Source organism: Podarcis raffonei, chromosome 6 (assembly GCF_027172205.1).
Source record: "Podarcis raffonei isolate rPodRaf1 chromosome 6, rPodRaf1.pri, whole genome shotgun sequence".
Lineage (NCBI taxonomy): Eukaryota > Metazoa > Chordata > Lepidosauria > Squamata > Lacertidae > Podarcis > Podarcis raffonei.
In genome coordinates, this window is record NC_070607.1 from 16,853,394 (window position 1) to 16,925,482 (window position 72,089).

Sequence of the window (72,089 nt, forward strand, 5' to 3'; positions counted from 1 at the left end):
TTGCTCGGTCCCTGCTCCTGCCAACCTAGCAGTTCAAAAGCACGTCAAAGTGCAAGTAGATAAATAGGTACTGCTCTGGCGGGAAGGTAAACGGCGATTCCGTGCACTGCTCTGGTTCGCCAGAAGCAGCTTAGTCATGCTGGCCACATGACCTGGAAGCTGTACGCCAGCTCCCTTGGCCAATAAAGCAAGATGAGCGCCGCAACCCCAGAGTCAGCCACGACTGGACCTAATGGTCAGGGGTCCCTTTACCTATGACAAATTCAGCAGGAGGAGAAAGAAGGCACAGCTGGCAGATTAGAAGCCAAATGAAGTACTTACACACTAGTCCTATTCTATTCTGTGTGCAACAGAGGACAAACAGATATGGATCTGATCATGGTCTGCTGTGAACTTCATAAACACTGTACCAACTCTAATTCAACAATTCTGCTTACCTTCTTTTTTTATATATATAGATATTTATTAAAGTTTTACATATTAAGAAAAAACAGACAATAATTAAGAAAAACAGAAAAAGAAAAAGAGAAAAAGAAAAAAGAAAAAGAAAAATCATACATTCCACAACTTAATTCCATTTACATGTTTCTCTGACTTCCTCGCACCTACCTTTTTTGTATTCCCAGTCACTTATTCTGTTCAGCAAATTCTTCCCCCCTTTCATTTATCTTATCTTTATATTTCAACATAATGGGATTTTCGTAATTTCTTCCGTTGTCAATTCATTTTTACATATTCCTGATAACTTTGTTACTAGATACCACTTAAATTCAATCCAACATCATTTTAACATTCATTAATTTTACAATATTTCTGCAAATAGTCTTTAAATTTCTTCCAATCTTCTTCCACCAACTCTTCTCCCAGGTCTCGGATTCTGCCAGTCATTTCAGCCAGTTCCATATAGTCCATCACCTTCATCTGCCACTCTTCCAGGGTGGGTAAATCTTGTGTCTTCCAATACTTTGCGATGAGTATTCTTGCTGCTGTTGTTGCATACATAAAAAAGGTTCTATCCTTCTTTGGCACCAATTGGCCGACTAAGCCCAGGAGAAAGGCCTCTGGTTTCTTCAAGAAGGTATATTTAAATACCCTTTTCATTTCATTATATATCATCTCCCAGAAAGCTTTAATCCTTGGGCACGTCCACCAAAGGTGAAAGAATGTACCTTCTGTCTCTTTACATTTCCAGCATTTATTATCAGGCAAATGATAGATTTTTGCAAGCTTGACTGGTGTCATGTACCACCTGTACATCATTTTCATAATATTCTGTCTTAGGGCATTACATGCCGTAAATTTCATACCTGTGGTACACAACTGTTCCCAGTCAGCTGGCGTGATGTTATGTCCAAGATCTTGTGCCCATTTGTTCATAGCCGGTTTCACTATTTCATCATGAGTATTCCATTTTAACAGCAAGTTATACATTCTTGACAATATCTTTGTTTTAGGTTCTAACAGTTCTGTCTCCAATTTTGATTTCTCCACCTGGAAGCCAATTTTTTTGTCTAAGTTATAGGCCTCCATTATTTGATAATAATGAAGCCAGTCACGCACTTTGTCTTTTAATTTCTCAAAACTTTGCAATTTTAGTTTATCCCCTTCTTGCTCTAAAATTTCCCAATATTTCGGCCATTTGGCCTCCATATTAAGCCTTTGCTTCCATCGGTGACAGCCACCTTGGGGTTTTATTTTCGAGTAAGTCTTTGTATTTTGTCCAGACATTAAACGATGCTTTCCTGACAATATGGTTCTTAAAAGCTCTATGTACTTTAACTTTGTCATACCATAAATATGCATGCCACCCAAAGACATTATTAAATCCTTCCAAATCCAAGATGTCTGTGTTTTCAAGAAGCAGCCATTCTTTCAGCCAGCAAAGTGCTGCTGATTCATAATAAAGTTTAAGGTCTGGCAGGGCAAATCCACCTCTTTCCTTCGCATCAGTTAGTATTTTAAATTTTATTCTGGGCTTCTTGCCCTGCCAGATGAATTTGGAGATGTCTCTTTGCCACTTCTTGAAACAATCCATCTTGTCCAAAATTTGCAATGATTGAAATAAGAACAACATTCTTGGCAATACATTCATCTTTATAGCAGCTATTCGGCCCAACAAGGAAAGCTTCAAATTTGACCAAATTTCTAAATCTTTTTTCACTTCTGACCAGCATTTCTCATAATTATCCTTAAATAAATTCAAATTCTTAGCAGTCATATTAACCCCCAAGTATTTAACTTTATTCACTAATGTCAATCCCGTCTCCTTCTGAAACCTCTCTCTCTCTAATGGTGTTAAATTCTTCTCCAAAACTTTCGTCTTTGATTTATTCAACTTAAATCCTGCCACATGACCAAATTCATGAATCAGTTCTAATACTCTATTAGTACTAGGTTCTGGCTCCTGTAATGTCAATACTAAGTCATCTGCAAAAGCTTTCAATTCTGCTTCCCTTCACTGGTGGGATGCATTGTGGGCAGGCTTTGGCCCCCACAGTGATCCAGCTGGGAGTGGAGATCAGAGCCCTACTCCATGCTGTCTGGCCACATTGCCAGCGCTGGGTCGGGGCCCCGCCCAATGGCGGCCCTGCCATCCAATCAGTGCCAGCAGGAGGTGTGGCTGCGGGATATTTAAACCGAGGTGCAGCCAGGGCCCATCCTCTTGTGCTTTTCGCTGGCTTGGGTATTAGACACTTGGATCCACTAATAAATTCCTGGCTTTTCTGAAATCCGGCATCGGCCTTAATTTCCATTGAAATTTGGATACTTTTCCATACGGGCAGTGTTCTCAGCTGATGTGCCATGCAAGTATTTTTTCATTTGAGCATCTGTACCCAAGCACAAAGCATAGAAATAGAAACTGCCTACAGATATCTATTTATTCTGCTTTTAATTAAAACATAACCAGACTGTCACTATTTATTGAGATGGACCAAAATTCTTAATGTAAGAAGTGAGTGAATCTACCATGATTTTTACATGGAGCAGTGAGCATGTAACAGGTAAACCAAACAACATTGCCAAATCCAGAAATGATGGGATTTTTGTGAAAAAGAATTCCTAAAGATCTAGGGCTCCTCCAGATGACCTGTTCTATTGAGCATTAATCCTAATTTGCTAGCTTGCACAAAGTTTGCATGGAAATTAGACTATATTTGATTTTCAATGAGCATTTGTTCTGATTTCTTGGGGTAGGGCAATGAGCATTCATCCTGATTTGCTTGCAAGGTGTTTATGTCTTCCCATTAATCATTTGTTCATCCCACGCTTGTCTTTCTCTGTCTCCACCACTTTCTTAATTGCAAAAAGTCATGCTGGCTGACATTGATTGTGCACTAGTTACAGGTTGTGACTCATGAGTGCAGTAGGAATGAGGACAAAAGATGCATGCTACCCCAATCTCCGAGCAGCATAGGATTCCGGGGGTTCCAGACGCTTACCCAGGGATTGTGTTTCCTTTGAAATGAGGGACAGCAGAGACTGTGGTGCCTTTCTGATATATGGTTTATTTACACATATATGCAACCACAGCATAAACACCCCAAGAGGGTCTTGGGCCAGTGTGGTGTAGTGGTTAAGAGCAGTAGTCTCGTAATCTGGTGAACTGGGTTCGCTTCCCCGCTCCTCCACATGCAGCTGCTGGATGACCTTGGGCTAGTCACACTTCTCTGAAGTCTCTCAGCCCCACTCACCTCACAGAGTGTTTGTTGTGGAGGTGGAAGGGAAAGGAGAATGTTAGCCGCTTTGAGACTCCTTAGGGTAGTGATAGGGAGGGACGTGGGTGGTGTTGTGGGTTAAACCACAGAGCCTAGGACTTGCCGATCAGAAGGTTGGTGGTTCGAATCCCCGCGATGGGGTGAGCTCCCGTTGCTCAGTCCCTGCTCCTGCCAACCTAGCAGTTCAAAAGCATGTCAAAGTGCAAGTAGATAAATAGGTACTGCTCTAGCGGGAAGGTAAACGGCGCTGCTCTGGTTCGCTAGAAGCGGCTTAGTCATGCTGGCCGCATGACCCGGAAGCTGTACGCTGGCTCCCTCAGCCAATAAAGGGAGATGAGCGCTGCAACCCCAGAGTCGGCCACGACTGGACGTAATGGTCAGGGGTTCCTTTAGGGTAGTGATAAAGTGGGATATCAAATCCAAACTCTTCTTCTTCCATAGCCACACCCTTGGATTTCAACAAAAATCAGACATGACTTTGTCTCTCTGGCTCCCCAGCTCGCTTTCAACTTTAAGTGCACATAACTCCACTCTCAACAATGACCTTTGTCTTACTACCAACAAGTTGAGGGAGGGGAGCCCACCCATTTGCCATCTGACACTGAGACACTTCCTTTGTTACCTTAACAACCTCTGCTTAGGCCATTACCTCACCATTACCTCACCAGGAAGCTAGCCTGGCTATTCCAGGAATTTATATCCTTTGCTGGATCCATGAGTTAGAAGGGTCTTGGCATATAGCCTACTCTCCTCCAATTCATAATAATACCGTCATGGGCCAGGAGTCATTCATAATAGTACTATCATGGGCCAGGACGGGAGGACATAGAGTGACTCTACCTGCAGCTGATAAGCCTTCAAGGACTCAGAGGAGAAGGCACTGATGAGAACCAGCTGGCTCCAGCCTTTTTAAGCAGCGCTTCCAGCAGCAGTCAGAGGCTGGAATCAATGCTTGTAGTTCCTAGCCCTATCTTGCTGCTTCTTGCTCATCTTGGCCCTTGAGCATCAGATTCTCTGACCCCTGGACTGTCTGAGCACATGGGTTGTTGGTTGCCCAACCCTACTGACTCCAGCCAAGTACACCTCAGAGACTTTGCTGGTTGTTTGGCCTCCCACTCCACTGAGCTTTTCTTGTTGCTGCTCAGCACACGATTCTTTCACAATATCTGTTATCGTCCTGCAGGATCTTGTAAGAACCAGGCAGAAGTCTATAGCCCCTTCCCCACTGCTGCTGCGCCACCAGGCAAATGATGCCCCTCACTAGGGGGTTAATTTTCCTAGGGGAAATTGGATCCCTAGTCTGGGTGGCCTCTTCATGGGGGGACTGGGAGTCCTGTGTCTCTGTGCACAGAGCTATCAGAGAAGCACTATACCCATATTCATGTGTCTTTCTAAGGACAAACGTTTTGCTAAAAAAATAATGATCTGGGAAGGGCTGAAGAGGAGAGTCAAAACACAAATATTTTCATTCTGCTCAGCATTTTAAAATTCGCAGCTGTGCTGTGTGTGTCATATTTGTGCCTTTTAAGATTTGTTAAGTAATGGGTATCTGCAGGAGCTAAGCTTGGAATTAAATCTTACACTGAGATGAAAATCTTGTCATATTGTAATTTCAAGATGGCAAAGCCACAACCTTTGATCCGAATGTTTGCTTTGCACAGGGTCCTCCTGACAGCTTTGCTGTGACAAAAATTGGATTGCTCTTAGGAAAATGCAAATCAAAAATCCTTTTTTTTACTTAAGCTTCTTCCCTTCCCCTTTGCAGAGTTATTTAAGTGATTCCAAATGGAGATAGCTAAAAGTATTTTTTTTAAGATGCATTAGTATTTCTAGGCAGCGGTAATGAACCAAAATCTCCCTAAGGTTTTAGATAATAGAATAATCTGTTTTATTAAGACACTAAAATATTGTGTATAATGAGTTGGTTCAAATCAGTCAAAAGTAGTAAAACAAAACAAAACAAAACTTGGAACCCTTTCTAACCACAGCCCTCAGTGTCACCTATTCCTTCCAATGATGAAGTCTTGCTTTCATTACTTTGAATGATAAAATGTGGAAGAATTTAACTACTTGTAGTAGATGTTTGTTTATAGCTTCATAATAAGCCGGTTCAGACAATCATATCTCAGCATAATAAACTGAGTTATGAACAAGTATTTCCCCGGCTCACACTGCCTCTTTGCTCCTCCCTTTGTGATAAATGTGATTGAACCAGGAAGCCTCTAAACTGACTGTAATTTTCAGCACCATCTAAACTGGGACTTGGGGAGAAATTCAGTGTCACACTCTTCTGATCGTTCCATCAACACAAGGATTTCTGCTTGTCAGATGGAAAGATTCCCCACTCACTTTTCCCTGTGTGCTGTTCTGGGGGTTCTTCTGACCCTCCACAACATATTAGTGGGAGGTGTGGGGAAGAAGGAAGAAATCCCTGTTGCATCAATAGAAGCTCTTCTGTTGCCTTTTGCTAGCAAGCTAAGTTAATTGAATCTGGACCTATGGTTCCAAGTTTGGGAACAAGCCAGAATAACAAACGACTTCAAACCATATTTTGATATCCTAATGTGTGCTTCAAGCTGTTAGCCATCATTTAACTGGCAAAGAAATGAAACATTGCTAAATGTGTTATGTATTCAAGGGTCTGTGTTTGCCTGAGCTTGAGTCTGGACTAAGGATTCTGAGCCCCTGTGTTCGGATTCGATACATGATTTTCAGTCACAGAACATTTCAGGATTTCGGCCTCTGTCACTGGCCTTTAAACTCTGACTTATGATTTGCAGCTTGGAAGTTTGGACAGCCAATCAGGTTGGGAGTGGGAGTGGCCCAGGCCTTCAGAAATGTATATAAGCAGTTGTTTTGCCCCGGTTGTCCAGTTCTGTTTGTTCAATAAAGGTTCTTGCTGTTATCACAGTGTCTTGCCTTGTGGGAACCCACCTACACTTCAAAATGTATGTTGCTGAAGGTGGGGTTTTTCCATGGGGCTAGATTAAAGCCAAAAAGAGCACTCTGAGCTCTTGCTGAGTTGATAATAAATGAACTGATTGTTCCTTGGTAGCTAGCATGTGAGTGTTGTAACCTTAGATCTTGTGATGAAGGTATTGGGTTGCAAATCTTTGTCTTGAAGGGAGTGTCCTCAAGGCTCTGTGAAGTAAGGATATGTAAAGTACCCTCTCTGACTGAGAGAGAGAAAGCAGTTCTAGGCTAAAATGGATGCTATGAAAGAGAAAGACTTCTGCTTCTAGGTCTGTTGGAATTGTCATATTTTGTAACATGCTGAGCCAGTGCTGGACAGCGCACAACATTGCATAGATATTTTGGTTGTATCATTTGATGTAGTCTGTTTTATTTTAAAGTGTTCTGCCAGTAAAAGTGTGAATAATATTTGTAGGGGTCTGGACAATGATTTATTCCAAAAGGAGATGGTTCTTATGCATCCAGTCACTTCAAACTGCACAATATTAATATTTGCAACATTGATTACTTCTTGGTTTGGTTGCTAGTGCTGCGATGGGAGGAATGGAGGGTCTGTGTGTACTGAGCAAAAGTCTCATTTATACATCAGCTTCTTAAACGGAGATGCAGTAATCCGAACACAGCCAGGCTTAGGGTCATGAGGCAAGATGAGGCAGCAACCTGAGGTGGCAGAATCTGCAGGGGGAGCAGTTACTGATCTTTACTCCCTTCCCCTTATTCCTGATGTAGAACTTCACTCACCCCCTTCTTTCGTGGTTGGTGTGTGTGTGTGCACTTTGTAGTTTACCTCAGGTGCCCAAATGTCTCAGGCTGGCCCTGCTTAAGGTTGTATCCAGCATTTGGCATACTTGCTGAAATTAAAGGGATGGCTAATTTGGGTCCATTAATTTCAATGGATCTATTCTGAGTAGAACTTAGTTGGCTAGAACTCCAAGTCAGTAATGGGCTAACAAACCTAAGCTCCTACAGGCAAAAGAGATTTTATTGGTTAACGTTTTGCCATTCTAGGAAACTGGTATTTGCTTGTTCTGGACAGGAGCAGGCTCCCTCTTAAATATCTGGGTTTCTTTTGGGATGCTTGTAGATCCAGCATGGCTGCTGAGCTAGTCTATTCATCTTGTTCTCTGTGGTTTCATCCTGCTGTTTTATTGTCACGTTTTATTGTAATTTTAATTATTATTATTTTAAATGGGAAGCCACCTTGAACCTGATGTCCCGCACTGAGGCTGTCTACCTGCTCTGTCTTCATTGCAATACTTCTGTCGGCAGTTAGGAATCCACATGGTAGAGAGCCATAGCTGTCAACTTAAGGATTTGAAAATAAGGGACCAGCAGCCTCAAAAAAAAGGGATCAGCAGCCAAAATAAGGGATTTACTGGGCATAGGTATGTTCAACTTCTGAGCCTCTCCGAGCCAAAGGCAGAAAGCCCAGCCAGCAGCCAAATGAAGCCTCAAGCGGTGATTCCCATAGTGCAGCAACCCGACAAAGGGGATGCAGCAAGGAAAACCACCGTCACCTCTCCGCTGGGAAGCGCTGAGCAAAGGTGAGTCACCAGGCAATGTGGCCGATTTAATCGGCACAAGGCATGCAAGCTCCACCCCCCAGTTGTTCTTAGACTCCTTATTGGGTGAGCAACGTAGCCAAGCAACACAGCTGGAGCCTCCCTCCTCCCTGGCCAGCAGGGAGGGAGGGAGAGGAGCGGCTTCCTTTGAAACCCGGGAAATTTAGGGGACATCATCAATAAGGGACAGCAGCGGGACACAGCACTGGGATAAGGGACTTTCCCGCCAAATAAGGGACGGTTGACAGCTATGTAGAGAGCTTTAAAAAAGAAATTCCTACATATAGAAACTAGAATGCTATGCTAGAACCATTCTGCTTAACGTTTTGCTTTGTGTGTGGAGTATTGGGGGACGGGGGTGGTATCATGTGATCTCCCACCTGCAATCTGAAATAGCACACTCTAAGTACGGAAAGCCCCTGTGAGAGCCAGTTCTAACAGAGTGATCCTATGCATGCCTATCCAGAAACAAGTCCTAGTGAGTTCAATGGGATTTACTTCCAGGTAACTGTGCTTATGACTGCAGCAGCTCGAGTCAATGTCTCCCTCCCCTGGCTCACCCATCCCAGAGGAGGAATATTATCACTGCAGCAATAAAAGCCATAAACATAGTATTATGAAGAATTGACTTTACAATTACATTTCATTGACATACATTTCCTACATTAATTCCTACTAACTTTAAGTATCTCATCAAAATGTTTTAAATGGATTTTGTGAGGGTTCCACTTAACAAAATAGCTGCACATTTTTTCTCATATCAATTTTTATTCCTTTATATGGGAATAAAATGTTGCAGTATCAATACCAGAAATATAGACACTCAGTCTGCAAGCTGAGAATTTCATTGAAGTTATCTAGAAAAGCTAGGTTTAGAGGCAGATGAAGTTATTTTGATGAGGTCTCTTTTTTATATATATATATAATATTTTTTATTCATTTTCCAATAACAAATTATACAATTCATACATCTTAATTATATCCGATTTCTTTTTTTTTTACTTCCCTCAACTTGTCTGAGACTCTTTCATAACTTTACTTCCTCCACATTTCTAAGATTTTGCTTATAATATTATTGTATATTAAACCTTATTTTTAGTAATATTCTGACATTTCTTCTCACAGAGCTTCATTAAAACTTACAAACGTTATTTGATTATCACTTAATTTTTGCATATACTCTATAAATTTCTTCCAATCTTCCGTAAATCTTTGATCTCGTCGATTTCGGATCCTTCCAGTCAGTCAGTCTATCGAGCTCTGCGTAGTCCATCATTTTCATTCTCCATTCTTCTATCGTAGGTAGCTCTTCTTGTTTATTTTGATGAGGTCTCATGTGATGGCATAATAGAGCAATGACTAGGAGTGCATTTTACCAGTTTGGGCTGGTTGTGCCAGCTATTGACAGTCCTGGGTTGGTCTTGATTACCCCATGGATTAGTAACCCAAAGACTGGATTACTCAACTGCACTCTATGCACAATGGTCCTTAAGGTTAGTTTGAAAGCTGCAGCTGATGCAGAATGCAACAGTTGGGTTGCTGACTAGAGCTACCTACCATGAGCATGCAGTCACTTCTGGAAGAACTGTACTGGCTGCTAATTTGCTAATTTGCTACAGGGTCAGTTTGAAATAAACAAATAAAATATTTATTTATTTATTTATTTATTTGCCGGGCTCAGGGCAGCTAACAGCAATATAAAACATTGATTAAAATGTGACTTAAAAACAGCATAAAACAACATAGAATACAACATAAAAGGCAGCACCAATATCAATAAAATTCAAAAATTCAGGGATCATTTTTTTTGGGGCGGGGGGGGGGGGGAGAAACCCAGTCAGTAGACGTTGAATGATCACCAGGGCTAACCAGCCAAGTTGGTCCTACGAGGGTCAGCAAGGAGACCAGGGAAGAATTTAAATATCGGGTCCCAGAAAGGGTTTCTTCACTGAAGAGGAAAGGGAAAAGGGAACAGAGGACCAGGCTAATTCAAATTGAAGGCCAGGCGGAATAGCTCTTTCTTAAAGGCCCTGCAGAAGGAGATCAAGCCCTGCAGGGCCCTAGTCTCGTGGGACAGAGCATTCCACCAGGTTGGAGCTGTCACTGAAAAAGCCCTGGCCCTGGTGGAGGATAGTCTGGCTTCCTTAGGGCCCAGGACCTTTAAGCTATAATTATCCATGGACCTTTGGGTCCTCTGCGGGACATACCAGGAGAGGCGGTCCCATAAGTACGAGGGTCCTAAGGTTTTGTTGTTGGATGATTTTGATACTATTGACCATAGTATCCTTCTGTAGTGGCTCAAGAAGGTGACATCTATAGAAGCCCTCCAGCGTCAAGGAATATCAGATGAAGAAATGCACAAAAGGGAGGGAGGTTCAACTTCCAGTGCTTCAAGGAAGAATCCAGTGGATCTGCCAAAAGGCTCCCCACCCAAAGCAGTGGCAAATGGTTGTATTTACACAGAAGAAAATCTTTCTCTGAATCTAATAACTGAACTAGATTGACTAAACCTTCCCAATCAGTCAAAACCAGACTTTACACCTGCTGTCCTGGAATATCGCTGGGTGGGGAAGCAAATATATAACCCAGATATAATGAATTTCATCGAAGGTTTTGATATAACTGTTTTACAAGAAACCTAGTCAACTAAAGATATCAAAATTAATTTTTTTACCTCTTATATGAATCCTGCATTGATACCTAATTCTAAGGGCTAAAGCAGGTTTTTGCTGTCAGATTTTATCTAGGGTTTGAAGTCAAACAGAAAAATGTTCTTTACTTCCACAAGCTCTACTTTTAACTACTAAAAATGATATATTGTTGCTTGTAGATGTCTATATCCCCCCAACTACATCAAACATTATCTCCACTGAAAATTGGTCACAATTAAATTCTTATATTGAAAATTTGACTGATAGAAACCCAAACTCCTCATTAATAATAGCGGGCAATTTTAATGCTAGGGTGGGAATTGATAACACACAATTATGTACCACTTTAAATTGGAATACCACTGATGATATTGCATATCAATGAAAATATTCAGTCTCCTGAGGGAGTCCGTTCCAAAGTCTAATAGTTCTTACTGCCATAAAGTTTTTTTCTGATGTTTAGTCGGAATCTCATTTCTTGTAAGTTGAAACCATTGGTTTGAGTCCTACCCTCCAGAGCAGGAAAAAACAGACTTGCTCCATTTTCCATATGACAGCCCTTTAGATATTTGAAGATGGCTATCATATCTCCTTTCAGTCTCCTATTTTCCAGGCCAATTGTACCCAACCCCCTCAACTATTCCTCATAAGGATTGGTTTCCAGACTTTTGACCATCTTAGTCGCCTCTTCTGCACATGTTCCAGCTTGTCAATATCTTTCTTAAATTGTGGTGTCCAGAACTGGACACAGTACTCTAGGTAATCTGACCAAGCCCAGGGTAGAGCGGTATTATTACTTCCCTTGATTGGGACACACTATTTCTGTTGATGTAGTCTAGCACAGCTCCCCCCCCCCCCCCGCTGCATCAATCACCATTGACGTTGGTAGATCTGCTCCAAGACCAAATACCAGAATGTAGTTATGGGAGGCCACCATTTTACACCATGGGAACTCTCCCCCATTCTAGTTAACATATACATGAAGCCGCTGGGAGCTACCATCCAGAGTTTTGGAGTAAAGTGTTACCAATCTAGGGATAGCACTCAACTCTATCTAGTCCCTCTAAATCAGAAGAGGTGGCTGAGGTGTTAGACAGGTGTTTGAAGGCAATGGTGAGCTAGAAGGAAGGAAGGAAGGAAGGAAGGAAGGAAGGAACTGAATCCTGATATGACAGAGGTGTTATGTGTTCCATGTTCTTGAGTCTGGGTGGTGGGAAGACAACTTGTTCTGGATGGGGTTGCACTCCCCTGGAAAGAGCAGGTTTGTTGCTTGGGGGATACTTCCATATCCAACATTGTCACTTGAGACCTGGGAAGCCCCGGTGGCTAGGGGTGCCTGTGTCTGGCCATGGCTGGAAATTTGCCAGCTATAGTGCCTTTTGGACAGAGATGAGTTGGTTGCAACGTGTTCTATGTGGGACTACACTTGAAAATGATGTAGAAACTTCAAGTATCATAGAATCATAGAATCATAGAGTTGGAAGAGACCACAAGGGCCATTGAGTCCAACCCCCTGCCAAGCAGGAAACACCATCAGAGCACTCCTGACATATGGTTGTCAAGCCTCTGCTTAAAGACCTCCAAAGAAGGAGACTCCACCACACTCCTTGGCAGCAAATTCCACTGTCAAACAGCTCTTACTGTCAGGAAGTTCTTCCTAATGTTTAGGTGGAATCTTCTTTCTTGTAGTTTGGATCCATTGCTCCGTGTCCGCTTCTCTGGAGCAGCAGAAAACAACCTAGTTTTCTGGAGCAGCAGAAAACAACCTAGTAGTTGGCAAGATTACTGACTGGAATTGCTTTTAGAATGGATCTAATCCCACTGGCTACCGATTGACTTCTAGGCTGATGTTAAGGTGCTGTTGCCAACGTTTTAAGTCCTAGACAACTTGCGCTCCAAACGTAGGCGCCAACTCCAGGGGCACCCACAAATGTTTTGCTGCGTGTGCCCAGCCTCCGCCCCTGCCACTGCCCACCCCAACACCTTACCTCTGGTGTTCCAGTGGTGCGGAGGCGACTGGGCCATGGTCTCTGCCTCTGCCACAGGGCCTCAGACATACCATTTTATTCCCTACGGTGATTCCCTTAGGTGTTAAAATTAGCAGAGGTGGCCCTGCTAATACAGAAGAATGGTCTTCAATGATTTTGTACAAGGGGAAGGTTTTGCCAGGTATAGTGCCTCATGCAGAGTGAAAACTGTTTCAGCTACTGAAATAAGAGGAGCCCTGATTTTGATGGTTGGGTCAAAGAGTTGAAGCCCAAGACCTTGCCTGAAACAGCAAGAGAATTGCTTGCTCTTAGTTGCCATAAAGCATGTTCTCCTTAACAGAGAGCACGTGTTTGTGATGAAAATGATGTATCGATGGTATGTAACTCCGGTAAAATTAGCAAAAATGTATAAGATAAGTAACAAGTGTTGGAAATGTAAAGAAAAAGAAGGTACTTTTTATCATATGTGGTGGGAATGTAAGAAAGTAAAAAGCTTTTGGGAAATGATTTATAATGAATTGAAGAAAATGTTGAAATATACATTTGTTAAGAAACCAGAAGCATTTTTACTAGGCTTTACAGGTAATGAGATAAATAAGAGAGAAAAGAAGTTATTTTATATGCAGTGAAAGCAGCAAGAATATTGATGGCCCAGAAATGGAAACAAGAGGAGCTACCTACGTTAGAAGAATGGAGAACAAAAATGATAGACTATGCAGAACTAGACAGAATGACAGAAAGGATCCGAAACCGACAAGATCAAAGATTCACAGAAGATTGGGAAAAATTTATTGAATATTTGCAAAAATTAAGTGATAACCAGATTACGTTTGTAAGTTTTAATGAAGCAGTGTGATGGGAAACAAGTATTAAAAGGGAGAAGTATACAACAATAATTTAAACAACAAAATAGAAATGTGTTTAAAGTTAAAATATGAAGGATTTGCAGACAAGTTGAGGGAAGTAAAAAAAAGAAATTACATGTAATTAAGATGTATGGAGTGTATAATTTTGTTTTGTATCAGAAAATTAATAAATATATATATAAAAACAAAACAAAAACAGAGAGCACGTGTTGCAGTGGGGGCCTGCAGACCACCCCACTGTTATATTGGTTGATATTGGCCACGAGTTGATTGGGCAAAAGTGTGTTGCTGGGGAGTTTGCTATGTTGCAAATTGGTGGGAGGGGTCAGGGGGCATAAATACAAGGCACACAGCCTGGAGCGTTCTCTTGGGCTGCGTGCACTGGATCACCCGCCCACCCTCCCTGTAAAGGGGGGGGGTCATTGTCCTCTGACCTTGCTATGCCTGTCATGGGGTCGTCTGCTTTTGAGGCAGGGGCCTGGTAGGAATTTTGTCCATTTGGCTGATTGGCTGTGGCCATTTGGTTTTTTGCCTACTACGTAGCAAATCGTCACAACTTGTAAGGTTGGCGGTTAGGCATTGGTTGGTGGAGGGGTAAGTGCCTACCCCTCCAATGGTGGTGCTGCAGAGGGAATTCCGTTAAAGGAATCCAGGGGCTTGCCATCCTTTCGTGCTAGTCCCTGGCATTGGACTTGGGCCGAGCAAGCCCCCGGGGGCATGAGGGTGAGAGATGAGGGACTGATGCCCACCTTCATTTCTCCCCAATATTGTTTTCCCTGACTGGCTTCCATTGAAATCCAGAAGTCAGTTCTGTCCCTGAGGCAAGGACAGATAGTCATAACCAAGCCTAAGAACCACTCACATGTGTGTATTTAAATAAAGTTGTGGCCAAAATTCATGCCAAAAACCTTAAACAAAAATTGATGTGTGTGCTGTGAGTTATTGGGGTGGCGTGGGGACCTCCACGCGCAACAGGGATTCATTTGCACACAAAGGAGGAAGTCTTCTCAGAAGGCGGGCAGTTCTTACCCACTGCAAATCTTTTGGGTATAGGACTGGTGTAGCTGCCCAGTTTTAAAATCTAGAATAATGTGGCTCCCAGAAGTCTAGGAAATGCTCTTTCATGTGCTTTCTTTAAAATGTTGTTAAGGGGGGTGGGGTTTAAAAGCAAAACAAAACAAAAAAGCAAAACCCAAACACTCCCAAACTCCCCCTGCCCCACTGAAATAAAAAGGAATTTTTGAGGCATCACAAGCTATCGTTAGACTAACAATCTTATAGGAATGTTAAAAGTAATTTTTTTCTAGAAGGTGGGAGAAATCATCCCTGTTTTGAATTCTGAATTTAATGACTTGTATGAAGTTGTGTGGGCAGGGTGGTACTATGCTGAAGTATGTTAGTAATGAACCTGAAATATGAATTTTAGGAAAATTTTATGGGCAACTTGAGAGACATTTTGTTTTGTTTATGATTTCACAGAAACATCCCAATAAAAGGTGAAAATGGCTTGGTGTTTGTTCAAAAATGTAAAATGAGTATCGGCGTGTAGAGGATTTATGGTGGAGTGTAGGAGGAATTATGAGTGCAATAATTAAACATCAGCCTTGCAGGAAAAATCATAAACCTATAAAGTATTGTCTGTTACTTTTATTATTACTAGTTTTACTGGAACCTCATGTTCAGTAGCTGGCATATGACTCATGACATCCCAGTCAATTTTGCAGCCAGCAGCACCAAATGCTACATCTAAACCATGGGTAGGCAAACTAAGGTCTGGGGGCCGGATTTGGCCCAATCGCCTTCTAAATCCGGCCCAGGAATCAGCGTGTTTTTACATGAGTAGAATGTGCCCTTCTATTTAAAATGCAGCTCTGGGTTGTTTGTGGGGCATAGGAATTTACTTATTTTCAAAATATAGTTCGGCCCCCCACAAGGTCTGAGGGACAGTGGATCAGCCCCCTGCTGAAAATGTTTGCTGACCCCTGATCTAAACAGGCAAATGGTTTAGAAGATAAAAAGTGACTCTAAGGAACCCAAGTGTCTTTTTGCTGTGAGTACACACACACACACACACACACACACACACACACGTAACATGAAATACATTTTCAGGGCAATCCTAGAAACATTTACCGGTACTTGGAATAAGCTACCTTGAGTCCACTGGGACTTACACCCAGGTAGGTGTGTGTAGGATTGCAGTCTTCATCTTCAAAAGTAATTTGCTATTAAAAGTGTTTGAATTTTTTTTTCAATTATCTCAGGAAGTGAAATAAAATCTGTAAACCTTTGTGCAGATTAAAGCAGATTGCTGTGTGTATGAAGGATTGAGGCCCAAATGTATTAATACAATTTTCTTTTCAGAACAAAAAGCCACTTTGGTGTCAATAACCAGCTCCAGTTTGTTTGGGATTATCAATAAAAGTTATTGCTCACAGATCTCTCCTTTAGCCCATGAAGACCTGCAAGGCAGATAGACCATGGATTTTGCATCTAGCATCCTAAGAGAGAATCTCCTGAATACTGTGGCTCTGTTCAGAGAGGAATACATGCATGCATGCAGCTAAAGTTATGTACATAGCTGGACTTCTTGTTTTGATAGTTTTATTTATTACTCCTAGTTTTTAAAGTTTGTGGATTTTATCAGTGTATTATACAGTGCTGGATTTACGTATAAGCTAAACAAGCTATAGCTTGCCCCACTCTCTTGAGGGCCCCCCAAAAATGTAAAGGAAAAAACAACTGGATGCACATTTCCAAAATATAAGATAAAAAACAAATAAAATACTATTTTATGTAAACTGCTTACAGATTTTTTTTTCATAATAAAATGTAATATAAATAAAAATCTTACAGCTATATATACTTTTCAGTGTTTAGTAAGGACGTAAATAATTAGCTATAAATACCTCAATAATTTCTAATTTAGTAGCTTAACACAGCCACAATATTCAGACAATCCCCCCACATGGAAACTCAAAACATGGTGGAGCAAGACACAAAACTATGCCCTCAAATATTGTCCATCTGCTGGCCAGGCACACACATACACATACCAGCCACCACATTTGGTTTTTAATGAAAAAGAGAAATACATGTGTTGCATTGTTCCTTGTGTTCAGGGCCTGTGCTTGGCCCAGGCTCCTAATTATTACCTGATAGGAAATAATTTTCAATAGGTTTGAGATTTCTGGCTCACACATTTATTTACAAAGCATCATTGCTAGGTGCTGTACAAAATAATAATAATAAAAGAACACAAGCTCTGCCCTTCAAGTCTGTAATCTAAAGACAAGACACATTAAGAAGGAACCTAACAGAATATAAAAGGAAAGGAGGGTCAGTTAGGATAAGCCAGGTTGAACAGAAGCGTCTGAAAGTAGTACTTGAATGTAAAGATTAATGACTTGGTATGGATAGATAAGGTTTGTCTAAGAAGCCCATATGGATGCTCTCCCCCAGGTGGCCATCTCTGATACGACGTTAGATGATGGAACTGAAAAAAAATTGTCGTTTCATGGAGAACCGAATCCTTTTAAAAGCCAAACCTGCTGAATTATCTCTTGGGTTCTGACCTTTGAAAAGTCCCTGGCTTGACCAGGCAGTGTGATAAATTCTTAATAGCTTGCCAGAGTAATAAGGTTTTATATGCCTGTTGTTTTTGTCCATGGAGTTTTCTTGGCAGGGATACCGGAGTGGCTTGCCAGTTCCTGCTCCAGGTGGATCACGTTTAGTCAAAACTCTCCACTATGACCTGTCTGTCTTGGGTGGCCCTGCGCGGCATAGCTCATAGCGTCTCTGAATTATTCAAGCCCCTTCGCCACGACAAGGCAGTGATACATGAAGGAGATAATCTGTTGTTTTTGTCCATGGAGTTTTCCCATGGACTGCAAGAAGATCAAACCTATCCATTTTGAAGGAAATCAGCCCTGAGTGATCACTGGAAGGACAGATCCTGAAGCTGAGGCTCCAATACTTTGGCCACCTTATGAGAAGAGAAGACGCCCTGGAAAAGACCCTGATGCTGGGAAAGATTGAGGGCACAAGGAGAAGGGAACGACAGAGAACGATATGGTTGGACAGTGTTCTTGAAGCTACCAACATGAGTTTGACCAAACTGCGGGAGGCAGTGGAAGACAGGAGTGCCTGGCGTGCTCAGGTCCATGGTGTCACGAAGAGTTGGACACAACTAAATGACTAAACAACAACAACAACAACAACAGAGTGATAACCTACACACACACACACATACATGTGAAGACTTGGGTTAAAGCATTTAGTGTGCATCCATTAAGTGGGGCACATCCTCACCATATATTTAGAACTGAACAATTCTAACATTTTTGGTAGCTTAATATTTTTATCTCTATCTCTTGGAAGAAATGTTCATATTCACATCTATCAGACGACTTCCAGTTTTATAATTTATGACCTTGTAAATGCCAGAGAGAATTTTCCTGTTTTTGAACCTCTTCAGTTTTGTTGGCCTTGCTGTCATATCGCTCCAAACCATAGTTTAGCTCATGGACAAACACAGTGTGCTGGTGCATGGGAAGAACATCAGAGGTTTTATTCCTCTCCTGCTCGTGTTGTGCTGCTGAGAGCTAAGCCATGGTTTAGCAAAGCGTTACCCCCAAACTCAGGCTTGTGGTTTGCTTCTCCTAAACAAACCATGTGTGGTAAGCCAAGAGCAAACCTTTGTTTGGAGATAAACAAAATACCAACCCAGCTTTGAACATGATGCTAAGCCAAGCTATGGTTCAGGTCTCAGTATTTCAGTAGGAACAGGGCAGGAACGAACCACTGATTTTATTTCCTGTGCCCCAGCATGCTGAATGCTCATTTTTAAACCATAGTGAGTTGTGAACTGGGCCATTGTGTCTCATCAAATACAAGGTTATGCAGAGCCATGTTAGGTCCCTTCTCAGTAATCCACATTCACACATACAATAGTAAGGAAAATTCACTAAAAGCCTTTTTTTCATAGAGTTAAAAGGTAAAGGTACCCCTGCCCGTACGGGCCAGTCTTGACAGACTCTAGGGTTGTGCGCCCATCTCACTTAAGAGGCCGGAGGCCAGCGCTGTCCGGAGACACTTCCGGGTCACGTGGCCAGCGTGACATCGCTGCTCTGGCGAGCCAGAGCCGCACATGGAAACACCGTTTACCTTCCTGCTGGTAAGCGGTCCCTATTTATCTACTTGCACCCGGGGGTGCTTTCGAACTGCTAGGTTGGCAGGCGCTGGGACCGAACAACGGGAGCGCACCCCGCCGCGGGGATTCGAACTGCCGACCTTTCAATCGGCAAGCCCTAGGCGCTGAGGCTTTTACCCACATCGCCACCCGCGTCCCTATTTTCATAGAGTTAACGGAGTTCAATTATTGATCACAGAGTAGTGGAGTGTTGCAGCAGATGCAAGCCAGAGACATGCATATCAACAAGAGTTTTGCTATTGACATCTGCAACATGTGGATTCCACTTTCTGACATCTTGCCTGCAAAAAACCCCCATTTAGCAGTATTGTTCTCAGTCATATTTAAATACCTTCTATTCTTTAAAGTATCCCATTCACTCTGGCTTCCATTCTGTGCCATTTCTAAAAGGCCAAAAGCACTGTGCCATTCAGACACTTCTCTTATCAGGCCATGCAGGAGATCCACCAGAGAACCAAGAAAACAAGCTTGGGAGATACCAAATGCCAACATTTTGGCTTTATTCTGCGTATGTCTTTGGAGCAGAGTATGTAAATGGAATTTATCGCCACACCTAGGAGGCATTTAATTAACTGAGCACCTCCAAACGCGACAGCAATTTAGTTACGGAACTGAGCGAGTATAAATCTCAAAAGCATTTGGGTTTCGCTCCTTTTCATTCCCCTTCCCCTTCCCTAAGATGTTTGTGATTGTTTGTGTGCTTTTGTTGCAATCCTTTAGTGCGAGGCAGGCACTGTGAAAAGCTGAACGAAAGCCATGTTCAGTGGATTTGAGAGATAGCGCTTTCCGGCTCCGCCGTACGGATAGTCCTTTTTATCTGTACTGAGAAAGAGATAGTTTAGACAAGTACTGTTCATTCACTGAATTTCCCCACATATTTTGAAATGCCAATGAATAATTCATGGCTATGAACAGCTTTACAGGAAACAGCTCAATATAATAGGGAAAGGTCATTTTGCACGTGTGTGTGTGTGTGTGATTTTTGGAAAGTCTTATAAAGCGACACACACACATGCACACACACACTAAATCTGAAGCAAAAGAAGTGGTTTCTTGGATCCAAAGTTAGAGGTTTGTGGAGTTCAGACATAACACACTTTGTGCTTTAATGTAGCTATGCAACCCATTCTTTCTTGAGGGTTTCTGGTAGGGGTGGGGGGAATTTAATTCGGTTCACATTTCTACGTGAATCTACCAAATTCAGAGTTACTGAAACAATGAAGCAGAATGGCAGCCATGTTTCTAAAATTGTGGATGCCAGGAGAAAGCGTGAATAAAAATGCATATATTGGTGAAAATGACATACAAAAATGCATTCTATTCGGAAATGTTCTTTGCAGGTATGTGTGAGTTAATGCAAACTGCCTACAGAGATGTATTAAGATAAATTTGTACTGAAAAGATGATGGATTTTCATGAGTATTCTTATTTTTAAAAAATCACAAATTATTGCAGGAATGTGTAGAGTTGAATTTAAGACTGGGGGGAAATGAGAGAATTGAAACCTTTCACGCTTTTTCCAGGTTTGGTTGCCTCCCCACCCCCCCAGTTTTGTGTTCAAAAAAGGATAAAAGAAGCAGGGAGCACCTGTAGTTTTTCAGTCAAAAATCTTGATTTTATAAAAGATGTGGTCATCCATGTGCTCTGTCTTCTCTGCCATGCCATCCCTTCCTGTGCAGATAAAAATAGTAACTGTGTTGCACTACACCTTCTCAACCCTGTACTCCGTCCTCAGACTGAAAAGGTAAGGTTGAATTGTGGGGTCAGGGACACCTTGCATTCAGGTATAAATGCAGCCCAATTCAGTTTATTCATTGCACACTCTGGAAAACAAGGAAGAAATAAGGTGTGAGAGAGGAGTATTTGTGTCTATAAGGCGAAAGTGTAATTTTATAAATAGGGAAATTCTACACGGCGAGAAAGCTGTCAGAGAAAACTAGTTTATTCCTACCCATTTAGCTACAGGAGGAAATAGCGTATGTGTGTCAAGCCTCAACTCTCCAAGTGTGCTGGTCCCGGGGGCTAACTGAGAGGCAAGGTCCGAGTCCAGTCCGAGGTCGATGGTGCGGTATGGAGGCTGTCCATCAAAGCTGTAGCTGGGTCCAAGGCGGGGAGTCGGGTGGGGTCAGGAACTCTGGCAGAAGAGCAGGACAGGGTGCAGGCAGGAACAGGCTAGCAACAATGTTGCTCCTGCAACCTGGGACTGGGGCTGACTGGCTTTTATCTGCCCCGAGGCATAGGTGGCCCCGGTCCACAGGTGACTCGCCTCTCCTGGCCTGGAGGTGAGCACTCCTCCTGCAGGAACTTAGTTCCCTCCGCCTCTCTGCCCTGAGCCTCTGCAGCTTAGGAGAGGCTGGAGGGTTACCGGACCCAGAGGCAACCTCCTCTTCCCCTGACGGGGCTGAGAGTGGAGCACCTGCAGGCAATGGGTCCTCCATCACCTCAGGGGCCAGAGCAGACTCAGCTGGTGCCTGCACCTGAGGATCCAGCACAGGTGAGGACCCTTCAGGCTCAGGCCCCAGCCCCGGCTCAGCTGGTTCTGGAGGCGGGGACTCCTGTGCAGGCTGGGATTCCTCAGGTTCAGCCTCTGAGTCCGAATCCCAGGCCATCACACCAGGCAGTGGAATCAGTTAAAAGCACTGCCATTCCTTGCTAGCTATGCTGTAACAGATCAAACTTTGAACAACCAAGGTAGGCTTCAGCATTGGCCTAAAAAAGGCGGACACTCACTGCACTCTTCCCAGTTGCAGAAGAAAGCGCAGGATGGAGCAGGCTTAAAAAGCCTTTCACCACTTCTCCTCATTGGGTGCAATCGTTCTCGGGCCATAACATCCTCCCTGTAGGAGATACTATCTCTCCTATTCTTCCAGGGGAGGACAGGTGTGGCCAATTCATCTCCCCCGTAAATGGAGGGAATCGCATTTGCGAAACAGTACAAGTAGCTCTCCCAGCATCACAATTTACCCCCTCCTTTCCTTAACTACTGCTTAAGGATCAATCCTTGCTTGCTCTTCCCTTCTAGATTATTGTTGGGACCCTATCTCCTCCCCCACAGCACACAAAAAGATGAAGAGTGTCCATAAATTTTCAGATGTATGTTCTGTGTATTTTATGTTGTAGGGCCTTATGACAGGCTCATGGGGTCAGTCGGTATTAACAACACTCAGTAGGGATGGGCAAATATGCCAAATTTGGGTTCTCTCCACTTCTCACTTGTCCAATCTCTCTCTCCCCCCCCTGCTGCTTTTAAGAAACCAAAAACCAACCAACTTGCTTTTATTGGTATTGAAACAAAAACAATAACCATTAAACCCTTATCCAGCAGTACATCTAATGGTGTCTTTAAAATCCATTGTCTTTAAAAATAAAGTTGCACATTCAATGTTCAAACCGTTAGTTTCCTTAGTACAGAAAGTATTGATCTGATGTGTAGAGATCTTTCCTGTTCTACTTAGTTCAAGCAGGTTTCTTTCTATGTGAAAGAAACAGGCAGAGGTTTCTGAAGTCTGGGTTATTCCTTCTGGGAAGCTGAGTATAGCTGGTTTAAACTGTTTCTGTTATCCTTTCTGTCAAGGTCTTGCTGACTATAACAGTCAGGCCAGGAAGAGCCTGGGTTCCACTCACTTTCTCTTTCCATCTCTGTTCTGATGTGGTGTTCTGTTTCTGTATGCTATAGTGTTAAGTTTTAGTCTTATTAAGTTCTCGTTAAGTTTAAGTTAAGTCTGCTGCAACTGGATTTCTTGCGGACTGTGCTAGTCCTGAATGTATTAGATTTGTGACCATGATGCTCATTTGCCTTCAGTAGCAGTAAAGCTCTGCTGGATGAGATACAATTGCCTCTGGTCTATTTTGGGGGAACTCTGCAATGTGTTTAAGTTTTCCTCCACACATATAACACAAACATATACATAACCTCTCCACTGAGAAGATTGAGCAGTTGGTATCACAAGGGCTTGATTTTGATCAATAACATAGAAAAAGGGGTCCACATTTCTTAGAAGGTGTCTTTTTGTTATACAGTGGTACCTCGGTTTACAAACTTAATCCGTTCCAGAAGTCCGTTCTTAAAACAAAGCCATTCTTAAACCAAGGCGCGTTTTCCTAATGAGGCCTCCCGCCACTGGTGCCCTTCTACTGTTCGCCTTCCATTTGTAGACTGAGGTAACGTTCGCTAAACGGAACACTACTTCCGGTTTTGCGGAGTTTGTATACCGAATAGTTTGTAAATTGGGTCCTCCCTTAAAGAGGGCATGTGTTGCGATGGGACCTGGCAACCTGACCTTGTGTTGTGGATGGGTACGTTTGGATAGCCACAACACCCAATTGGTAGGTCCCTTGATGCAGGGTTCAATCAGGCCAATGGGACACAGGCTAAACGGATCAAGGGACCTATATATACCTATGCAGGTGACCCAGAGCTTCCTCTTTCAGTGTGTGCATCAGAACACCTGCCTACCTCTCCCTATATTTAGGGCTTGCAGGCTTGACCTTGCTATGCCGTCGTGTGTCATCTGTCATTGGGACAGGGGCACGGCAGGAATTTTCCCCACTTGGCTGATGCCATTTGGGTTTCGCCTGCCGCGTAGCAAACCGTCACAACTTGTAAGGTTGCGGATAGGCTCTGGTTCAGATGATAGGGATGGAAGAACGCTCTGGCCATCCCTATGTGAAGGGTATTCTGTTAAAGGAATCCAGGGACTCGATGGTTTGGTCAACCCTATGAGGGGGTTGTGCCCGTGCCTGAGTCCAGGGGGGCATTTGGGTGGCGGAAATAGCCTGTTCCTGGCTTTCTGCTTATCCAGGTGTTCACCCTAGGCTGACCTATGCTGGTGCCCTGGGTCAGCGCTACCTGCAACGGTGCAGGGAGCTAGTGGAACCAGAGCCTATGCAACCATTCACTTGCTGTAATCAATAAAGTTGTGGCCTAAATTCTGCCAAAAACCAAACCAAAATTTGAGTCTTGTCTGAATTTATTTAAGGGGGAGGTTTAAAGGTCTCAACGTGCAAACAGGGCTGTTCTTAAACTGAGGTACCACTGTACCTTCAATTGCCCTCCTGTGTGTGGTGAGATGCTCAATCATAAGTTCCATTTCTCTACATTTCCACGTCAGTTTGGAGTTGTGGGTATAAGCAATGCCAGGTGGGAGTTCTGACAGATCCATCAACTTCACCATGAGCTGGCCTGAGGCCTGGAACCTATAGGCATAAATTCCTTGTGTGATCTTACTTGTGCAAAAAAGCCTTCTAGTTTTTACATAATTCTTGATCTGATCTAGGGAGGCATATACAAGCGATTCTGAAAGAGCCGAATCTAAATGTCAAATTCTGATCAATAGGTTTTTTCTCTTCCTAAAGATAACACCTGTCAGTCTGTTAAAGGCATGTAGCCCATCTCTTGCTTTACATACAGATGCATTTTTGACGAAATGTGAGTGGAATTCTGCAAGTACAATGTACAAGCCAATGTGCTTTAAATGCCATTTCTTGGGAGTGCAGGTTCAAGATTGGCTAGACTTCAAAAAAGCTGTGGATATGTTTAATGGTAAGAACTATACAACGGTGGGTGATAGCTGACTTTAAGCTATGTGGGTTTCCCCCCTTCAAGCATTTCTCTCAACAGCTTCAGTTAACAAGCTGATGCTATAACCATGCTGGTCATGTCAGTGTTTTCCTTTGGGAAGCTAAACTTTGTTCCACATAGGATTCATTTTTAATAGACTCCTGGCTGGATGCTGTTAAAAACAGTCTTTATTGTTCCATGAGCGTGGTGCCTATAAGAACACAAGTGGGTAGTAACATCATTTTGGGAGCCAGTAAGCAAAAGCACAAGAAGTTCCAGTTTTTGTTCATGTTTGTTGTGCTTTCATTTTATTTTTAAAAGATGGTTCATGCATTTTTGCTTTTTAGATACCTCAGTTTTACTTCTGGAATAACAACCATTCACTAACATGAATATTCTCTCTGTGTGTGGATATTTAGTTGATGTTTGGCATGCAAGTTTTTCAGTTGGCAAAGGGGGTGGGGTGTGGAGTAGAATCTGGCATGCATTTTAAAGCAAACAGACTGAATTTGAAGTACCTGGATTTATATGTTGATTGAAATGCAGTTAACAATCTGGATTGCTCACTTCTGTTGTGATGCAGCTTTGGGTGTGTGTGTGGGGAATACTTTTATGGGAGAAATGCATATAAAATGCAGATTTTATATTGGAGACAAATGCATATTTTAGGGGAAGTGTATAAAAATAGATACAATTTAAATGTGTTTCGTGTGTGTGTGTGTGTGTGTGTGTGTGTGTGTGTGTAGCTTCTAAACAATATATGCAGAAAATGGGACAGAACAGGGTTATGATTACATATTCACAGAATGGAAATAGGCCAATCCACCTGTGATGGGATGGTGAGCTGCTTGTGCGTAAAATCCTAGTCCCTCAGAGTTTGGCTAAGTCCACAAACCTCTGTCTGTGACGGAGCTCCTTAAGCATGGCTCCATCAGTCGCTCGTAGAATCGGACAGTGGGCGTTTACGGAACTTCTTCCAGCATAAAAGCTCCTTAACGGAAACGCGTCTTCTGGACTCTCGGCGTGACAGTTTCCGGCGAGGAGTGGGTGTCCCTATGGGAGGTCCTGAAACCTCCCCACTATTTTCGCTGGAAGTGTCTCTGAGCCCTCCCTCCGACTCACTTTCCCTTGGAACTCCACTTCTCCCCCTGCTGGTTCCCTCCTCAGCTGAATGGTCTCTCTCACCCTCTGTGAGCCCTTTCACCTCCTGCTCCTCCGATGGCAGTTCCCTGACATCCACCTCCCCTCCAGGGCCCCCTTCACCCCCTTCCCTCCCCTCCTCTGCGGGAGGCGAGGGAGCAAAACCCCTGAAAGAACCTCCCTCATCTTCCGAAGTTTCGAACACTTCCCTCCACCTGTTGCTGTTTCCGGTTTCCAAGTACTCCTCCTCATCGGAGTCTGTTCCTTCTTCCAACTCCGATTCCCTGAATCCTTCCAGTTCCTCCTCATCGTCGGTGGTGCCAAAGTACTCCCTCCGGAACCTCGCTACTGGCTGAGGTTTCCTGGGGAACCTTTGGTGGAACGTTTCGATCAAGATCTCGTCACTGACCTCCTCTGCCATCACCCAGGTGTTTTCCGACTCCGGTTCCCCTTCCCACGCGACCAAATACTCCACCTGATTACCCTTCCACCTGGAGTCGATGATCTCCGCCACATGGTTGCTGCTTTCCCTTTCTTCTAAGACTGGCCCCCGTGTGGATACCCCTTCACCTTCCCCCCTATATGGTGACTGTAATGACCTGTGGAATACTGGGTGCAGTTTCATGTGGTTCGGTAACCGGAGTCTGAAAGCCACTGGGTTGACCTGTTGGATGACCTCAAATGGTCCCAATCTTTTGGGTCTCAATTTCTTGCAACCCCCCTTGAACGGCAACCCTTGGGTTGACAGCCAGACCTGACTCTCCACCCTAATGGTTTAACCTTCCCTTCTGCTCTTGTCTGCCTGCCTCTTATATTCTTCTTTGGCCCTTTCTAAGTTGAGTTGGAGTTGACGATGGATCGCTTCCATTTCTTCTACAAAATGTTCGGCGGCCGGGACACTCCATCTCTCCCCTCCTCCCCCTGGAAACGCCCTGGGGTGGCACCCATAATTAGCCAAAAAGGGGCTCATCCCGGTGGACACATTCTCCGCATTATTGTAGGCAAATTCCGCTAGCGCCAACTTTTCGACCCAATCGTTCTCTCTGTCATTGACATAACACCTCAGGTATTGTTGGAGGATACCGTTTGCCCTCTCCGCCTGCCCATTGGTCTCAGGGTGCCTGGCAGTCGAAAAGTTGACCTCTACGTGCAACAAGCTCATAAGTTTCCTCCAGAACCTGGACGTGAACTGTTTCCCTCTGTCGGAGACCACCCTCAAGGGGGCGCCATGCAGCCTAAAAATATGTTCTACAAACAATTTCGCTGTCTCTTCCGCCGTGACTGCATGTGAGCAAGCTACAAAGTGACCCATCTTAGTTAACAGGTCTACTACGACTAGTATGGCGGTTTTCCCCTGGGATTTAGGCAGATCAGTCATAAAATCTATCGATACCGCCTCCCACGGTCGTTCTGGTGTGGGTAACGGTTCTAATAACCCCGCTGGCGCCCGCCTTTCTCCCTTGGCTCTCTGGCATTGGTCACACCCTCTTACATACTCCCGTACATCCTCCCTCACCTTGGGCCACCAAAACTCCCTGGTCACCAACCACATGGTCTTGTGTTGCCCAAAATGCCCCGCTGTGGGGTTGTCGTGCAGCTGTTTGAGTACTCTCCCCCTCAATTCCCCTTCGGGTATATATAGTGCCCCTTTGTAATACAATGCCCCGTTTCTTTCTTCAAAACCTCCGGGGTCTTCTCCCTCTCTCCTTAAACCTCTGAGCTTATTCTGGGCGTATTCATCATTTACCGTTCCCTCTACCAGTTCCCTTTGCCCCACCCAGGCTGCCCCACACACCCAGCGGTTCTCTGGGATAATATGTCTCTCTTCAGGCGCTCCCTCCCCCTCCAAATATTCAGGTTTGCGTGAGAGAGCGTCCGCTCTGATGTTTTCTGGACCTGGCACATAGCAAATTTCAAAATGGAATTTGGAGAACTCCTGGGCCCACCTCACTTGTCGTTGGTTGAGCACTCGTGCCGTTCTCCAATACTCCAAATTCTTGTGGTCCGTACACACTTGCACCTTATGCTGTGCGCCAATTAGTAAATGTCTCCATCTCCGGAACGCTTCGTGAATGGCGAGTAGTTCTCGGTCATATACGGTGTAGTTCCTCTCGGATTTGTTCAGCTTACGCGAAAAGAAGGCACACGGTCTCCATTCCGACTTATTGCTCCCCGGCTGAAGCAGCACCGCCCCCACCGCCCGGTCTGAGGCATCAGTTTCCACTCTCATTGGTTTTTGTAAATCCACATGCAGGAGCTGTTCTTCCGAAGCGAATGCCCTTTTCAATTCCTCAAATGCTTGCTCCGCCTCCGCCGTCCAAACGTATTTCTTCTTGCTGCTTAGACAGTCCGTGATGGGAGCCGTTAAGTGGGCAAAGTTCTTGATGAATTTACGGTAAAAGTTCCCAAACCCTAAGAACCTTTGCACATCCTTTTTCGTTTTCGGTGTCTTCCATTCCAGCACCGCCTGGACCTTGCCTGGATCCATGGCTAATCCCTTGTCTGATAAGCGGTACCCCAGGAATTCCACCTCCTTGGTGTGAAACTGACACTTCTCCAATTTCACCCACAGCTGGTTTGCTTGCAGTTGGCTCAGCACTTCCCTGACATCCTTTACATGCTGCTCCTCATTCTCTGAATATATCAGCACGTCATCGAGGAAGGCCACACAATTCTTGTAGAGCAGAGGTCCCAGGACATGGTTCATGAACGATTGAAAACATGCGGAGCCTGATTGTAATCCGAATGGCATAACTAAATATTCAAAAGCCCCCAAAGGGGTGAACATGGTGGTTTTCCATTCATCCCCTTTCCTTATTCGTATCAGGTTGTATGCCCCTCTCAGGTCCAGTTTCGTGAATATCTTTCCCTTCCTCACCCTGGTCAAAATGTCATCAATTCTGGGCATGGGGAAAGCCACTGGTTCTGACACTGCATTTAAGGCTCTAAAGTCCACTACAAGCCTGGGTTTATCCGTGTTTTTTTTGTCCACAAAAAACACTGGGCTCCCCCCCACCGCTCTGGACTCTCTGATGAAGCCCCTCTTCAGGTTTTTATCAATAAACTCCCTTAACTCCTGCATTTCTCTGTCTGACATGGCGTACAGCTTGCCCACGGGGAGCTGGGCCCCAGGGACCAGGTTAATTTGGCAGTCAAAGGCTCTATGCGGTGGTAGTTTATCTGCTTCCCTTTCGCTGAAGACCTTGCTCAGGTCAGCGTATTGTTTGGGCACCTTCCCTTTGTCCGCCACTTCCGTCCCTGCTAGAAAGGCTTTTGCCCCTTCTGGCACCTTTCCCTCTCTGCAGTGTTCCAGGCAATGTGCTGACCCAAAGGAAACCACTCTCTGATGCCAGCCCACTAGCGGATCATGCAACGCTAGCCAGCTCATTCCCAAAATAACGGGAGCCCCTCCCAGGGTGGCCACATTGAACGCTATCCTTTCGGTGTGCCTGGCCACCCTCATACCATTGGGACGGTCTGTAGGCTAACTTCTCCTCCCAACAGCTCCCTCCCATCGATCGTGGTCACCTGCAGGGGGTTGCTTAAAGGGAGTATCTGTATCTGGTGTTCAGCTGCAAACTCCTTACTCATAAAATTACAGGAGCTGCCTGAGTCCAACAGCGCCTTTGTCTTTAGTGGGTATCCGTTTGCCAGCTCTAGCAACACCTCTATTACCAGGGCTGGTCTTGGAGGTTCCGGAGTGGGCACTTTTACTGCTCCTTGGCCTGGCTGCAGTGCCCTGACGGTGGCAGCCAGGCGTTGGCTTTTACTGGCTCCTGGACTCTCTCCTCCTTCCCCCCAACAGCTCCCGCCATCCCTTGCCATTCCTTTCTTTGCGGGCAGACTCTGGCAAAGTGACCTGGCTGCTGGCAGAGATAACATTTCTTGGTGCTCTTTCCCTCCTTCTTCCTCCCTTCACTGGGATTTGAAACTGCGCGTGCGCGCGCTGTTCCAACTTCCATCGGCTCTCCTGGCGGGAAATTTGGCTCCGGAATCTCTGGAATGCGGAAATCCCTCCAATGCTCTCCTTTCCCCTCCCGCTTCTCCAAGGCTCTTGCCTCCTGGCGCGCTCCAATGGTCAGCGCTGATTTGGTCAGCTGGTCCATAGACTCCGCCCTGGGCGCCCGGGAAAGTTCGTCTTTCACCGCCGAAGAAAGCCCCTCTTCAAAAAGCATTTGAATGGGTTCCGCCGATAGGTCCCACCCCAATTTATGTATCAACATTGTAAACTCAGTCCAGTACTCACGAACCCATCGGCTACCCTGTTTACAAGCCATCAATTGTCTGCACACCAGTCCCTGTTCAATCTCGCTGGAAAACATCAAATCCATGGCGCGAAAAAACTTCCTCGTGTCCTTCAGCATTTCACTATTCCCTGCCATCAGGGGTCTAACCCAGTCTCTCGCCCCCCCCCTTCGAGATGGCCAATCACAAACGCCACTCGCGATGCCTCGTCGGGAAAGTTGTCAAACTGCAGCTCGAGAGCATACTGCATCTCTGTCCTAAAGGCTTGATAGTTCCTGGGGTCCCCCCCAAACTTCTGCACCAATCCTGGCATCTTTCTTGCTAGTGTAGCGCCTTTTGCCTTTTCTGCATCCTGCGCCCTCCTTTCCTCTAGCCTCGCCGTTTGCAGCGCTAGCTGGACTTCCAACACCCTGTACCTTTCTTCCAGGCTTGGACCCTCTCCAGCTCCTCCTGCTCCCCCGGCTCCGGCTGGGTTGCTCATGATGCCTCTCTGCACAAGCTGCTTTCAGGGACTGTCCGATTGCTGTGATGGGATGGTGAGCTGCTTGTGCGTAAAATCCTAGTCCCTCAGAGTTTGGCTAAGTCTACAAACCTCTGTCTGTGACGGAGCTCCTTAAGCATGGCTCCATCAGTCGCTCGTAGAATCGGACAGTGGGCGTTTACGGAACTTCTTCCAGCATAAAAGCTCCTTAACGGAAACGCGTCTTCTGGACTCTCGGCGTGACAGTTTCCGGCGAGGAGTAGGTGTCCCTATGGGAGGTCCTGAAACCTCCCCACTATTTTCGCTGGAAGTGTCTCTGAGCCCTCCCTCCGACTCACTTTCCCTTGGAACTCCACTTCTCCCCCTGCTGGTTCCCTCCTCAGCTGAATGGTCTCTCTCACCCTCTGTGAGCCCTTTCACCTCCTGCTCCTCCGATGGCAGTTCCCTGACACCACCCATTCCTAAGCAGCAGTCAATATTTTAAAATATGTTATTTGTCATATGATGAATAGGAATTTCTCATATTATTATTATTATTATTATTATTATTATTATTATTATTATTACCCCGCCCATCTGGCTGGGTTTCCCCAGCCACTCTGAGTGGCTCCCAACAGAATATTAAAAACACGACAAAACATCAAACATTAACCACTTCCCTAAACAGGGCTGCCTTCAGAGGTCTTCTAAAAGTCAGATAGTTGTTTATTTCCTTGACAGCTAATGGGAGGGCATTCCACAGGGTGGGCACCACCACCAAGAAGCCCCTCCGCCTGGTTCCCTGTAACTTCACATCTCGCAGTGAGGGAACCGCCAGAAGGCCCTCGGCGCTGGACCTCAGTGTCTGGGCTGAACGATGGGGGTGGAGACGCTCCTTCAGGTATACTGGGCTGAGGCCGTTTAGGATTCCATCCAGTGTGTACCTAAATAATTCTGTGGAAACTGGTATAACAAAAATTGAGCTTTGTCTCCTCTCCATGGTGGGGTGAGCAAAAGGGGACGAGGAATCCAGTTGCTTCCTGGCTGGTTTGCCTTAGGCGTTTGTTGGTCTGATGGGCCAATCAACATCCTTGCCTGGCTGCTGGTGGAGGGGCTGGGACACAGCCCTTATGGAAGACTTTGCTTCCTTTGTCCTGGCCTATAAAAGAAAGGAGGTCCAGCCTACAGCTCCTTCAGGGTTCCTGCTATTGACCTACAGACCCACCCATCCTCTGTTGATTACACTCAGTTTGCTGTGGACAGTTCATAGAACCATAGAATTGTAGAGCTGGACCCTGAGGATCGTCTAGTTAACAATGCAGGAGTCTGCAGCTGTCCCATTCAGGGATCGAACCTGCAACCTAGGCATTATCAGCACCACACTCTAACCAACTGAGCTATCCAGTTGTTGGTCACTGGTTGATGGGGCCAGGGAGGGATTTTATCCATGGTTCAAAGTGTCCTACATTTGTGGTGGTGGGATTGCCTTCCCCAGAGCACAGCTTTTCTCACATACAGTGGTACCTCGGGTTACATACGCTTCAGGTTACATACGCTTCAGGTTACAGACTCTGCTAACCCAGAAATAGTACCTCGGGTTAAGAACTTTGCTTCAGGATGAGAACAGAAATCGTGCTCTGGCGGCGTGGCAGCAGTGGGAGGCCCCATTAGCTAAAATGGTGCTTCAGGTTAAGAACAGTTTCAGGTTAAGAACAGACCTCTGGAACGAATTAAGTACTTAACCCGAGGTACCACCGTACACTTGTTTGTCACAGCTTGGTGGTGAAAGCTTTAGGTAGGACCCATAATTTAAGGTGTCTTGAGGGGGCACAGGCATGCTATGGCCCTTGTATGCAGGGACTGGGTGCCAGGTTGCAGTGTGACCAACTGTACTGGTTCTGGTTCTGGTTCATGACTTGGTGGAACCTCCTCTTTTTGCCCAGCAGATGGGCTGGGCAGTAGACCAGGCCAGCAATTGGGAGATGGATCCTTGCCCCATACTATGCCAAACTCAATTGTTTCTAGATTTAGGTAGGTAGCCGTGTTGGTCTGATGCAGTTGAAATATATACAAAAATAAATAATAATTTGTCCAGTAGCACCTTAGAGACCAATTAAGTTTGTTCTTGGTATAAGCTTTCCATGCATGTACACTTCTTCAGATACACTGAAACAGAAATCATATGCTAATCATCTGTATACTATCCCTTGCTTTTTCCTGTAGGACTAATTGCAGTCATTAACAGTCGCCAACAGGTTTACCATACCCATTGAGTCAATCACCCAACTCCTACTACCCTTCTGAGAAATACCCCACCCCACCCTCCCACTATATCAGGGGTCAGCAACCTTTTTCAGCTGGGAGCCAGTCCACCATCCCTCAGACCATGTGGGGGGCTGGACTATATTTTGAAGGGAAAAAATTATGAATGAATTCCTATGCCCCACAAATAACCCAGAGATGCATTTTAAATAAAAGCATGCATTCTACTCATGTAAAAACATGCTGATTCCTGGACTGTCCGTGGGCCAGATTTAGAAGGTGATGGGGCTGGATCCGGCCCCCGGGCCTTAGGTTGCCTACCCCTGCACTATATATAAGGGTCTGGTGTCTTCTGTTTCAGTGTATCTGAAGAAGTGTGCATGCACACGAAAGCTTGTACCCAGTGTCTCTAAGGTGCTACTGGACAATTTTTTTTATTTTTTAAATATATTTCCATTGTTTCTGTAACCAATAAAACCCTGATTTACCCTGTCTCTGCCTGTCTTTGCTGCCACATGCCTCTGCTCCCTGTGACTGGTGCATGAAGCAAATCTTCTCTCCTTCACAAAATCCATACTTCATTAACAGGGTGTCCTAGAGGGAAAATCATTAAAGTTAGCGTTGAATTGTAAATAGTACTTTTGATTTTGTCTTGGAATGTTAAAGCATGAGGATTATGAACGTATAAAGCATTAAATTGCTTCCTGCAATGTATATATACCGAGTCCATAATGTAGGTGGGTTTTGGAACAACATAACAAAAACCCCAGCTCCTGGCTTGTTAATTTGTCTTAATATATTTTATATGAAACTTGTGGTTGCGCTGTCTGAAAATAATGAAAAACATGATAAATGGAGATGTATACTTGTCCACCCACTGCATGCAAAAGCACACACACACAAACATCAAACCTAACCACTTCACAAAGGTACAATTTAAGACAAACTAAAGTACATAACAATTTCTTCTTGGGTTGAGTAATAAGCCTCGGGAGGCAAGTAGGAAGGAAATAGCAACTGAAATATATTATCTGAGCAGACTGACACATCTGCTTGGGAGACAAATCTACACAAATATGTAAAACAGACCTTAAAAGACAGTTTGTTTTATAGATATGAGGGTCTGAGGGCTCATCTCTACTGCCTCAAATTATACTATCCATAAGTGAATGAGCCACAGATCCAATATTGCAATTAAAGGTTTCATGGATTCTGAGCAAATATTTCAACAAATATTTCAATATTGAGGAGAGCATGGGATAATGTGCACTATCCCTTCTCCTGACCTCTACATGTAATAAAAGTATTACATAATAATAATCTTTATTGTGGTCCAACGACCCATAACATAGATACAGAATAAAATACACACTCATATAGACAATCCCCAGGGAAGGGAGACTGAAGTGTTATTTGTTTAGTCTTGGGTATGTTGATCTTTGATTTGTATGACTACATAATGTTCTGATATCGGCATGAACAGCATGTAAAGATAGGTAGAAAATATCCAAAATGTCAACTTTATCACCTTGGTATATAGTGAGACATTGGAAATGCTATGAAAACTAAGGAAACTCCTTTCCCTTTAACATTTTGCTTGAGGAAGAGTTATCTGATTTTCAGTTCGCCCTATGTTGGTATTACAGTACTATGCGATCCCCATTTCTCTAATGGACCAAGTCAGCTGCTTGCATTTGTGTGCCTATGTGTCTAATAATACTTAAGAACATCAAAGGTGCTGTTTAATCCTCATTAGCTACCTTTTCAGTTTCCTTTAGAAAGAAAACAAATAGAAGAAATCAAATCAAAGTTTGCTGTGGGAGAGATAAAAGGTCTCTAGGCAGGAATCCATTTTCTCCCCCTGTTCAGACACAGTTAGCCTGTTTATTATCAAGGAGGGCTATGTGATATATTAGGGAATGGGGTGGGGGCAAGCATTGTTGTTTATGAATCTGACAGCAGGACTGAAGTGGTCATAAATGTTGTCAGATGCCAAGAGAACGCATCATAGTGCTTTCAGAGGTGCATTAATGCTCCCAAGAGAACATCAGCATATTTGAAATGTTTTCTCTCCAATAACTCTTATCCTGTTTGTTCAAATGTGGAACAGGATATTTTCTTTTCTCCTTCATCTGAGTGGCCTGCCTGTAAGCTGGCAAAACTGTTACGTGCTGCTCTGAGAATCTTCTGATGTCTTGGGGGAAAAAGGACGCATGTTTGGTGCCTTCAAGAGTCTCCAACCAATGACTGCTGAGGTCTTGTTATGCATAAAACTGGATGCCTTATTGCCTTTCTGTTTTCTGGAATTGCTCTTCAAATACTTTGTATTTTTAATGTTTGCTTCAGCTTTCTGAAATGTCAAGCTGAAGAGCTCAGTGGATTGAGAGAATGTGGTTTTTAATGGGCCCGAATTGGTAAATCTTCATAATTCTAGGTAATCTACACAATGTGCTACGTGATGTGATTATTCTAGGTAAAGGGACCCCTGACTGTTAGGTCCAGTTGCGGACGACTCTGGGGTTGTGGCGCTCATCTTGCTCTATAGGCTGAGGGAGCCGGTGTTTGTCCGCAGACAGCTTCCGGGTCATGTGGCCAGCATGACTAAGCCTCTTCTGGTGAACCAGAGCAGCACACGGAAATGCTGTTTACCTTCCTGCCGGAGCAGTACCTATTTATCTACTTGCACTTTGACGTGCTTTTGAACTGCTAGGTGGGCAGGAGCTGGGACTGAGCAACGGGAGCTCATCCTGTTGCGGGGATTTGAACTGATGACCTTCTAATCAGCAGGCCCTAGGCTCTGTGGTTTAGACCACAGCACCACCCGCATCTCGCGTGATTATTCTAGAGCAGTGTTATTCTGAGGGGAAAGCAAGGGGGCATTATTCCTGTAGTCTTTGATAAAAACTTTTCTGGATGACCTTGCACTTATAAATCTCAGAAGAGTTTGGAGACTACTTTTAACAAAAGCTCCCAAGTAACATTATCCAGATTTTACACTAGGACAATGTCTGGGGAACCTGTGGCCCTGTAGATATTTCTGGAATACAACTCTCATCATCGTTAACCACTGACCATGCTGGCTGGGGAGGATAGTAGATCAAGTCCAGCCTAATCCCAAAGGATGCCACCATTTATTGATTATGAGTTGTATAGGAATGCGTTGATATTCAGAAATCTGTAGGAGTTATCTGAAACTGCTCTATACATGCCTTTCTTCTAACACATGGCTTTCCAACCAAGAAGTAAATAAAATCTGCAGACATAGTAGGCAAAAAGAAAGCCTGTCAAATTATACACAAGGAAGTTTAGGGTTGGATGCACCTTTAAAGTTCTTTTTCATTTTGAGGAAACATCAATATCTTTTGCAATTTTTGGCAGAATTCAGTGAAATGTGCAGGTATGGGAATGAACAATGCCATTTTTCATAAGGATAGCTGCAATGGTATTCCTGTAATGGTTTTAAAGTTTAGAGGTGGTTAACATGGATTCTTTAATTTTTTCCTATTTTTTATAATCAATTTGTATAAACATAGCATATATAATATGCTATTCTGTATGCCTCTGAGAAGCCTGACAAATTTCAGGGTTTTGTGCTAGGTGCTTTATTTTTTAGGTGGTTTTTTCTAAACTAAAGGTTTTGCTTCCTTTTGTCAGCAACAAATCTGGTGTGAAATTGGTATATATCCTAGAGGTGACCCTAGGAATGTAACTTGCAAATTTTTAGAAGGATAGCTCTAGGAGTTAGGGAGTTGTGCTTAAAGAAAAACAGCTTCAGGCTTGTGTTCTGTTTAATTGGCATCAAAAGTCACAGAAACTTAGTGTAAAGCTCATTTGACAGGAGTGGATGCATGTGCAAAGAGGCAGAAATTTGCCAAGCAAGTACCATGAGGAAAACTAGCACTGAGCACTGAAGAGACAAGAACAAGACGATACATTACTTCCACATTCCTCCCTCGGAGCACAGTGGCTGGAGATCCCTGGTAAACTCATTTCCTCTGATTAGGACATATAGCTGCCAGTTACAGTATTTCCTTCTTCCATTCCTGTCTCTCCCTCCCATTTCCTACTTGCACGGCAACTCTGGGAATAAATCTTTCAGTTTTTGCAATGGGCCTGCTTTGGCTCGGACAAATCCTGTATCTCTCCAAACTGGCCCAATTCAGCTCAGGATTCAAGATTCATACAAATCTGATGCATATCTCTGTAGAAATGTCTAGTACCACCCAACCATAAACTGCTAGCCTCATAAAGCTGGAGAGAGAATTTGCAGGTGAGAATTCCTCCTTCCTTGCTAAAGATTCCATTGCCTTTTACTAGGTTACATCAGTGCACCACACCCCAAAGGTTGCACCCCTTGGGGTCAATGTTAACACAGAAGAGAGATGATGATGATGATGATGATGATGGTGATGATGATGATATTTTATTATCTATACCCCGCCCATCTGTCTGGGTTTCCTGAGCCACTCTGGGCGGCTCCCAGCCGAACACTAAAAACAGAATAAAACTTCAAACATTAAAAACTTCCCTAAACAGGGCTGCCGTCAGATGTCTTCTAAAAGTCAGATACTTGTTTATTTCCTTGACATCTGATGGGAGGGCGATCCACAGGGTGGGCACCACCACCAAGAAGGCCCTCTGCCTGGTTCCCTGTAACCTCACTTCTCGCAGTGAGGGAACCGCCAGAAGGCCCTCAGCACTGGACCTCAGTGTCTGGGCTGAACGATGGGGGCATTGTCCACTCAGATTCATCTTTACAAAAAATTATTGTCCCCAGTGATGTTTCTGTTTGTTTCGAAAAGCCAAACTAGATTACAAATATTTTGCCCCCTGGCTCTGCCTATTTTGTGTAACTTGAGTTTGGCATTTGCTTCATTCCCTTTGAACTGAAGTCTTTCTCGCATCGAGTGCATTAAGCCTCCAAAGGCTTGATAAAGATAGGCTTTGATACATATCATGAAGGGAATAGATAAAACATCTCATGATCGGCGGTTGTGACAGTTTTATTCTTTTTGTGAGGCATAATCAGAATTGTCAGAGTTTAAGGGCTGTTGCAGAGCAACTCTCCCCACAAAGCTATAGGATAAAGGATGAGTCTTTGTATTTATCCTCACTGTGAATCTCTCCACCCCCACGCGCTGCCAATCAAATCTTTCTGAATTCCCCTCCCCTTACTATGTCATGTTCAGATGCTTATATGCTGGCCTATGCAAAAATAATATAGGGCTAGTCTGTCGTTTTGGGACTATAGTGTGGGATCAAAATCCATATGACTAAAACGATTGGATGAATTCGACTTGATAATGCGTTTTCCCTCATCAATACAATAATACAGGCGGAATGGGAATGTATATATTTTTTTAAGAGACGTCTTGAAAACTGTTCAAATAATCCCAATGTACTATGAAGGCCTATGAGATGCAGCGTGGCTTATTACATTATGTGAACAATAGGATCTCAATTTCATCATGAAAGCCAGAAGACAGAAGTCGGAATAATCCTTCCCCTGAAGGATTACTGAAGTGGCCTGAGCAATTTTTAATGAGGTATTTGAAAGCTTCCAGCTACTGAAGGTGGAACAGAGTTCAGTCCGTTCACAGTTTCCCCTAGCGCCTACCAAGAGAGAGAGAGAGAGGGAGGGAGGGAGGAAGAGAGAGAGGTTCTGTATCGAGCATCAAAGTGCTCATGTCACCTTGCTCAAAGCCTCCCTTCAAAAGAACTAGGCAAATGTGACTGGGAAGGCTAGCTTAGCAGCCCCTCATGCTGCTGTTTGAGAATGCTTGTGATCTACTAACTGTTTAAACAGACATCAGTGGGAGAGAGAAGGCTTACAGTCTAATCCCAAATTGGATGAAAGCCCTGCTGGTTTCAGTGGATTTTTCCTTCCAAGCAAGCATGCATAGGATTGCAACACAGAGTATTAAAGTGGGTTGTAAATGATATCGTAACTGAAGGGGACAATACAGTCTCTTTCCGCTGCTCTCTCTCTCTCTCTCTCTCTCTCTCTGACCACAACTCTCTCTGTCTACATGCAGGATTACATTATCACCAGTCCCTGTCCTGCGCATAGAGGACTCCACTCCACTTGCAATGCGCATGCACAATCCTCACGCCACACACAGGGCGCCGACTAGATTTCACCCTTGGTTCGTCATCTTTCTTACAGTGCAGGGTTGGTGCCCACTGGAACTGGTAGAGAGGAAGGCAGGTAGATCAACAGTGAAAGGAGAAGGAGGAGAAGAGTTTGGATTTGATATCCCACTTTATCACTACCCGACGGAGTCTCAAAGCGGCTAACATTCTCCTTTCCCTTCCTCCCCCACAACAAACACTCTGTGAGGTGAGTGGGGCTGAGAGACTTCAGAAAAGTGTGACTAGCCCAAGGTCACCCAGCAGCTGCATGTGGAGGAGCGGGGACGCGAACCCGGTTCACCAGATTATGAGTCCACCGTTCTTAACCACTACACCACGATGGCTCCAGGAGCCAGAGCGTAATGGAGGGCAGGGCCAACTAATTGTGGTTTGGTTCCCCTCTTTCTCCTTTCTAAGTTCTATGAGGACAACACTGAAAATTGCTTGCGAATAGTCAGATCTGCATATTAGGAGAAACTTGAATTTTTGTCAATGAATTTTCGTGAGGATTTGGCAAAACCAGAAATTGCTGCAAAACTGTGGAAAATTTAATTGAAGCTTTGAAAAATTAGGGGCATAGTGAACTGAAATTTATGGAATTGCCTGTCTGTATTGGAAGCTGAGAGGCAGTGCTACCCACTGAGCTTTAAGTAATAAGACACCAAACAACAACAACAACATTTGTATCCCACCCTTCTGACTGGGTTGCCCCAGTCACTCTGGGCAGCTTCCAACATATATAAAAACACAATGAAACATTAAACATTAGATAAAAACCACCTCTATATAGGGCTGCATTCAGATGTCTTCTAAAGGTTGCATTGTTACTTATCTCCTTGGCTTGAGGAGTCCAACATTTCTCCAATGAAATTAGGGGTGTCCTAAGAAAAAGTGGGACGCGGGTGGCGCTGTGGGTTAAACCACACAGCCTAGGACTTGCTGATCAGAAGGTTGGCAGTTTGAATCCCCGCGACGGGGTGAGCTCCCGTTCCTCGGTCCCTGCTCCTGCCAACCTAGCAGCTTGAAAGCACCTCAAAGTGCAAGTAGATAAATGGGTACTGCTCCAGCGGGAAGGTAAACGGCGTTTCCGTGCGCTGCTCTGGTTCGCCAGAAGCGGCTTAGTCATGCTGGCCACATGACCTGGAAGCTGTACACCGGCTCCCTCGGCCAATAAAGCGAGATGAGCGCCACAACCCCAGAGTTGGCCATGACTGGACCTAATGGTCAGGGGTCCTTTAAGAAAAAGTGGGACACTCTGGGATCAAAACAGAAACCAGGATGGCTTCTGTAAATCCGGGGCTGTCCCTGGAAAATAAGGACACTTGGAGAGTCTGCCATGTTTGTTGGGGCTGATGGGAATTGAAATTCAACATCATGTGGAGGGGCAAAGATTCTAACGCCTGCCATATTCTATTAGGTCTCTGTGAAGTAGAAGAGTATTGCAGTTGCTGAATGTTATACTCCTTTAGAGCTCTTTAAGAAGGGAAAAGAGCTGTCCTAGATGCCATATATGCTCAATTTGCCCTTGGTTTCTTGCTGGAGGCATAAGGGACAAGGTGTATGTGATCTTGTGATATAGGTAATATTGGAATATGGCTGAGAAATCTGAATCCCATTTCATTCTGCACAGGCTACATAAAACCCCACTTAGATTCATCATGCAAGTTGAGGGCAGCCAGGCGCCTGATCACTCAATTTCTTGGCTTCCATTAAGGAAACAGAGCTTATATACAACTTTGTGCGTACTGGGCACATCTGTTTGTTCTCAGTTCCCAGGATTCATCATAATAATTGGTTTATTTGTGGATATGTTTATCCAGATATGGATACACAATGAAACAAATATTTGCCAAGAGAGCCAGTAACCTTATTTGCACTTCCAATGGGGTCTACAGCCCCACCTCGCCCTAATAAGAATGATTTATCCATGCAAGAATGTACTGTGTAAACAATACTTTTGTGATGGCGTTTACTATGGTAACCATGTTCTGTAGCTTTTTTACGCTCATATTTCAATATATCCTTTTTTATTTCTCGAGTGTTCCTGGTGTGAATGTATTAAATGAAATTCTCATTTGAAACAATGCTTTTCTCTTGTCCTCTGCTTATTATTTAATGTGGTTGATATGACAACGGTATCAGTTTTCTTTATAACACGTTTCCTAAAAGACAGCCGCCACATTTCTGATAGAAGAAGATGCTCATTTATTATTATTATTATTTGTTTTCTGCCTTATTGCTTAAAGCTTGGTTGCTTGTCCCAAGCTTGTATTTTAACCCATAAATGTCATCACCATCACCTGATAAGCTTAGGCTATGTTTTTCATACTTCATTTTTTTCAACATGCAACAATTCAGCTAATTGTGTAGACATCTCCGTAGGGAAATATCATTTTACTGCGCACTTCCTCATCTTTGGGGGTCCATGGGCACATTTGGAATTTTGAAAGTGTGTTGTGGATGGATGCCATTTCTACTGCACCCACATGCAGGCAAGAACTATGAGTTGTATTGCACATCCATTACCTGCAGATGTAAAGGAGAAGCAGGGCTGTGTGTCATCAGCATACAGTCGTACCTTGGCTCCCAAACGCCTTGGGAGCCGAATGTTCCGGCTCCCGAATGATCAAAAATAGGAAGTGAGTGTTTCAGTTTTTGAACATTCTTTTGGAAGCTGAACGTCTGATGGGGCTTCTGATTGGCTGCAAGAGCTTCCTGCAGCCAATCAGAAGCCACACTTTGGAAGTCAAACGTTTTGGAAGTCAAACAGACTTCCGGAATGGATTCTGTTCGACTTCCGAGGTACAACTGTATTGCTGACGATATACTGCAAACCTCCGGATAACCCCACTCAGCATTTTCATGTAGATATTAAGCAGCATAGGGGATAACATTAACCCTGAGGAACTCCACACTGAAGACTCCATGGAAATAACCATCCAAGCAGGACTTGAATGACTCCAAAATACCTGCCTCCTCTAGTCTTTCTTCCTCTCAGCCCCCTTGTCCCTGGCTATTTTGTGTTTTCTCTTCTCCCTCTGGGCCCATAGCCTATAGCTTTCTTTCTCCCATTATCTACTTGCATGCCAAGGCCCCGGGACCCATGGTCCCCTATTGGATAAATAAAACACACAAACCAGCAGATTTTCTTTCTCCCATTATCTACATTTCCTTATTTCACTGAGACACAGGAACAGCCATTCACTGATACCTCTTTCCCTAGAGTCCATGCTCCCTGAGCTGGTAGCATCCAATTAGAACTCCTCTCTCCACTGTTAGTGTCCAATTGGAACTGTACCCTCTTCTAATTGGATACCACTGGTCTTCCCCAGTCTTCTGGCCAATCAGAACAATAGATAACCAAACAGAAAAGTGGGCAGTGCTTGAGGAGCTCAGGTGGCCATTATAATTTTTACCCTGGTGTGGAAAGGGTTAAAGAGATTGAAGGTATTCTAATAGCTCTGTGTGTGAAAATCAGCAAAATTCCTGGGTAAGAGTTAGGGTGTTTATACCTCTTTGCTTAATCCCAGGTGATGTAATCAGAGTAATTAATGTTCTATGAAGATTGCCCTGTAAGAAGACTTTCCCAATTAACTTTGTTAGGATTGCAATTTAGAAAGCATTTCAGGCTCTGTTCTGATGTAGGATAGTAGTTTTAATAGTCCAATGATATTGAACTCTGGGTGTATAATTACTTTCCAATGAAAATATAAAAAGGGACCAGTAGAATAGTTCAGCTATCCCGAATCTTAGACAGGTAATGATACAAATGCAAGCAATTGTAATTCCTTGTAATGGTTTCTTTTGTCTGAAAAAATAAAAGGTAGAGATCTAAAAAAAAAAAAAAATCTGTGCTAGGGTACTGAAAACAATGGCAAAAACGGAAATAGCCTAAGGATCATAAAATGAAATTAAACATAATTATATTTTGGAAAAGATACCTGGACAAATCTGTGATAGGATATTGAAAAGAACGGGAAAGGGAAAATAGGGATCATAAAATGAAATTGAACGTCAATGTATTTTCCATCTTCAAGTCTACTGTTATGAAGACTATTAGATATATTGTCAAATGTATTTGTTACTCAAGCGAATCCTCCCAATAGTCTTTATATATCTTTCCACCCCCGCAACCTGAAGGTATTTCCCTTACAATATTTTGCAGGATTTTTCCTGCTTATTTGCAGATTTCATAGTGCAGTGTTAATTGTTTTTTTCCACCTTGCCCTCTCCAGTTTCAGGCCAGGCACTAGAAGGATCCTGTTAATGAGGGAGGGAAGTGAGCAAAGAATCCTAAATCTCCAAAATAGACATGTGGTGTGATTTCAAAGAAACCTTTGGGATTTTCAAATCTTTTCCCGAAAGCTGACAGTTGCAAAAAAAGAAGAAGCTAACAAATAATGAATTGTGTGATTCCCCACAAGAGTAGCTACAAATTGAATTAGTCATTTATTTATTAACACTGTTGCAAACCTTCTGTCATTATTTAATCAGTTTTAAAACATGTGTCGGCAAGCAAGGCAGCTGATGTTCTGAAAAAAGAGAGTGGAAAGGTGTACAGCTGAGACATCTGATTGATTACCTTCAACCTCTTTTGCACAGTGCTAGCTGAGGCAGACGACAGATAGAATCACACAGAGAGGCATAGTCAGAACTTGCAGTATAGCCTCTGTGCCCTGTTCCACCCACCATATAATTTCTCTAAGGATGCACTAGTTTCTCCCTTTATCCTCATAGCGACCCCAGGAGATTGCTTAGATGGAGAGACTGTGGCTGTCCAATGTGACTGGAACCTGGATCTCCCCAATTATTGAGGATCCTTCCTTTTGTTGGGGCAAGTGTAGAGTGCCCATTCTCTTGCCAGCAGAGCGTGCCAAAGGAACAGAGAAACGCCAGACAGTTCTGGATAGAGTCAGTTGCTTTCCTGATGGTATAATGCAGTTTCAATTATACGGTCGCACCTTGGAAGTCGAACAGTCCGTTCCGGAAGCCCGTTTGACTTCCAAAACATTTGGAAACATTTGGAAAGTATAGAAGCCACGTCGGACATTCAGGTTCCAAAGAACATTCACAAACCGGAACACTCAGTTTGGGAGCCAAAACGTTCGACTCGCAAGGTGTTCGGGATCTGAGCTACGACTGTATACAGTTGAAGTACAGTCTTTCCAGCAGCGTAGTCTCCTTACAGCAGGGGTCAGCAAACTTTTTCAGCAGGGGGCCGGTCCACTGTCCTGCAGACCTTGGGGGCGGGCTGGACTATATTTTGGGGGGGGAATGAATGAATTTCTATGCCCCACAAATAACCCAGAGATGCATTTTAAATAAAAGGATGCATTCTGCTCATGTAAAAACACACTGATTTCTGGACTGTCTGCAGGCTGGATATAGAAGGCGATTGGGCCGGATCCAGCCCCCAGGCCTTAGTTTGCCTACCCATGCCTTACAGCATACAGACTTTGCATTGCCTGCCCCACTGGTTTTAAACAGTAGTAAGATCATTATTAGGGACACGGGTGGCGCTGTGGTCTAAACCACAGAACCTAGGGCTTGCTGATCAGAAGGTCAGCGGTTCGAATCCCTGCAACAGAGTAAGCTCCCGTTGCTCGGTCCCTGCTCCTGCCAACCTAGCAGTTCGAAAGCATGTTGAAGTGCAAGTAGATAAATAGGTATTGCTCCGGCGGGAAGGTAAACAACGTTTCCGTGCACTGCTGCAGTTTGCCAGAAGCGGCTTAGTCATGCTGGCCACATGAACCGGAAGCTGTACATCGGCTTCCTCGGCCAATAAAGCGAGATGAGCGCCGCAACCCTAGAGTCGTCCGCAACTGGACCTAACAGTCAGGGGTCCCTTTACCTTTAAGAGCATTATTGGCATACAGTGCACAGTGAAAATGGATGTTAGCTAATAGAGAAGAGGTATTTCTTCTGGGGATATTGAGAAGTGGTCTGTTTTCAATAGCACTGATGCATGTCAACACCTGTAAGTTACTGTGTAAGGTCAGGAACTACAAACTGTGAAAAAAACAGCTGGTATAATTTTTTTTCTTCCGTAGGTACAGGAGGACTGTAAATTTTTAGAGATGACATTTTTATTCTTGGCTGCAACAGCTTGGCTTCAACCCAGATGGAGACTGAGGTGGTTTGTTTTTACATGAATGCTCCAAATGCCAGGGAAGATGAAAGAGAGTGTTGGTGGTTTGTGCTGTGTGTGTGTGTGTGTGTGTGTGTGTGTGTGTGTGTACGTGTACCTGTCATTTAAGAAATGTCACAGTCTTCCTGATAAACTTACTCTGGCTAACAACAATTTTTCAGAGAAGTATATGTGTTAAAAATACAAATAAATTTAAGGGAAGGGTTCAACTGAAAGGCCATGTGCATGCTTCATCCCATTGTTAATTGTATCATTTTCATTCTTATATGAACACCTGTCAGTTGTCTATGATCTGTTCATTGTGGCTGTTACTTAGCAGGGTAGGGGAGCACATACCTTCCAACACCTATGAAAAAAGGGATGTCTTATATAATAATAGTAATAATATTAATATATGTTTACTATAGGGACGCGGGTGGCGCTGTGGGTAAAACCTCAGCGCCTAGGACTTGCCGATCGAAAGGTTGGCGGTTCGAATCCCCGCGGCGGGGTGCACTCCCGTCGTTCAGTCCCAGCACCTGCCAACCTAGCAGTTCGAAAGCACCCCCGGGTGCAAGTAGATAAATAGGGACCGCTTACCAGCGGGAAGGTAAACGGCGTTCCGTGTGCTGCGCTGGCTCGCCAGATGCAGCTTCGTCACGCTGGCCACGTGACCCGGAAGTGTCTGCGGACAGCGCTGGCTCCCGGCCTCGTGAGTGAGATGAGCGCACAACCCTAGAGTCTGGCAAGACTGGCCCCTACGGGCAGGGGTACCTTTACCTTTACCTTTATGTTTACTATGTATGCCACACCCATCTGACTGGGTTGCCCCAGCCACTCTGGGCAGCTTCCAACATACATAAAAATATAAGAAAACATTAATCATTTTTTTAAAAAACCCTTCCCTATACAGGGCTGCCTTCAGATGGCTCAGGAGTCAGATAACTCCATACCCTCCAACATTTCTCTGATGAAAATAGGGACATCCTAAGAAAGACGCAGGTGGCGCTGTGTCTAAACCACTGAGCCTCTTGGGCTTGCCGATCAGAATGTCGGAGGTTCGAATCCCCGCGATGGGGTGAGCTCCCGTTGCTCAGTCCCAGCTCCTGCCAACCTAGCAGTTCAATGGCACCCCAAAAAGTGCAAGTAGTAAATAGGTACTGCTCTGGTGGGAAGGTAAACGGCGTTTTGGTGTTCCATTGTGCCAGAAGTGGCTTAGTCATGACCCGGAAAAATTGTCTGCGGACAAACACCTGCTCCCTTGGCCTGTAAAGCGAGATGATCGCTGCAACCCCAGAGTCGTCTGTGACTGGACTTAACTGTCAGGGGTCCTTTACCTTTACCTTTAAGAAAAAGCAGCTCATTCCTGGATCAAATCAGAAACCGGGACTTCTTCTGTAAATCCAGTACTCTCCCAGAAAAATAGGTACACTTGGAGGGTCTGTAAATGTAAGATGGGGAGATGTGGCTAGGCACATCCAGGAGTTGCTTAGATCACAGCATCAGGGATACTCTTTTCCAAAGGCTGATGAGAGCCAGTCCGTTCCTTCACTAGTAAACAGTTATAGGCAGGGAGACACAAAATGGGAGTGTGGGGACAAAATGGAGGTCAACTGACCCTGTCTTTTAAGAGTTGTGCAATAACGTCTGTGTAACACCCTTCCTTGAGGGCTGCAGATGGCTTTGACCAGAGAGCAAGTCTATCCCTGGAGGTTTTATTAAAGTGGCCAGCCCACATCCCTTGAAGTTAAAAGAGCTTCTTTGCTCTCCAGCCTGGTCATACACACCTCCCTCACCTGGCCAGAACATGGTACGGCTCACAGATCAAAGCATTGCCTGCTATTCCTCAGGCTGCTTGCTCCTGTGGTAGAAAGCATGTTCTACTTCATGGAGAGCGTGTGTTGCGGTGGGGGCTGACAGGACACTCCAAAGTTGTGGGGCGGGCTAATTGATCGTTGGCCACTGATGTGATTGGGCTTCCCTTGTCATTGGGAATAAGTTAATGTTGCCATTTGTTGATTGACAGCCAGAAATGCTAAAACTCCTTGCACGAGGCTAGAACTTCCCCTTTTCGCCCGTGCATCAGATTGCCCATCCCCCTTCCCTAGAATTAGGGTTGTTCGCTTTAACCTTGCTATGCCTGTCATGGGGTCGTCTGCTCTTGGGGCAGGGGCCCGGTAGGAATTTTGTCCATCTGGCTGATTGGCTGGGGCCATTTGGTTTTTGCCTACTGCGTAGCAAATCGTCACAACTTGTAAGGTTGCGGTTAGGCATTGGTTTATGGTTTGGTTGGTTGAGGGGCATGGATTGGCTGTGCCTGCCCCTCTAATGCTGCTGCTGCAAGGGATTCTGTTAAAGGAATACAGGGGCTCACTATTGCTTTTGTCCACCCTGTCAAGGGGCTCGGGCCATGCAAAAGCCCCTGGTTGCATTTGGGGAGGGCTGAGGGCAGGTTCCCTGCTCCGTCGCTACCCCCAAGTGTATTCCCTTTTTTCTGACTTTCGCAGGCTTGAGAAATGCCAATCTGTCACCACTGGGGGCAGATAGTCGCAACCAATGCCTAAGCAACCACTCACATTTTTGTATTTTAATAAAGTTGTGGCCAAAATTATGCCAAAAGCCTTAAACAAAAATTCCTGTGTGATGTGTGAGTTATTGGGGTGGCCCTGGGGACCTCAACACACAACCCAGACTTGATCACTGTCACCTTAATTGTAATTATTTCAATGAATATGATCCAGTTTAAATTATTTGAGCTAAAATAGAGCTCAGTTGGTAGCGCTTGAGACTTTTAATCTCAGGGTTCTGGGTTTGAGCCCCTTCTTGAGCTCTGCATTGCAGGGGTTTGGATTAGATGACCCTCATTGTGACTTCCAGCTCTACAGCTCTATGAGTTTTTCACCCCAATTCTAAGCATTTTATTCCAGAAGTTAAGTTGACAGGCCTGGCCCAGGATTTGGGCAGCTGGTGGGGCCTAAGCACTCAGGGAAACCATACACTCTGGCAGTGGCACTTACCCCCCCCCCCCAAATTCAGCAAGGTTTACTTCTGAGTAAGTGTTCCTAGTATTGTGGCCTCCAAAGAAAGGACTTAAACAAAACACTTGCATTGTTCCATCCAGTCAGCAGACCTAAATACACATATTAGTAAGTAAGGCCCATTGAACTCAGTGAGACTTACTTCTGAGTAAATATATTAAAGCGATTGCTGCATGGATGATAATTTCTACATATTTCTGTACGGTTAATTTTGCCTTCATTTTCAGCATGAATAACTCTTCCCATTTCCTCCCTCCCAGAAAGGTTTTGTTCTGTAATTCAGTTATGACAACCAGCTGGCTGGGAGAGTTCTCTGTACCAGCGCTTGCTACCATCAGGCTGCAAAGCCCATCGTGATAATGAAGAGTTTGCTCAGCAGAGCAGTTAATGTGCCTGAGAAATTTCTAGTAATTTAGGATTGCCTGACATTAAGGAGTTTCTCTTTCGTTTAAAAATAATGTTTCTTCTTTAACGGGAAAAACGGAAATAGGTGATTCGATTTCATGTGCACCTTTTTGCTGTTAGAAAAAGGCAGGTATCTAGTAGCCACTGGAAGTTGGAAATTTGTTCCTGGTAATGTTACTGAAGAATAACAGAAGCATGTTTTTCCTCACCATATCTGTGTGTGTGTGTGTGTGTGTGTGTGTGTGTGTGCACGCACACACACACATGCACGCACGCATGCGCAGTGGTGGTTGTGCTCTTCGTTGCTGGTGGGAATCCCACCCCTCACCATAAGACTCTAGAGTGAGGGCAGGAAGTATTACCCTCACTCCAATCTGGCTTTAGGAGAATGCCACAAGATGACACAGTGAAATCAGAGTGAGGACAATACTTGCTCTCTGAAGCCTTTGAAAGTTTGTGTGGGGATATCCAGATTCTTCAGAAACATGATTGCTATTTAAGGTCTTACAACACCTTGCCAACAAAGGTCCGTATAGTAAAAGCTAAGGTTTTCCCAGTAGTGATGTATGGAAGTGAGAGCTGGACCATAAAGAAGGCTGATCGCCGAAGAATTGATGCTTTTGAATGATGGTGCTGGAGGAGACTCTTGAGAGTCCCATGGACTGCAAGAAGAACAAACCGATCCATTCTTAAGGAAATCAGCCCTGAGTGCTCACTGGAAGGACAGATCCTGAAGCTGAGGCTCCAATACTTTGGCCACCTCATGAGAAGAGAAGACTCCCTGGAAAAGACCCTGATGTTGGGAAAGATGGAGGGCACAAGGAGAAGGGGACGACAGAGGACGAGATGGTGGGACAGTGTTCTTGAAGCTACAAACATGAGTCTGACCAAACTGCGGGAGGCAGTGGAAGACAGAAGTGCCTGGCGTGCTCTGCTCCATGGGGTCACGAAGAGTCGGACACGACTAAACGACTAAAAAACAACAACAAAGGTCTTATAATAAATGTTCATAAATGTACCAACCAAGCACGTACATAGATCAGCAGAGGAAGACTGACCTGAAACCATTTTGACTCCCAAACTGACCAAATGTTTTCTCTGCAAGGAGGGAGGGGGTCAGGGAACCTTCCCATTGTCTCAGGAATTGGGAAGTCACCATCTCAAAGGGTGACAGACTACCAGGAAAGGCAATCAGATAAGGCACCTTTTCTGTGATGTAGGTATGATGTTTGTGGGGGGTGTTCTTGGGTTACACCCCTTCTGTGATGTGTGTATGATGTATGGAGGAGTGTCTTGAGCTCCAGGGCAGGGAATTTAAAATGTCTATATAAGGCCTTGCGCGCCATTGTTCGAGGTCATCCTCCTTTCCTGCGTGTGAGGGGAGCACCCTGTTTCAACAGATCAATAAAGATCAGGCTTACTAGCTGCTTTGCTTCTCTATATTCTCTGGTTGGCCACTGTTATTTTCTCCTACCAATAGGGAACCCACGTAAGGACTCTATACAGGCTCTTGGATACCCCATAAGGGAAAAAGGGCAGATTTTGTTTACAACACTATGGCTGCCCAGATAACAGAATAGGTACTGGCAGAGAAAAGGGGTGCCTCCTCTAATTCTGAGCAAAAACAAGGTTATAATTCTGAAAATAACTTGGTACAGTGGTAGCTCGGGTTAAGTACTTAATTCGTTCCGGAGGTCCGTTCTTAACCTGAAACTGTTCTTAACCTGAAGCACCGCTTTAGCTAATGGGGCCTCTTGCTGCCGCCGCACTGCCGGAGCACAATTTTCTCATCCTGAAGCAAAGTTCTTAACCCGAGGTACTATTTCTGGGTTAGTGGAGTCTGTAACCTGAAGCGTATGTAACCCAAGGTACCACTGTATTGGCTCAGGACTCTCTCTGGTAGTCTGCATATTGCCTAAAGAGACTCAAAACATGATGAGACTTCATTGTGCTGTGAGTTCTTTGCTCCTGCTAGATTTCATTGTCTGACACTTGGGTGGGGACATGTTCTGTGTGTCACATTATGCCCTGAGTATTCCTAGACACTGGAGAGGAGAGGGACAGGAAAGGGAATGGAGCTTTTTTAAAAATAGCAACCCCACATCTGCTGTATGTTCAAGCTCTAGTGTAGTACCAGGGGTTGAAAGTTAGAAATATGAGGGCTTGTTGCAAAACTTTGCTGATTAGCACTTGAATCATTCAGAAGATTAGAGTTTAGCTCAGCAGAGGTGAGCATCCCAAGAAGCATTTGGATACTTATCTTGCCTTCTCCACATGGGCCTTTATCAGCAGTTTGTTTGCTTGGCCCAGAAATCTTCAAACAAGCAGGTTTTATTTGTGAGGTTTCCTATTTTTACCTCCTTGCCTGTCGCTGCAGGAATGACGAAGCATCGTTCAAAGCTCTCAATTAGAGAGAGAGAGAGTTGCAGATTTTCTGCATTTTGCATGACTTTCAGTTAAATTATTTTATCATAGGAAAGGTTTAAATGTCTAGTTTCCACATCCATTCATGGCTAGAGCAGGAAAGGAGAAGGACAACATTATCACTGTAGCATGTCTGTGAGAGTTCATACTCTCCAAGATTTCTCCAATGAACATTCTAAGGAAGAGCAGGGCATTCTGGGATCAAATCAAAAACCAGGATGGCTTCTGTAAATCTGGGGCTGTCCCTGGAAAATAGGGACACTTGGAGGGTCCGGGAGTGATGCTTTGGATATAGTCCTGTGCATATTTATTGTTTGGCCACTGGAATATGTTGGCTGATACGATCATAATTGTTGCTTTTAGCCCTAGGTAAAGGTAAAGGGACCCCTGACCATTAGGTCCAGTCGTGACTGACTCTGGGGTTGCAGCGCTCATCTCGCTTTACTGGCCGAGGGAGCCGGCGTTTGTCCACAGACAGCTTCCGGGTCATGTGGCCAGCATGACTAAGCTCCTTCTGGCGAACCAGAGCAGCGCATGGAAACACCATTTACCTTCCTGCCAGAGTGGTACCTATTTATCTACTTGCACTTGCAAACTGCTAGGTTGGCAGGAGCTGCGACCAAGCAACAGGAGCTCACCCCGTCGTGGGGATTCGAACCGCCGACCTTCTGATCAGCAAGCCCTAGGCTTTGTGGTTTAGACCACAGCACCACCCACGTCCCTGCTTTTAGCCCTACCCAAGACAATTAAATCAAGTGGGCTTAACTAGAGCTGCCCCTCTACCAAAAGGGTAGTAGGCTGGACACTGTACATTTAAAACACGTGACTTCCCCCTAGGAATCTTGGGAGTTGTGGTTTGTTAATGGTGCTGAGAACTCTGCGAGAAGTAAGCTGCAGTTACCATATGCTTTAAATGTGCTGTGCATGTATGATGAATATGCAGTCTGAGTAGCAGCCAGTTACAAATGATATGGAAAAGGCAAAGCTGTCTTTGAGACAGCCTATAAATGTTTTAAGCAAATGAATGAATTTCATGTTCGTCCCATTTCCGCCCCTTTCTAAGGGGCACTGCCATGCATAAATCGCAAGTGATCTTGTACGAGCTTATCCTAGTTGCCACCTTGTGTAATTTGTAGCAAAAAGGATAGTCCCGTTCATAAACAGAGCTGTGGATATGTATTCTGTAGCTGTGTATATACCAAATAATTGCGCAATTGTTTTAACTTCCTGTGATAATGGTCACATGGACACTGCACATTTAAAATACATAGCTCCCCACTGGCCCCTTGCAAGAATTCAGTGGACCGCAATTTGTTAAGGGTGTAGCCACTGCTTTTTTTCTGGAAAAAAAAATGTTTAGGGGTACTCTCATTTTGACTCAAGAAAATCACCATTTTATAGTTAAAATAGGGAAAAATAAATACAGTCAATGGACAAAAGTAAAAAGATTCACAAAAAGTTTCGGGGTATGCATACCCCTGCATAGCCCCAGAAAAAAAGCACTGCGTGTACCTCTCCAAGGGGTAAACTACAATTCCCGGGATTCTGATCTAAAAGCACCAATGCCAATTATTATTGTGATTATGTAGTCCTTTCTTTTCAGTCTTCCATGATGCTGTTAGTTTTTTAAAGAGCAGGTCACCTTTGCACGAAACCAGGACAAATAAGACAGAGCACAGAATTCTCCCCTTCCTGTTTCATCTTGTCTTTATTTACTTCACTTTTTAAGTTCTGCGGTTTGGTCTCTCTCTCTCTCTCTCTCTCTCTCTCTCTCTCTCTCTCTCTCCCCTCCTCCTCCTCCTCCTCCTCCTCCTCCTCCTCCTCTTGTGGTTCCAAACAGATGAAGCTTAAATTGAACTGACTATATTATCTCTTGAAATCCTTTGAAAGGCACCTCAAAATACATTCAGGTGTCACAGGCGCAGCGAGACATAAAGGAGATGCTGGAGATGATGAAAAAGGGGAAGGGGGGAGAACCCTCCCGTGTCCTTTTATACATTGACAAATGCCATGGAAATAATCAGGGCACCTGATAAAGCTTATAAGCAAGAAAGGAAATGAAAGACAGAACCAGTCAATGTGATGAGTCTGGTGCAGAATCCTAGCCATAGTTCACTAGCTCTACTGGCAGGTGATATGCTTAAGAAAATAAATTAGAAAAGCAAAGAAGAAAACAACAACTCCTCATGCATAAAGTCAGCTGAAGTTACAGGAAGACCTTTCTTTCTTTCTTTCTTTCTTTCTTTCTTTCTTTCTTTCTTTCTTTCTTTTTCATTTCAAGGATCCATCTAATCCAGCACCCTCTTTCCATCCATAGTGTATAAGATGTCACCCCAAGGTACGCAAATGGGGCTGAAGGCAACAGCCCTTTCCTGCTGCTTACCCCAGACCAGGTACCATTGAACACCGAGGTTCCATTTGATTTGCTGTGGCTAAGAGCCATTTGTAGATCTCTTCCCCACAAATCTGTCTGATCACATTTAATTTTTAGAAACTCACATTCCACTCTTCACCACAAGGTCACAGAGTGGGTCACAGCATCATGTAGCATATGCAACAACGACAATAGATAACAACATTATTTTATTTTTTTAAAGAAACCCACAACCCTTTAAAACTGTAAGTCAGAATAACACAATTTTTTCATATATCTGGAAACAGATAATTGACAGTGTGTCAGTTTTCCCCAAACCCAGGTGGAACAGACTTTTTTTTAAGCTGTTGCCAGAAGCTGCCCAACATAGGTTCCTGCCAGATCTCAAGGGGGGGGCATCCCAGAGCCAGCTGAGAGAGCCCCATTTTGTGTTTCAGCCAACTAGACCCCACCAATGTTGGCATAACTAACAGGGCTTCTGGAGTTGCATGAAATGGTCTTGATACACAGTGGTACCTTGGGTTAAGAACTTAATTCATTCTAGAGGTCTGTTCTTAACCTGAAACTGATCTTAACCTGAGGTACCACTTTAACTAATGGGGCCTCCCGCTGCTGCTGCGCCGCCGTTGTGCAATTTCTGTTCTCATCCTGAAGCAAAGTTCTTAACCCAAGGTACTATTTCTGGGTTAGTGGAGTCTGTAAAGCGTGTTCTCCCTAACAGAGAGCACGTGTTGCAGTTGGGGGAACAAGCCACCCTGCAGTGACTAGGCAAATTTGGTAAGGAACCCAAGCCTTTAAGTGGTTAAATTTGGGTTGCTGGGGAGTTTTGATTGTTGCCAATTTGGAGGAGGGGTCAGAGTCTTTAAATACAGGGGCCAGACGTTGGACGTCCTCTTGGCCATTTTGCACCGGATCACCCGCCCTCCCTCCCTTTTATAGGGTGGTTTTTCTTGATCGCTTGACCTTGCTATGCCTGTCATGGGGTCGTCCGCCTTGGAGCGGGGGCCTGGTAGGAATTTTGCCATTTGGCTGATTGGCTGGTGCCATTTGGTTTTTGCCTACTGCGTAACAAATCGTCACAACTTGTAAGGTTGGCGGTTAGGCATTGGTTAAATTGGTTCTTGGAGGGGTAAGTGCCTATCCCTCCAAATGATGCGGAAAGGGAATTCCGTTAAAGGAATCCAGGGGCTTGCCATTCTTTTCGTCCTTGTCCCCGGAGTCGGACTTGGGCCGTGCAAGCCCCACAGGAACATGAGGGTGAGAAGTGAGGGACTGTTGCCCAGCTTCATTTTCTCACCCAATACTTGTTTCCCACGCTGGCTTCCGTTGGTGTCCAGAAGGCCAGCTCTGTCCTTGAGGGCAAGGACAGATAGTCATAACCAATGCCTAAGCAACCACTCACATTTTTTGTATTTTGAATAAAGTTGTGGCCAAAATTATGCCAAAAACCTTAAACAAAAATTGATGTGTGAAGTGTGAAATTTTTTTTTGGGTGGCATTGTGGGACTCAACACGCAACCTGAAGCGTCTGTAACCTGAGGTACCACTGTACAGTGGTACCTTGGGTAACAAACACCTCTGGTTACAAAAACACTTCAGGTTACAGACTCTGCTAACCCAGAAGTAGTACCTCAGATTAAGAACTTTACCTCAGGATGAGAACATGTCATGAAGAGTCAGACATGACTAAACGACTAAACAACAACAACAAAGGAAAAGCAGGACATTCCAGGATCAAATCAGAAACTGGGACGGCTTCTGTAAAACCAGCATTGTGCCTGGAAAATAGGGACATTTGGAGGGTCTGGTGTTTCCTTGTGAGAACTTCTTGATCACCTTAGTTGTCCTTTTCTGCACCTTTTCCTGCTATAGCATTTGACCCTGAGCACCTTGATTTCCATGTTTTGCCTCTGCATTAAGCATCAGTTCCCACTGTTATTATTAATGTGTACTAGCTCCCCACCCCCATAAGCCACCTGACTCCAATAAGTGCCTTGAAAAATCAACTGTATCAAGTTGGTAAAGTCAAACAGGGTAAATCTTTGTCACACACAGCAGCATAAACCAAGTGTACTCAAAAGTAATATTTGCATACCATAATTGTTTGAGAATATTAAAACAAAGTGTGCTCCGCAAGCTACCTGCGGTAGTTTATTTGTCCACATGGCAGAACGGCAGTTCTGACTGAACAGTCATTATGGAAGTGAAATGTGATTAATTTTACACTCGTCTGCAGATGACATTCTCTTTTGTTTAATGAGCTATATTTTCCTGCTGCTGTACGTGTGGGCTTTGCTGCATGACTTTCCTGAATATTAGTGAATCATCTCTTGGAAGGCAAATATATGAGGGGTTTGGGACTTGGATTTTATGAGACTATTTTCTTACTCCTAGCGTTCATCTAAGGGTGGTGTCAAATATTCTCCTCCCCCCCCCTTCATTTGCCTAAAAATTAACAGGTGGACAAATTATCAAAGAAAGCATAAATCCTGAACTGGAGGCATCCCTCTGCCACTTGTAACAAAACTCTAGCACTGCAAGAAAGGGAGAAAACGGGAAACTGGATTTTAGGAGAAGAAAGGCACTATGACCCTAATCTGCTGTAGATTTGCAGTTGAGCACACGCTCCAGATTCAGTCACTGGCCTCTCTGGGTAGGACTTGGAAAGGCTTCTGCTTGCAAAGCAGAAGAGCTACTACCTGTTAGTATAAGGTAAAGGTAAAGAGACCCCTGACCATTAGGTCCAGTCGTGGCTGACTCTGGGGTTGCTGCGCTCATCTCATTTTATTGGCCGAGGGAGCCAGTGTACAGCTTCCGGGTCATGTGGCCAGCATGACTAAGCCCCTTCTGGCGAACCAGAGCAGCGCATGGAAACACCATTTACCTTCCTGCCAGAGTGGTACCTATTTATCTACTTGCACTTGCAAACTGCTAGGTTGGCAGGAGCTGGGACCAAGCAACAGGAGCTCACCCCGTCGTGGGGATTCGAACCGCCGACCTTCTGATCGGCAAGTCCTAGATTCTGTGGTTTAACCCACAGTACCACCCGCGTCCCAAGTACCTGTTAGTATATTCAGGTGTATTCAATGTGGTGCCCTCCAGATGTTTTGGACAACAACTCCCATCAGCCCCAGCCAGCATGGCCAATGGTCAGATGGGAATTGAGTTCCACAATATCTGGGTATGTGGGCTATCTGTGGTGTAGACAAAATGGAGCAAGAGGAATCAGTGGTGTAACTTTGTATAAGGCAACTTCCTGTGTTACCTTCCAACTTTGGTGAGATTGAACATGTTTCTGGGACTTGAGGAAGTTTGACCAGGCCAGCTTTTCTGCTTGCAACCCACAACCCTGAGATTAAAAGTCTCATGAGATATCATGTGTTACTTCATTCTTGCGTTTCTTATTGACCATCTTGGCTATGAGTTCTGGGAGATCTGCTTCTTTCACTGTAGGCCTTTTTCCAATCTGGCCTGAGAAGGTGGAGCCCTTACGGACTGACTCCAGATACAAAAGCTGAGAATGTTGAATGGACTCTTGGACTAGGTTGTTGGGGGTCGTTGTTGCTGTTATTGATACTAAATTTGTATCTTTCTTTTAAATCTTACTATAATTTATTGTAATGATGGAAGGATTGAGTGGAGATGTATCTACTGTAGCCTCCCTTCTCCTCTGGTGAGTTTCTTGAATTAAAATCAAATCTCTCTTTTTAATTCTTTCCAAACTTGTCTCCTTTTCATGAGTGTCTCTAGACCACTAATATTCCATGTAACTATTTTTAGATTATCCATATTAGTTTCAGAGTAAACAGTGCATTATGGAGCAAGTGGGGGAAAGGAAATCAGCCACTTGAGATATTTTAACAATTGGATGATAAGTAAGCCCCAAATTACTACTCCCTCACTTTCTTTTCTTTTCCAAGAAGAACAAAGAAATCTTTCTACTGTTGGAACAAAAAAATATTTCTACTGTTGGAACTGCCTCAATGCAGCATGGCATGGATGCTATCAGCCTGTGGCACTGCTGAAGTGTTATGGAAGACCAGGATGCTTCAATAGCAGCCTTCAGCTCTTCTGCATTGCTCGGTCTCAGGTCTCTCGTCTTTCTCTTGGCAATGCCCCATAGATTCTCTATGGGGTTCAGGTCATGCCACGCCGCATTGAGGCAGTAATTGATGCAAAAGGGGCCCAAACCAAGTACTGAGTACATATGCATGCTTCTACTTCTCAGAGGTCCAATATTGCTCTATTTGCAGTCCTTGTTTTGCTGATTTCATTTAATAATCTAATTTTCTGAGATTGTTAATTTGGGGTTTGCATCAGCTGTATGCCATGATCATCACAATTATAACAAATAAAGACTTGACATATCTCACTTTGCATGTCCTGAAACTATCTCATATATTAGTTTCACCTTCTAAGTTAAATTACTGAAATAAATGAACTTTTCCACGATATTCTAATTTTCCAAGTTTCACCTGTATATGGCAGCTTGGAAGGAACCATGGGAACTAAACTTCATATGATTTCTAGTGTCACACTTAGGAAGTTTCACTGTAATGCCAATTCAGAGCCAGCTTGTGGGGTACAGGAGCTGGACAGCTTTGCCCCTGGTACCAAGCTGAACTTGATAGATCAGTGTTGAGTGTAAAAAAAGGTAAAAGGTAAAAGACCCCTGGATGGTTAAGTCCAGTCAAAGGTGACTCTGGGGCTGCAGCGCTCATCTTGCTTTGAGGCCAAGGGAGCTGGTGTTTGTCCACAGACAGCTTTCCGGGTCATGTGGCCAGCATGACTAAACTGCTTCTGGCGCAACGGAACGCCGTGATGGAAACCAGAGCGCACGAAATGCTGTTTACCTTCCTGCTGCAGCAATACCTATTTATCTACTCACATTGGTATAATTTCGTACTGCCTATTTATCTACTCACATTGGTATAATTTCGTACTGCAACTCTGAATAAGGCAAAAGCAATTATCACTCAGAGACTTTACGATGTCGAATTACAACAAGAAGACGCCCTACTCCCGGAGACGTATAGATGTTTAAAAGCTTGGCCTAATTTTGCAACTGCCCCTTACTTAACTAACCATCACTAACGAAGCTTATAGATGGGCTTTCTCTAGAGCCCGCTTTGAGACAATGCCCTCAGCAGTGCTGTACGGCAAATTCACGCGGGTACCAATGCATGCGCGCCTCTGCCCCTGAGGTGGCCAAATTTTGCACTTTAGTAATCAGGAAGCGTAAATCTCTTCTGTTGAATGGCACACTGCGAAGTTCCCTTGTGTAATCCTTTTTTTCTTTTCTTTTCTGATGTTGTTGTTGATTTCTTTTTGTTTGATCTTGTGGTGTTTAGTGTCACTGGCTTTTGCCGTAATACAACTTGGTAAAACTTGGTTTATTTCGTACTGCTAGGTTGGCAGGAGCTGGGACAGAGCAACAGGAGCTCACCCCGTCACGGGGATTCGAACCACTGACCTTCTGATCAGCAAGCCCAAGAGGCTCAGCGGTTTCAACTACAGGGCCACCCATGTCCCATTGAATGTACTGTCTGTGGTGAGCTGGGGGTTGGGACTGTCTTTGAACTCCCACCCCTCGCCGCACAAGTTTTATAGAAAGGCGAAGGAGTAACCTGAGCCACGGCTGTCTCATACTAGGCAAGGAGAAATGCAGTTAAACTCCAACTGTGTTGTTACGTATGCATGCCTTAAGGTTAAAATCCAGATATGTTTGCTTCTTCCAGGAAAATAATAATAATAAGGCAAGATATCATGACTGCTAATCTTCTGGGTATTTATTTACCTGAAAATGAATGCTGAAAATTATCCATCTGGCAGTCAGTGTTATGCTCTGTCAATTTATGACTTCCTCTTTCCAACTCATGCTGCTTTCTATGTTCTGAATGATTTTTTTGACATGCACACAGTTGCTGTTTGCTATAAAAGTGTGTTGTGGTTCCAGGACCCGACGCCCGCAATGTGAAATGAATACACAAGGACACGTGATATAAGGTTAATGGGCAAGGAAAGGCCACAACTTTATTGATTACAGCAGTGAAAAGGTATTGGCTTAGGCATTGGATCTCTAAAACAAGTGGGTTTATTCACCAGTAGGTGGAGCCTGCTGATGCTAATCCAACTATAGGCTCACCCCTGATGTCACCGAGGGTCGTGCCATGGCCTCCCGCCAAACAGGCATCGGACAAATACACGACCGCCAGATTCCTTTAACGGAATACCCAAAAATTGAAGGCATAGGCGATGGCCACACCTAGCCCTTCGACACACCACAACACATTATTCCAATGCCTAACCTACCCACCAATACCACAAAAGTTGTGACGATTGCTACGAGGTAGGCGAAAAAACCAAAAGGCTGAATGCCCCCTGGACAACCAGGGCGACCAACCTAAGGTCCATAGCAAGGCCAATGACCTAAGCCCTAACTCAAAGGGAGTGGAGGGTGGGTGACTCACGACGAGACGACGGCGAAGAATGAGGCCGGGGAGAGGCTGGCGCTGCAGCAAAAGGCTGCTGAGCACGCCCCCTCGGAGGCACCTGGTTGGGTGCCTGCCGAGGGGCATGGGCGCCAGCCAGGAGAGGTGGAGGTAGGGGGCTAACGCCCCCTGCTAGGGGCGGTGCTCGGGCTCCCGCCCACAACCACTCCCCTCTCTTCCAGGGAGGAGAGTCTCTCTGGGTACTTTCTTGGAGGTGAGCTGGGTAAGTTCAGGAGAGCTACTTTTCAGGGTTATTGTGAGGATAAATAAGCTAAGCATGTAGACCTACCTGCATTCCCTGAAGGAAGGTTAGAAATACGGATAAATGCATATTTAATTCACAGTTAATCCTAGCTGTTGACTGACTGAACAAACTTATGCCAAGGGGCAAGCCACAGTATGGTCAGGTTACAGTTAAAGGACCAGCAAGGAACATTCAGAGGGATTGCATACCCTCCAACATTTCTCTGATGAGAATAGGGACATCCCATTCCATGATGATAATTTTACTATTTATAAGCTACACATCTTACTGAGTTGCCCCAGCCACTCTGGGTAGCTTCCAAAATCTATAAAAACACAATATTTTTTTTTTAAAAAAAACCACTTCCCTATACAGGATCGCCTTCAGACAGCTCGGGGGTCGGATAACACCATACCCTCCAACATTTATCCAATGAAAATAGGGACATCACAAGGAAAAGTGGGACATTCTGGGATCAAATCAGAAACCGGGATGGCTTCTTTAAATCAATGACATCTCTGGAAAATAGGGACACTTGGAGGGTCTGGGATTGGGTAGTATTAAGGGACAGTCTGGACAATATCAATTTTTAAAAAACCAATTAAGGTTAAAACCCAATGCACACTGTTTTGGTAGATAAGCCCCATTGGATTTGAACAGGATATTTCTACGTAAACATTCATAAATTCTGGCTGCATAGGTTGGAGTCCCGGTAGTACTCTCTTTTTTTATTGTCCAGCGGCAAAAAGACTGGATTTTGCCACCATAATAAAGGGAAATAAAAAGGCCTGATTACTGATGACTGACAGTACAGTTGTCAAATGCTGTTGAGTTTATCTGACATCATTAACCCAAGCTTCAGACATCCAGGCTGTTGCTGCTGCTCAAAGGATTTTCTTGCAATTACAGTGGTAATACTTGTTAGGAATGGCAGGATCTGATGGTGCAGCTGAGGACTGAAAACCTGAGATTTCAAAGGTCTGCTGCGTGTGTCTACAGACACTTATTTGCAACCACACAACAGCTGCTCTGTGGGGTCTTTATGAGCGACGCTTTGCATGGAAATGATGTACATTCCATCTGAATCGGAAACTTCCATGCAAATAATGTCAGCAATTGCTCTGCCGACTAATTATTTTGCACCATTTATTTCACTAGGCAAGGTAAGGCAGCGATTGGAAGTCAGTGTTTTGTTTTTTAGAAAGCATTCTAGATCCAGTCAACTCTCTGGTGCATCAGAGAGCGAGAGAGGGGGGAAAGATTTATTATTTATTTCTGCTACAATCAGTCACTGTTCTTTATGTATATACCAGAAGACACAGCAGGTGTCCTGAATATCTTATAGCCCCGGGGGGCTTCAAACAGTACGATAGCAAGTATATCTATAGCAAGGAGAGGAAAAATCTGCACATCCCAGGATGTAAGGAAGGCAGATTGCATGAATACTGACATGCACTCTCACCATATCCTGGGGTAGAACACAGCAGGGATTGGGACTGCAGAAACAAGCAGTGCAGTTTATGGTCCCTGAAAGGGAATGACCAAGAAAGCAAAAAGCCTAAGAAGAATGGATGTGGTTCTCAGCACTGTCGAATCAACACAAGTAGGGACTGGCTAACCACATAGCATTGATTGGGAGGGCACAAAAGTGCTTCCAGAACGGATTCAGTGCGATGAAGATTAATTTGCCTGAGTTTTGAAAATGGGTAGGAAATCCAGATGAGGTTTGATTTCTAGAGAGTTATGGCAAACCCATGGAGCCTTGAGGCCTATCGCAGAGTTCCCAGAACCCATATCAATGGAGAAAATGAATATGTAAATATATATTGAGAGCTTTAAGTCAGACATCATATGCAATTGGGAGGAGGCACGAGGTATCAAGTCTACCACTGCACAGAGACTATTCTTAGCCAGATGAGTACATGACTCAGCCCAGCATAGTCACTTATGTTTGAATTTATTACCATTTTATAAAGGCCAAATCAGCACATCTAGGAATTAATGGCCTTTTAATTTCCTGCTCAGATATTTCCGAGCCTGTGCTGCTTGTCTAGTGGACAGATGAGAGAAGGAATGAGTTTTGGTTTATTTGTTTCTGCCTATTTGCTTATCATCCTTCCTGCTTTTCTTCTCACGATAAACCCAGTAGAATAACAGTAGGTTTCTGTTGCCTGAACATTTCAAGATGTCACTCAAGGTGAGGGAACATAGTGACTTGACACTCTCTCTTTGTAATAACAGAGGTCTCACTAAAGAAAGACAAGGCAGATCGGAGACAGCTAAATTATTAGAAGTGAGACAGTCTCTATAAACTGCTGTGAAGCACTGTAATGAAGCGGATATCGCTCGGGATTGTTGCCTGATATTCCCTGCCCTTGATTCTGACTAAGCAGGTCTTGTTGTTTAGATCCCTTATTTGAACAGGATATTTTGTGGTCCATTTATTAAACAGTGAAATATTGAGGAGGGCCTAACATGAAGATAAAGCGTCTTCTAGCCAAAGACAGAAGAAACTTAGTGAGCATTCATTCTCATTTGCCAGTTGCGTGGAGGAGTGGGCAGACACACTGGCCGCCCCATTGTAATAACTGCTCAGCCCAGAAAATCACAAAATGGCCACCAAGCAGCAGCCAAACCCCAGTATCCATGGAAACATGCCAATCAATACCCGCCAATCAGGGAGATGTGGCACCAAACAGAGGAAGATGATGAAAACATGAGATGGATATATCACCCTCCATAAACTCTAGTTCAGTGGTTGTATGTTAAGAGTCCCAGGAGCTTCCCAATAAATAAAGACACAATTGACACGGAATTTAGTTTTTAGGTTATTGGCATAATTTTGGCCACAACTTTATTGATTGCAGATAGTGAGTGGGTTGTTTAGGCATTGGTTCCAGACTAGCTGCACCTGATTGCAGCAGGACAGCACTGACGACTGGGCCCCACCACATCGTCAGTACAGGTAAACATCATGGGGGAGCAATGGTCCAGGATCAGACTCAAGCTCACCCCAAATGTTCCCAGGGGCTCTGGCGTGGCCCTAACCCCTGGAAGGGGATTGGACAAAAGCAAGGTGAGCCCCTGGATTCCTTTAACAGCATACCGCCCTGAGCCCGGCTTTGCCTTGGGAGGGTGGGATATAAATAAAATTTATTATTATTATTATTATTATTATTATTATTATTATTATTATTACTACCCTTTCGTGCATGGGGGGGCAGGTGTGACAACCTCCCCTCTCCTCCACATTGAACCAATGCCTAACCGCCAAACCTTACAAAGTTGTGACGATTTGCTACGTGGCAGGCAAAACCCAAGGGGCACCAGCCAATCAGCCAAATGGGAAAATTCCTACTGTGTTCCTGTCCCCAAAACAGGCGACCCATGACGGCACAGCAAGGTCATAATGGACACTAAATATAGGGAGGGTGGGTGGGTGATCTGGTGCACAAGGCAAAAATGAGGAAGCTCAACGCAACGCACAGCGGTATATATAGGTCCCTCGTTTAATACACAAAATTCCCTGTGGCACAAGGCTGAAAGAGGAGCTCCCAGAGTCGCACTGTGTTTAAATTGGCCCTGGCCACGCCCCCACAGCACCCTGATTGGTCGCCTGGCAAATGGCATGGCCGGGGCACCCTCAGCATGATGCAGGATGCTACCCCAACCCACGCTGGTCCCACTTGGAAGCGGAACCGATTTGCTGGACTAGATATGTCTTTTGTCTGATACAGCAGGGTTCTTGTTTTTTTCATGTGTATTTTGAGGTAAAATACATTCTTTTGAAAAAAAAATTTGGATGTAATCTTTTGTACATTTTTTAAAAAGCAAATCCACAGGTCAATTTAGAAATGGGATGGAAAGAATTTCTGAGTCAACACATGGGGACCAAAAGATGGTTTCGTTCATCCCTACATACAGCTCCCTCTATGGAAAAAAAAATTTAAATTGTAATCTCTCTGCAGGATAATATTTCAGTGTGTGCATTGCATATGTTTGTTTATATAATCTTTATACATAAACCGAGATTTTCCAGACACTACTGTGACAGATCAAACAGACTTAGAAGAAAAGTAGGCAGTGACTTTCTGTTTGGAATAAAATGCAAACAGAGCTTGAAAGCAAAGGTGACACTGATGTGTTCATACCGGGGAGGATTTAGAAGTTATGACATTGGCAGAATCTAGTTGCGGAAAAGGGAGGTGTTTGAAAAGAACAAGGACAATGCCCACTTAAAGGTTTCAGCCACATCTCAGATGGAGGGTACCCACCAAATTCGTGCAGCCTTTATCTCCTATCCCTTAGTTTTTTTCTAGTCTGCATCAGGAGTGGACAACCAGTGGTCCTTCAAATGTTGTTGGAGTCCAGCTCCTTGAAAAGGCCTTTTGCTTAATTGTATCATTTCTGTTGGTTCAGTTACTTTTGCACTGCTAGAGTTGTTTTTTAAACAAGTTGGATGTTAACATTAATTTGAGTGTATATTGGTGGTTTGGTAGGTTTTAGATAGTTTCAGGAAGCGGGTGGTCTGAAAGTGTGGGATATTGGCATCAGTCTCTAGTCATGTCTTCCTGATGAGATTTAGGCTTTCATCACCTTTTCTCCCCTGCAAAGGCCTATTAGGATGGTCCAGCCTCAAAGACTGATGGATTCAATAGGTTTCTAGATGGCTCTGGAGGGTTTTCCAGCTGCTATGACTGGTGCTTCTGTCAAAGTCCTGGTTGACCTCTGGAACGTCTGAATGGCTGGGTCCATTGACACGATCACCTCTGAGACCCTCTCCCACTTCATGGAACCCGTTTGGATTCCTGGAATACCCTCGATCTTAGGGCGAGGAAACAAACTGGGAGACAGCTCAAACGCGAGTGGAGGAAAACTTGTCAAATGCAATCAAACTCTCCTCCTTAAGCCTACGTAGTGGCAGTGATGGCAGCAAAGAAGGCATACTTTGCTGCCTCCATTGCATCCTCATTGTGCTGTCCAGGAGAGCTTTCCCAGATAGTGCAGGGCCTTCTATTGTCTGGCCCGAAGGCGGTGACAGAACCAATGATAGCTTGCTGTGACTTGTGGCTCAATTCATAATTTGGCTTGGTTGTTGTTGTTTTTTAAAGTTGGGAAATAGCTCTGTCATTATCATTGGACCCTGACAACTGCTGAGTGCATTATGGCTCCAAATCATTCTCCAAGCTAAGCAGTTGGCTCCTTACCTCTCTTGCCCTGACCTAGCCACTGTGATCCACGCGACGGTCACCTCCAGACTGGATTATTGTAACTCGCTCTATGTGGGGCTGCCCTTGAGACTGACCCAGAAAATCCAGCAGGTGCAGAATGCCATGGCGAGACTCCTTACGGGGTCCTCGCTGCGAGATCATATTCACCCGGTGCTATACCAGCTGCACTGGCTCCCGGTGGGGTACAGGATCAGGTTTAAGGTGCTGGTTTTAACCTTTAAAGCCCTATACGGGCTAGGACCCCTGTACCTATGGGACCGCCTCTCCTGATATGTCCCACAGAGGAACTTACGGTCTTCAAACAAAAACATCCTGAAAGTCCCAGGCCACAGAGAGGTTAGGCTGGCCTCAACTAGAGCCAGGGCTTTTTCGGCTGTGGCTCCAATCTGGTGGAACGCTCTGTCACAAGAGACTAGGGCCCTGTGGGACTTGACATCTTTCCACAGGACCTGCAAGACAGAGCTGTTCCACCAGGCCTTTGGCCAGGGCGCAGCCTGACTCCCTCCTCTGGCAATCTTCACAGAACTTTAGCCTAATGGTTGCCATCAATTTGATTTGAATTAATTTTATAATGAAATGATTTTAGAATGTTGTACTATTTTATTGTTGTTAGCCGCCCTGAGCCCGGCTTCGGCTGGGGAGGGTGGGATATAAATCAAAATTTATTATTATTATTAACCTCCAAACATACCACCCCATCCAATCTACATATCTCTCCCACTTTCCTTTTGGGCACATCTGCTGGTGAGGGTCTTCCATCACCTTACTGTAGTGAGCAAGTGGTGGAGAAACACCTCATTTCCCCCCAGACTTTAAGGACCTACCCACAGCCACACGGCAACAGAGACTCACAGCTGCCAGCTTTTCTAGTTTAAGTATCCAGAAACAGAAAGAGGGCAACTGAAGGAGAGTGAATGAGTTTGGGGTTGAAGGGAGAGGGAAGAAGGTGAAAGGGAGAGAATTCTTGAACCAACCTCAAGGTTGTGATTATTGCTTTGGGTGGGAGGCAAGCATTTGCAACCTGCTAAGGTTTGTATTCCAAGCCAAAGAATTTACAACTTCAGTAGCATCACTCATTTCAAAGGGATTCCTCCCTTCCCCGCAATGTATAACTGATCTTACATTGTACCCTTCAGCTACAATTCTAATCTAGCAAATGGTAAACGTAAGCGCCGGAGGAGCCAAACTGCACGATTAAATGCTTAAGTGCCCTAGGCAAGGCAGGCGAATGTTTCATTGGATTGTGCCCCAGTGATTAACAAGAGTGGCCGGAACATTTATCTTTTTCTCCCTGCTGACAAGAAAAGCAGAAATGGCTAAGTAGTATGCCAGATTGATAAAGTGGTACCCCGCAAGACGAATGCCTTGGAAGACGAAAAACTCACAAGACGAAAGAGTTTTTCGTTTTTTGAGTTGCTTCGCAAGACGTTTTCGTCTTGCGAAGCAAGCCCATAGGGAAAATCGTCTTTTCGTTTTTAAAAGTCTGGAACAGATTAATCCATTTTGTATTACTAACACGGGAAAGCGCACCTTGGTTTTGGAATGCTTTGGTTTCGGAACGGACTTGCAGAATGGATTAAGTTTGAGAACCAAAGTACCACTGTATAAGTCCTCAGTCCCTTGTGCCCCTGTGCCCAGTTTTAAGTGGAGGTATCCTGTGTGTGTACATAAACACACTGACATTCTGTTGGTTCATACAGAAGAGTGAGCATCTATTTAATTGCTAAATCAGCACTTGGCGTTTTAAAAAGAAACCAAGAGAAGTGTAGAATGGTGACTGCTCAAAGTGTGATTCCTGGATCAGGAAGGGACACTGCATGAAGTAAATGCAGAAATGAAAGAGGAAGCTTTGGGTTGAATCAGATAGGAAGCAGGTCTCACTTCATCAGCTTTGCTGTAGGCCCAGCTCCATCAGGTACCCCCTTCCCCTGAACTGTGCCAGCTGGTCATCATAGGAACATTTGGTGTAGGAGATTGGTGCCCAAGCATTGTGAAATATACTCAGAGTTGAGAGTGGATTTCATGCTCTTTATTCAGCTCATAGTGGTGAGGAGGAAAGAATGTCCCCTCAAAGTATCTGCTTTATATACATTACTTACACAATGGGCTGCACGTGATTGGCTAATTCCAGAATTCTCCTGTAGGCCAATCAGGTTGTGGATTCACTTCCATCTGGAGCCGGATTGGGTGGCTCCTGCAGACCAATCATACTGCTGCATTGTTCTAGGACGAATCCGACTGCTGCATTTTGGATCCTATTGTTCTAGGACCAATCAGACTGCTGCATTTTGGATCCTATTCAACTCAGTACATAACACTTTGATTCTGATTTTTCTCTTTCCTTGGGTGTTCTTTGGGTGTCATGCCTCCCCCCCCCCACTTTAGATCTAAAGCCTGTGGGTAGGGACTGTTTGTATGTTTAGCTGCTCTGGCAGCCTTTTTGGCTGAAAAGCAGGATACTAATGCAGATCGTGAAGCTGAGGCTCCAATACTTTGGCCAACTCACGAGAAGAGAAGACTCCCTGGAAAAGACCCTGATGTTGGGAAAGATGGAGGGCACAAGGAGAAGGGGACGACAGAGGACAAGATGGTGGGACAGCGTTCTCGAAGCTACAAACATGAGTCTGACCAAACTGCGGGAGGCAGTGGAAGACAGGAGTGCCTGGTGTGCTCTGGTCCATGGGGTCACGAAGAGTCGGACACGACTAAACGACTAAACAACAACAATGCTCTAAATAAAATAAAAATAAAAATAGCCACTTGGTACATCAGCCAACCTATGAGTACTTTACCCCACCTGGTCCCTTGACCTAACAGGGCAGCAGCTAGTGTAGCACTCTGGCCTTTATTGCAGGGGACCACTGAGAGCACAGTTCACAGTTCAGCTGCTCTTGTGAACGTATCCTTCCCTCTTTCGAGTCCTGTGTTATGAGCACAGTAAAAAAAGGAGATGGCGGTTGGTTCACCACCCCCCTTAAGATGGTAATTTGGCACACCATGGACCTCTGTGCAGTGACATCCACAGCATCTACAACTATATCTCTCTTACAGAAAATGAAATCTTGTGTTGCAAAAAGGGAGATGTCTGCATTGCTAAATTACTATCCATAGTGCTGATGGGGCCTGATTGCTATCACAGTCTTAAATTAAACTCTTACATATGGATTTGAACGGAGCAAATGCATTGACATTTTTTAAATGGCTTTTAAGACGCAAAGCACAAATTCAATAATGCCCAAATGTTGTTAAGATTCCTCTAGTTATTGTTGCTCAACACTGCATCCCCATTAAGGCACACAATAGTTTTTATTAGCTCAATACTTTTTCCATCTTAGATTAGATTCTATTGGGCTCTGATGTCTTTCACATTAACTATTAGAGATTTGTAGACACCGAAATCAAATTTAAGTGCCGGGCTAAACTGTGCCCAAAGTGTTACAATGTCATTATTGGCTTCTGCAAACATTTCGGTTTAGATATTCCCAGCAATAAATTTCTCGCATTTTGTTCCATGTAGAATTTCAGGAAACCAGCCAGATATTTTCATTTTGATCATCCCTTCCCCCCCTCTCTACTATAACAAAGCAGACAGATTAATAATAGGAAAGAATGAGAGGGGGGGGGAGATGCGCCAAGTAATTCAGAGGCTGTACTATAAACTCAGGAGCATTGTTTGTCATTTCCTTTGTATTAATGAGCATGCGTGTCTGTTAATTGCTATTCTAAGTGTTCCATAACTGGGTTGTATGTGGTTAGTTAAATGAGCACATAATTACCTCTGACTAATTTCAGAGCATTCATCATTTTTTGCTGCAAATAGAATACTTTTGGAGTTATTTTCAAGTTACTTTTGGATCACTATAACTTAGTTCATTATAAAAAAACCACACACCCCACCCTTCTTTCAAAGAACGTCAAACCACTGTAGGTAGTTAGTTAAATTACAACATGATTAAAGTAAAGGTAAAGGGACCCCTGACCATTAGGTCCAGTCGTGACTGACTCTGGGGTTGCGGTGTTCATCTCGCTTTACTGGCCGAGGGAGCCGGCGTACAGCTTCCGGGTCATGTGGCCAGCATGACTAAGCTGCTTCTGGCGAACCAGAGCAGCGCATCGTTTACCTTCCCGCCAGAGCGGTACCTATTTATCTACTTGCACTTTGACGTGCTTTCGAACTGCTAGGTTGGCAGGAGCAGGGACCGAGCAATGGGAGCTCATCCCGTCACGGGGATTCGAACCGCCTACCTTCTGATCGGCAAGTCCTAGGCTCTGTGGTTTAACCCACAGCGCCACCCGCATCCCACAGCGCCACCTGCATCCCACCACTACACTGTATGTAGTTAGTTAAATTAGCACATGATTACCACTCGTTAATTTCAGAACATTCACCATTTTTGCAAATAGAATGCTTTTGAATGATTTCCAGGGTTTTTTGGGTAGGCTTGTGTGCATGGAAGTGTTGAGGTCCAGTGTTAGAACATCTGCTTTGCAAATCCCTGGTTCAATTGCCAACATCTCTTTCTACGACTAGGAAAAACCTATTTCTCAAACCCTGGAGAACCGCTGTCAAGTCACTGCAAGACAATACCCAGCTAACTTGTGCAACTATGGATTAGGCAACTGCTTACATTCCTGAAAGTTTGGAACTTTATCCTTTATTTCAGGCAGCAACATATCTCAGTCAAGATCTCTCCCTATCCAAACTCAAACATAAGCCGGACTGTTAAGTACAGTAATTTAACTCACTGAAATTGTACATGCTTGTATGCATTACTATGTGTTTACATTTGATTGGTTGGTAACTGAATTCTAGAGAGTTCTCTAGTAGTTCTTGCGCAATTGGCTAATGTTGGTCACATAGGTGGGATCTAGTGAAGGAGAGACTTCATTTTATGTGTTTTAGAATCCACTGTGAACACTGCTAAGTTGAATAGAATGTTAGAGTGTCTCTTCTCTGCTGGAAAGAAGGAGAGCAAAGCTGTAGGAGAAGGTAGAAGTGGAAATCTCTCATAGGAGCTGCAAGGCATGGCCTTATTGAGAGACAGAATACTCAGTTCTGGAAAGAGGAAAATACAGTTGTTTGGAAGTTTGAAGACTAGACTGTAAACCCATGCTTGGAGAAACATGTGACTGTAAATATTATGTTTTAATTCATCTATAACTATGAGCTTCTGCAAGTAATGATTGTGAATGTTAAAGAACGGACGTTGACCAAATGTGTCAGTCACATATATGATGTGACCTTCTTATCTGTGATTTCACAACACTTCAACACAGGCTATTGGGAGACCTCCTTAAGCAAACAAATCCCATTATATAATGGCCTATTAAGTGTCTGACAACCTCCCTCTATTTGCTGTCCCATACAGACAGCAAAGCTAGGTTGACCAAGTCTGTAGCAAGTGATGGGCATGAGAATATGTGCTATTTTGGAGGGGAAATTGCCTCTTCAACTTTAATGCTTAAAGCAAAACCTTGAGATAATCCCCTTGCCCACGCTAACCTGTAATTCAGATCCCCAGGGTGACTATTACCCAAGACTGCCAACCAGCCAAGAAACTGCAAGGCCCTTGAGTATAGGAAGCCTTTGCAAAGAATGAAATAACGGCTTTATCAGTTTGCATTTGTCTGAAAAATCTGAGCTGCCCACATTCAAACAAGTTTGAAGTGAGGAACTGTGGTTTCTCGCTTCTGTTGTTGCTGCCGAGATTGCTTTGTTACAACTACATGCCAGCTCAGATAGTAATAATAGTAGGTAAAGGTAATACTTGTGTTATCATCTGCTGAGTGTCGACTGCCTGCAGTCTTATCTTAATTCTCCCTCAGCTTTAACCGTTGGACCTGAAGAAGATTCAGGTAGTAATTGTACCCCAACGACATAAAAGGACCAGTATCAGTTTATATATGCAGTGGTACCTTGGTTCCTGAACGACTTGGCTCCCGAACGCCACAAACCCGGAAGTAAGTGCTCCTGTTCACGAATGGTTTTTTGGAAGCTGAACGCCCGTTTCAGCTGTTGCCATCGTTTCCGGGGCCAATCAGCCAATCAGAAGCCTTGGCTTGCAAACGTTTTGGAAGTCAAACGGACTTCCAGAACGGATTGAGTTCAGGAACCAAGGTACCACTGTATACCTAGTGTGTAATTATGAAATAATTGTGAAAAAAGATTTGTGAATAGAAACCAGTTCAGATTCTGCCTTCCTTTGAAGCATTGCTAGCTGTTGGAAGACATGTCAAATGAGTAACAAGTATCAATATAGGAACTTTTCTTTTAGCAAACACCAGCTCTTATTTGTGGCTAAAGTGGATTGGGTTTGGGCTAGCTTAAGATGCATCCAGTATGGGGATTCTCTGGTATGAATTTGAGTGCAGAGTTGTAGCTGAGGGTACTGTCCCCCACCCCCCACATACCACCAGGGTATCTCCAACTCCCAAGAAAACCATGGAGCAACCTTAGAAAAAGCATGTGGGAAGACATGCAGGGGACCCCACCCCCAGTGCATCTTGGGGTTTACTGAGCCCACATTGTACAACAGCAGCCTTGCAGGGAAGCACTTTCCCAAAAATGATGTGTACGCTTTGTGTAGGAATAAAGAATGTAAGAGACTTGCTGGTTCAGATCAAATACATCAGAAATCCAGCACCATGTTTCCACAGTGGCTAATCCAAGGGAAGGTCATGAAGAGGACATGAGGGCAAAAGCTGTCTTCAGCTGTTTCCCCCCAGCAAGTTGTATTCAGAGAGAAGTTTTCACTGATTCCAGAAATGGCATAACTAGAAGGCACTGCTAACTATATTCTCCGTGAGGAATTATGGGTGGGCAGAAACCACAGGCTATAATGCAAATGCAGCAATTCAACTGTCTTTGAATGGGGCAAGTTCGCTTGATGATTTGGACTGGAGGAAATCAGTTCAATGAGCAGAAAGTCCAAAATCAATCATTTGCCAAAGGTCCTTGGATTTTAACTCCATTTTAAAGCTTGTTTGG